The sequence below is a fragment of the Macrotis lagotis genome, chromosome X (genome assembly GCF_037893015.1).
Source record: "Macrotis lagotis isolate mMagLag1 chromosome X, bilby.v1.9.chrom.fasta, whole genome shotgun sequence".
NCBI lineage: Eukaryota > Metazoa > Chordata > Mammalia > Peramelemorphia > Peramelidae > Macrotis > Macrotis lagotis.
In genome coordinates, this window is record NC_133666.1 from 472,907,398 (window position 1) to 472,979,486 (window position 72,089).

General features: G+C 36.0%; 1 protein-coding gene and 2 pseudogenes across 1 annotated transcript in view; 1 reads left to right on the forward strand and 2 right to left on the reverse strand.

Annotated features, from left to right (window-relative positions):
- LOC141499266 (cleavage and polyadenylation specificity factor subunit 6 pseudogene) overlaps window positions 1-850 on the reverse strand; it is a 1,638-nt pseudogene extending 788 nt beyond the window's left edge.
- Window positions 851-11,517: 10,667 nt separating this feature from the next.
- On the forward strand, window positions 11,518-52,104 carry LOC141499267 (SH3 domain-binding protein 4 pseudogene; annotated as a pseudogene).
- Window positions 52,105-71,910: 19,806 nt separating this feature from the next.
- MC2R (melanocortin 2 receptor) overlaps window positions 71,911-72,089 on the reverse strand; it is a 5,118-nt gene continuing 4,939 nt past the window's right edge. The window contains exon 2 of the mRNA XM_074204210.1: window positions 71,911-72,089. This exon is cut by the window's right edge and continues 1,259 nt beyond it. The gene's annotated coding sequence lies outside the window, so the exon portion shown is untranslated.

Consider the following 72,089-nt stretch of genomic DNA (forward strand, 5'->3'; position numbering starts at 1 on the left):
GATTAGGAAGCCTACTTAACAGAGGGGGAAGAATTTGACCAGGAGATGGAAGGAGATGGCCTGGCAGAACCTGTAGGATGTAGGGGTGGACATGGAGGAGTTTATCCAGATGAGAAAGGTAAGGGTGGCCCTGATGGTTCAGCTAGTCCAGGAAATCTGACTCCATCTGGAGCAACCTTTGGAAAATGGTCCTGTCATCTGAACTGCCTCCTGGAGGGTCAACTTTGCCTTCCCCAGACATTTGTCCTGACTGTGTAGTTTTCCTGGATTGCATTTCAAATTGACTCAGGAACTGCTTGTTACAAGAAATCACAACAGGATTCTTACCATGTAGTTCTCTTTTAGGCAATAGATCCATTATTTTTTTGAGGATGCTTCAGATCCAATTCCAATAAGAGCAAACCCCATTGACTGGCACAGTTTTCAAAAAAATTTAATATCCAAAATAACACTTTCTCCCGAAGAATAGACTGCTTTAGTTAAATTTTCACCAGTTGTCCACCATGTTAGATTTCAAAAGTACAACACAATTCTCTTTCTATTATCTATCTATCTAAATATAGATAGATAGATAGATAGATAGATAGATAGATAGATAGAGATAGATAGAGAGAGAGAGAGAGAGATACAACAATACAGTTTTTGGTGCTGATTCTTTACCTACATCATTGCCAAAAGATCGTGGGAGAACATTCATGTAATTGTGATCCTCAGGAACATCTCTCTTATTTGCAGATGGAGAGGACATCATCATATAAATCTATCTGATCATGCCCACGATATTTAGCTTACTAGATAAACTCTTGCACATATCCATGTAAATGTTTATGCCATCTACACTGTCTGTCATTTTCTCTCAGCTGCTGCTGCCACAAAGGGGTCCTACAGCATCTTGGTCAGTAGTAGATGACACAATTAACTCTTATTAAAGATATTTACTATGATGGGGTAGTAAAAAGAATAGCTGCAAAACATTCACTCTGCCTCCTATAAACCTAGTCTGCACTCTCTCAAAGATTTATAATGTGCATGGGGAAGTACTTAAACTGAAATGAGGGAAATATGTATGGTAAATAAGTCACAAAAACAACTGACAACTCTGTAATAAAGAATCTGCAAGTTCTTTCTCTCTTTATGTGTCCTCAGGCATCTCCCCTCCCAGCATCTCTGTTGGGTAGATGGCTCAACTAGGTTCCCATGGTCTGCTCCTCTCCATAGCTGGTCCCTTCTCTGATACCAGTGGTTTTATATCTTGAAGCTGCTTCCTCTCTCGAGTGATCATCACTTTGTAGTTTGTCAGAAGTGCTTATCTTTGCTTCTTCAATTTTACCTTGAAATCTCTTGAGCTAATAAAGCTCCAAACTGCTAGATGGAATGACTCCCTCTGGGGAAATCAATATTGGATGACATGGCCAATGGGGAAGAGGAAGAGGGAAAAAGAGAAGGAAGAGAAGGAGGAGAGAGAGAAATCCCCTTTCCCCTGTTTTTAGAAGTCTCTTTCACAAAGCTTTCCCAAACCTTCACTTCTAGAAAATGAAACTCTTTCCTTAGGATTATAGTCATCATTTTAATTGCTGTGGAGTTAATTGGTACAGTTGACAGAAGGCTGAGTGTGGAGTCAGAAGTTCAAATCTAGTCTCAAAGTAGCTAAATAACCCTGGTCATGTCACTTAATCTTTATATTCCTCAGTTTCCTTAATTGCAAAATGGAGACAAAAATAACATTTGCTTCCCAGGGTTATTGTGAGGATCAAATGAGATAATATTTGTAAAGCACTTAGCATAGTGCCTGTGATATAGAAAACACTCAATAAATCCTTTTTCCTTTCCCTTTCCCTTCCCTTTTTTTCAGTGCTCAGTTCAGTACCAACTACTTCATTTGTAGTGACAAACTCAAATAGAAACAGGTCCACCTATCCATATAAGAATCCTTATAGGCACATACTACCTTAGAAAATCACATATTAAGATGTATTGTATTTTTATTTTGTTAAATATTTCCCATTTATATTTTAAACTGATTCATGTCATGCTAGAGAGTGTGTCATTGTTGTACTACTTTTTCTTTGCATACCCATTGCTTAGTATAGTGATTGGCAAAGTATCTGAATAATAAATGTTTGTTGTTGCCTGTATGTTGCTGAATTGGATTGAGTTAAACTTTATTTAATAGACATTGGGACTCCAGTTTATGGGTTTATGATTAGGAAGATGGCATGATTAAATACAATACATTAGGAAAACTTGTTCTGACTTTATCCTTTCAGGTTATGTAGGCAATAAAAGATAGAGCATTAGATATGTTCTTGGGTCCTCAGAATATCTCAAATCTCTCTAAAATAGGAATTATTTACAAAAGATAAAGCAATTCCCCATGGTCTGAAGCATCAAGAGCCATGTTATTTTATTTTTTTTCAATAACATGTAAACATAGTTTTCAACATTCATCTTTTGTAGGTTTTTGAATTCCACATTTTTCTACTTCTCTCCCTTCCCTCATCCTTCTCCATGACGAGTGTTCTGATATAGGTTATATATACATGAGCAATCATGTTTAACATATCTCCATATTAGTCAAGTTGTAAAAGAAGAATCAGAACTAAAGAGAAAAAACTATGAGAAAAAACATATAACACTTTTTTAAAAGTGATAATACTTTGCTTTGGTCTACAGATTTCATAGTTTTTTCTTCCAGATCTGGGTGACATTTTCCATCACAAGTCTTCTAGAATTGTCCTTGATCACTGAACTGCTGAGAGAAACTTACTCCATTATAGCTGATCATCATCCAATGATACTTTTTTTTTTAGTAAAAAAATATGCTTCTTTCTCTGGGGTTGGAAAGCATTCTTTATTATAAGTCCTTCAAAGTTGTCTTTGGTCACAGCACTCATAAGTCACTCATAGCTGATCATCCAATAATAATATTGCTATTACTTTGTATATATTACATTTCATATTATTCTGCTCATCATTTCTTATAGCAGAATAACATTCCATCACAATTACATACCACAACTTGTTCAGGCACTCCCCAACTGATGGTTATACCCTCAATTTCCAATTCCTTGGCATATAAAAGAGTTGCTATAAATATACTTGTACAGCCCTTTTCCATCCTGTTTTTCAACTCTTTGGGAATATAGAACTAGTAGTGGCATTGCTAGGCCAAAGGGTTTTATAGCCCTATTAGCATAGTTCTAAAATAGTTCTACCGAATGGTTGAATTATTTCACAACTTCTCTTATTTCCTTTACATCCCCTCCAATATTTTTCTTTTCTGTCCTATACATCTGAATTGTTCTAATTTGCATTTCTTCAGTCAGAAGTGAATTAGAATTTTTTTAATGTTTCTTTTTTGTCATGGCAATGGGGTTAAATGTCTTGCCCAAGGTAACACAGCTAGCTAATTATTATGTATCTGAGGCTGAATTTGAATTTAGGTTATCCTGACTACAGGGCCAGTTTTCTATCCACTGTGCCACCTAGCTGCCCTAGAACTTTTTTTTAAAAAAAGCATGATTGTAAATAGCATTGATAACTTCATTAAAAAACTATTTTCATTGATCATTTTACATACTACATTTTTTATAAATTTGTTTTAGTTCTCTATGTTCGAGAAATGAGGACTTTATCAGAGAAATCTGTTTCAAAAATTTTCCCTACAGTTTTTATTGCTAATTGTATTTCCCTCCATCTTACCCCGCCTCCCCACCTCTGTTATTCTCTTCTTTCTCTCCTTTCACCCTGTCCCTCCTCAAAACTATTTTGCTTTTAACTATACCCTCTCACAATCTGCCCTCCTTTCTATCACCCTTCCACCTCTCCATCCCCCTTTCATTCATCTTCTTCCCTTCCTATTTTCCTATAGGATAAGATAGATTTCTATACTTAAATGAATGGATATGTTATTCCCTCTCTGAGTCAATTTTGATGAGAGTAAGGCTCATTTACTTAGCCCTCAACAATCAATCCCCTTACACACTCCACTGAAAAAACTTTTTTTGCCTTACTTTTAGTTGAGATAACTTATCCCATTCTACCTTTTCTCCTAGTACATTCCTCTCATCCCTCAACTACATCTTTTAAATATATTATCTCTTCATATTTAATTCTAACCTGTGTCTTTTCTATATAAGCTCCTTCTAACTTCCCTCATAAATGAACAAGTTCATGTAAGTTATCACTGTCATCTTCCCATGCAGGAATATAAGCATTTTTACCTTATTAGGTGCCTTATGATTTGCTTTTCCTAATTACCATTTTATGCTTCATTTGAGTCTTGTATGTGAATATCAGATTTTTTGTTCAAGCTCTGATCTTTTCATCAGGGAAGTTTGAAAGTCCCCTATTTCACTGAATGACTATCTTTTTCCCTGAAAGAGTATGCTCAGCTTTGCTGAGGAGTTGCTTCTTGATTATAATCCAAGCTCCTTTACCTTTTAGGTTATCATATTCCAAGCCCTATTATCCTTTAATGTAGAAATCCTGTTTGATCTTGACTGTGGCTCCACAATAATTGAATTGTTTCCTTTTATCTGCTTTCAGTGTTTTGTCTTTGATGTGGGAGTTCTGAATTTTGACTACAAATATTCCTGAAAGTTTTCATTTTGGAATCTCTTTTATGAGGTGATCACTGAATTATTTTAATTTCTGTTTTACCTTCCGGTTCTAAAACATTAGGGAATATTAGGGAAGTTTTCCTTGATAATTTCTTGAAAGATGATATCTATCTTCTTTTGATCATGACTTTCAGGCATTCCATTAATTTTAAAATTCTCTCTTCTGTATCTATTTTCTAGGTCAGTTGTCTTTCCAATGAGATATTCCGCATTGACTTCTAGTTTTTAATTTTTTTGGTTTTGTTTTATTTTTTATTGACTTCTCACTAAGGCATCAGCTTCCCTTTGCTAAATTCATTGTTCTAAGGACATTTTTTTCATTGAGCTTTTATACCTCCTTTTCCATTTGGTCTGCCTTTTAAGGCCTTCTTTTCCTTACTGGCTTTGTGTATTTCTTTTTTCCATTTGGTCCAGTATGGTTTTTAAGATGCTATTTTTGTCAGTATTTTTTTTGTGCCTCTTTCACCAAACTTCTGACTTGTTTCTCATGATTTTCTCATAGCATTCTCATTTCTCTTCCCAATTTTTATTTGATTTTTCAGATTTCTTTTTGAACTTTTCCATGGTCTGAGACCAATTCATATTTTTGTCTTGGAGGTTTTAGATATAGGAATTTTGACTTTGATGTCTTCTTCTGAATGTGTGTTTTGATTGTACCTATCGCCATAGTAACTCTATTTTCTTCTCTTCTCTTTGCTTATTTCCCCAGCCTAAGACTTCCTTAAAACTCTTTGTTATAGTAGGGCTCTGCTTCCATGGTGGGGTGGGGGGCAGTGTATTGTCCTAAGTTTTCAGGTTTTTTGGCAACTGTTTTCAGAGATACTTCTAGATTTGCATGTTTTCAGTTACTCCAAGGTGTATAATCTAAGGGCAGGTTTTGCTCCTCTCCTGGACTGTGCTCTGTTCTGTGGGTGAACACAAACTCTCCTTTCTACCTGGCAACTGTGAGGGAAGGTGCTTGCTTCTCTGCTGCAGTAAATTCTCTTGTGCTACTGCTCTTAGTCTTCCTGGGACTGCAACCCAGAACTGTGACCCAGATCAGAGAAAGGGCAAAGCAACAGAGTCCTGTCTCAGTGATAGCAAAGAGACCCCTGTAATCTCCTTCCAACTCCCTTACCATCTGTGACCTGAGAGCTCTGAAAGCAGTTGCTGCTGCTGATTCAGTGGCATCCTGGACTGTGCTCCACTCTCACCTTGGTGAGATAGACTTTTTCTTGCTGAATTTCCAAGTTGTCCTTGGCAGTCTCTGGGTTGAGAGGTCTGGAAACCATCAATACTGCCATTGACCCTGGCTTCCTGGGGCTGATCTGTGCTTGCAGGACCTGCGTTACACCTGCTTCCTCTCTTACCCTGGTGCAACAGACCTTTCCTTGCTGATCTTCCAAGTTGTCTTGGGCTGGAAAATTGTTTTACTTCATCTTTTTGTGAGTTCTGTGACTCTAAAATTTGTTTAGATCATTACTTAAAGGTATTCAGAGGAGTTTGGGGGAGAGCTCAGGTGAGGTCCTGCCTTTATGCTGGTGCCTGGATTGAAGCACCAAGAACATTGATGGGATAACAATCTAATAAGAAGAGAAGGTTACTCTCTAACCCTTAATACACTCAGTGTTCTTTTGTTCAGCAATGATGACCAAGAGACTTGGAGCAGAGCTCAACTGCTCCTTCTTTAATCCCTATGCTGTGGAAAGCCAAAATATGGAAGCTTTCTCTGCCTAAAATGGAATCATGGCAGCACACTATGTGACAGAAGGGTCAACCAGAGAATTAAGGAACAGAGGGAATTGGGAAAGGGCACCAGCATATGTCAAATCTTAGGAAAAGGGCCAAATGTCAGCTGGTACCAACTTTATTTCCTCCAGAAATTAGTAGAGAAAAAGGCTAGTGAAAACTGAAATCCTATGGGGAAGGAAACTGACACAACTTTAAAATTCAACTCTTAGAGAAAGAGTCATCAAAGAGAAAGATGTTAGAAAGTAAACCATAGGGAAAAAGAAGGGGGAAAATTAAAATTATGAAAGATTTTGGGAGGAAGAAAACTCAATAAAAGACCTCTTGCACAGGCAGCTAAATCAAACAAGGAAGGTTAATATCAGTAGGGAATATGGGTTCAACTCATCTAGATGAATCTGTGAATATATCTATGAATACATATCCAAAGACAAAAGAATAGGAATTAAAACCTAATGAAGGAGAAGAGCTTGTAAATTACCCAGAAAACATGAAACCAGAGGAAGAGCTTCCCATATAATTCAAAAGTGAAATAGAATCATGAAAACAAATTAATCTGGTAGTAGTAAGGAAAATAGATTAGAAGGTAGGGGGAGATACTTGGATGTATGATCAGTTAGAAGGAAATTATGATTCTCTAGAAGGGCAAGATCATAAAGCTCTGAACTAGAGTGATAGTAGTGGAATAGAAGAAGGAACATATTTGAGAGATTCTCTTTAAGCTCAGCAATAGTCTCCAAATTAATAGAACAGTATTGTTCTTAAGATTGTGGAGAAAGTATAGGATATGCTTGTAAGAAAAGCATGTACTTAATTTCTAATATGGTTCTTTTTGTTTGACAGCTGTTTTATTATTTAACTTTCAGAGAATAATGAAAGTATTCTCTTTTTTTGGTAATTATGGAAATTTGTTTGGTATAAGAGTTAGTTGTTTATTGGCTTTATTTTCCTTTCTATCTGTTTCTGAGAGTTCATCTGTGCTTTGCAGTATTTTGAAGATAGCATGAAATCTTATTTGGGGGAGTGCAAGCTTTGGCCAATTTAGGGAACGAACCTACAGAGGGCTGGAGCAAGGTAATTAAGTAGGAATGAAATCACATAGGTGCTGGTAAAGGTGGCCTCAACTCTAATCTGTCTTCAAATAGCAGTTTTTCTTCTTTCCATTCTTAGGTCTTTCTTGTGTACCACGGGCAGAGAGAATTGAAGGCAATTTTATTTTTGAGGAAGAAATGTAGGCATAGAAATTGGAGGTCAGTTAGTATTTTGAATTCCTGGGAGATTTATTAGATGGATCTCCTTGTCATTTATTAAAGACCTTTCCAGGTTTTGGTCTCATGGTACATTGAATGTCCTACATAAGCTCTAGCTTCCTCTTTGCGATAATCTGACAGTACTGAAATCTAGTACTGAGGATGTTTGGAGTTATTGCTCAGAAAATGACTGAGATCTTTCTTTTCTAAAACATCTATTCTTAAAGACTATTGAAGAGGCAGAAGGGTCATTAGGGTAAAGTTTAAAATGTTTCTAGGGAAGGGAGGTGGCTCAGTGGATAGAGGTTTCAGGAAATTCAGGGATTCAGAAGAATGGGATTTTGAATCTGGCCTCAGTCACTTGCCACTTATTAACTGTGTGACCTTGGGCAAATCACTTAACCCTGATTGCCTCACATCAAGGGCCATCTCCAGTCATCTTGATTCATATCTGGCCACTGGTCCCAGATGGCTCTGGAGGTGAAGGTGATGCTGGTGACCTAGCACAGCATCCCCTCATTCAAATCCAGTTCATGTGCTTGCTATGGCATCATCTCCTTGATGTCATGGTCTTCTTTGGAAATAATGAACAAACATTATTAGTAGGTCTATAATCTCCTTGAAATGGAACCTGTTCAGAGAGTGAGATGGATTGGAAGTTAATAGAATGGCAGATCAACAGTATCTTCAGAATGAAAAACTCCAGAAGAGACCATCTAGTCTAATCTAATTTCAAGCAGAGTTTAGGTAAACAAATCCCTAGAAGAATCTATTGACTTATCATTAATTCTAATCAATAATTGTTTATTCAACTTCTAGATCTAAGAAACTATAATCCTATTATACATCTTCCATCATGAGTCTGAGTATCTCTGTCTTATATGCATGCAGCCCCTAGAAAAGCTTCCCCAAGATCAAGATATCATGGATCTCCATCCATACAAAAAGGTAGCTCATTAGACCTAACAGATGCCTTTCTTTCTTTTCCAGTCAGTCAGAGGAAAAAATTAGTAAAAAGCAAAGGCAGAATATTTCTGTAATAAACCTGGGGTACATTTTCCCCAAATTACACATACCTCTGGTGGGGAGAGCAACCTAATTCTTATTTTAACGATGAGGAAAAAATAAGTAAAATTTTTTTTTTGAAAATATGCATCTAGTAAGTGACAGAGCTGAAATATATACCTACATTTTCTGGTTGCATATCCAATGGTCTTTCCATTATGCCACAAAGGACAACTCAGATTCTCTCTGTTGCAGTTTCCAGCTTAGTTATTTTAAATTCTATTGTACAAATAATACTTTTTGATATACCTTCCCATCATTAGACAAAAGTAGCAGTGTGGTACAAATACAGTGTCTTAGAACTGAAAAGATCTGAATGGAAATTCTGGCTCTTATTATTTTCTAGTTGTATAATATTGGAAATCAATTTTCATTAGCAGCAATGGACTGATAATACTTTTGTTCTAGCCTTCTAAGGATATTGTGAAGTTCAAATGAAACAATGTAGTTAAAAGTAGTCGGTAAAACATTACGCACATTATCAGAAGCAGTAATAGGCAATTTCTGGCAGCAGCTCTTGACAAAGGATTTCATTGACAGAAAGAATGACTCCATATATACTATGTATTCATAAAAACATTTTTTTGTATTAATAAAAAAACAGAAGGGAAGTTGTCAATTTAGATAAAAAACTTATGGTGTAAGAGTGAAATAAAGTATTGTGGCAATAAAGAAAGATTAATACAAGGAAAATAAAGAAGCATGGCAAGATTTGTTTGAACTAATGTAGAATAGTAAAAGAGGACCAAGAGAACAATGCACATAACAATTACAATAGTAAATAAGATCATCCTAAAAGATAACATAAAATACAATAATTAATATTGGGTTTAGATGTCTGATTGCCATCTTCTTGGGACTGAGGTGAGTGTGAGGGCATGGATATGGAATATTCATAGATATGGGAGGTCTTTGTCAGTTGTGGTCATAGTAACTAATGCTGATGAATAAAAAATAAATTTGATCCTATTATTTTATCAGTGTAGAGAATTTCAAAGGGTAATTAGATGGCATAATTGATAGAGCTCCAAGCCTGGAGTCAGGAAGACAAGAGTTCAAATCTGATCTCAGACAATAGCTGTATGACCTTGGATAAGTCATTTACTATTTATTTGCTTTAATCCACTGAAGAAGTATCTTTACCAAGAAAACTCCATAGACAGTACTGATGTGTTATTGTCCATGGTATCATAAAGAGCTTGATGTGACTGAATGACTGAATAGCAAGGGAACTTATATCACAGAAACTCCTACTTAAACACATTGGCAACTCAACTGCACCTTCTAGCCTTGAAGAGTTGCCAAGTGGCCTGGGCTACTGAGATGGTAAAAACTTTGAGCACATCTCACACAAATATTTAGTAAATACAGGATATAAAATTTAATCTTCCTGACTCCAAGAGTGACTTATGCTGTTGAGTAAATTATTAGGAAGTGACTGAGAAGTGAAACAATAAAACATTTTCATAAATGAGTAGAAAGAGCATTGGGTTTAGAGTCAGAGGATGTGTGTTTGAATCCCAGTTTTTAGAAGGTGATATAAAAAAAGTGCTAGTTGTGAAATTAAGAAGACAGAAAGTTCAAACCCTGCTTCAGATACTTTCTGATTTTTGACTCCATTCAAGTCATACTTTCTACTTCAGTTTTCTCATCTGAAAAATGAGGATGATTATAGCACCTACCTCCAAGACTTGAATGGATAAAATGAGATATTATGTAAAGAACTTTGCAAGCCTAAAAACACAATATACATGTTTGCTATATTATTGTTGTTGATGGTAGTAATGGTGATGATGGTGGCGTTATTATTTTCATACCTATAAAATCATATAATCTCCCCTATTCTTCAGCTATAAAATATAGGGATTGGATTATGTGATCTCTAAGGATCTTTCCAGCTCTTGATCTATGATCTAATCAGAAGGGGATCTGAGGCAAAGTAAAGAGTGTAGGGTTCATCTTCTGAATTTTGAATCCTGGCTCTTCCACTTAACAGCCTATATGACCTCGGGTAAGTTATTTTCTTCTGTGGTCTCAATTTTCTCAATTTAAAATAGATTAGATAGTCTATAAGATTCCTTCCTTCTTATTCTAAATCTGTTATCCTATGAAACAGGAAGTTCCTAAGTTGGTAAAATATTCTGTTGTTCAAATATTCTCAGTACATTTCTGGTCTCCTTAATAAAATTTCTGGTGTTCTCAATCTTTTTCCTATTCTGAATCTGTGTAAGGAGATACTTTGGGATATTGTTTTCTTTCTTTCTTTTTGTGCTCATAGCTAATTCCGTTGATTCATTTTTTTTAATTTTTTAGACAGATTTTCCATTACTTTATATGTAACAATGCTGTTCTTTCTAGTCCTTTTTTGTTACTGAGTTGAAAAAAAAATTTAAGACTTGGAATCTAGGATTACACAACTACCACTGAAAACAACTTCCAAGGGAATTGGAGTGTAAAGTTGTGTGGTGATTTTGTAAAGTTACCTTTGTTGGCTATAATGTTTGTCAGCAGAGTAAAATTCCTTTCTGTCATTGCTTGGGTAACTGAAGTACAATATTGGGCTCCAAATGGCATAGAGCCCAGTGAGTTATCAGTATGCTGTACCTCTTTTTCTCTAGGCATCAATGTTGTTACTTATTCATCTGGGGTAGTAAGATGCAAACAGGATGCAGATGGAGGGAAAGCCTCAAGTGCCAATTTCTTTTCCCTGTTGTACATAGAATTCTCTCTTCTCTCTTTTCATAAAAGTGTCTTCTAAAATTTATCTCCAGGAGAGCTTTTCTTACTGCTGGGTGGTGGAGTAATATATTGAAAAGTAGAGTGTTGAGGTTCAGGATGTGAAAACAGGAGCAATGGGTTGGAATCTCCACTTTTCCCTGTGTGATATTAGGTAAGTCACTTTACTTCTCCAGGTCTCAGGTTCTGTAAAAGAAGGAAAATGAATTGGGGTTGACTTGGATCATTTCTGAGACTCTGTGAAGCTCTAATTTCTATAAACTTAAAATAAATGGATTTATTCTGTTGGACACTCAGAATAAGGGACTTGACATGAATGAAGTATTTACTTGATTAAAGTTTGGCTTTCCAAAGACCAACTAAAATAAAGAAAAATTCTACGTACTTTCTAATCTTCTTTTGCCAAGAAACACCTGTAGACCCAGGGCAGCATGTGTTTCTTCATAGGAAGCTGGGTGTTTTCAGACAGGCCCCCAGGGTAGACTCCTCCCATTTATGCTATTCAGATTTATATTATATCTATCAGTGTACCTTTAGAAGTTGTTTGAGGTCACCATGTTCTCCGTCAAACTTGTGTGCACCCCAGAAACACAACATGCTTATACTTTCATGTTAACAAATAAACTGATCAGGGAGTAACCAACTTGTTCCTTCTTTCATTAATGCTTGACTCTTACCTAAGAGCACCTGGGAAACACATCATTAGTCCTTGCAGTAGAATGAACTGCTTCCTTCAGAGATCTTTCAACTCCAAAGTCTTTCTCCCAAACTATGTTGGCCAGGAACAGACTGTTACTACATAGAGCTGTTACTTGAACTGAAAAACAGAAATAGTAAAATATGCATAATCAAATTTCAGAACCATTAAGTAAAATGAACTCATAGCAAATAAGCATAATGAAGCAAAATGAATCTATAAGTGGCCATGTCCAAAAATGAATGTCTGTAGCGTGTGTCCATTGCTTCTTTGTGGTTAAATATACCTCATCATAGGTTGTCTGGAGAGATTTAGTAGGATATTGCTTTGATCAAGTTTTTAAACTTTTAGAAGTTGTTTTTCTTTATAGTGTTAGTTCCTTGTATAAATTGTACTCCTAGCTCTAACCCATTAATTCTGTCCTATTTAGATAATTAGTACTAATTAGAAAATTAGTATTGTCTAATATTCTATGAAATACTCTTTCACATTTTGGGGTGCAATAATATTCTTTTACATTTATATAGCACACTTTGTTGAACTGTTTTCTCAATTGTCTAAGAGAAAACATAATGGACATTTTAGATTTTATTTTTTTCCTTTCTCTCCCCCCCTGCCTTTTAATCTTCTGTTAAATATTTTTTAAAAACTGTGACTATTCCCTCCAGTTATTATCCTCTGTTTTTGCTCCTTTACCCCATCCCTGCCTATTTCCCTGTTGAGTTTGATGTCCTTTTAAGTAAAACTATTTGTGCATGTGTTCAAGCCTACTTTATCTACATTTTAGATAAGAGATTCATCTGATGCCTATTTCTCTCTTCCTTCATATCTTTGTTATACAAATTATGAGAAATATCAAGTTCTTTCCAGGTTTTCTCTTTTCTACACAAATATAGATTCCTTGTTTCTCTAGTAGCACATTCTTGCTATTCTCTTTCTTTTCTTTACCCTTTTAAAACCCTTATCATACAATCAATTCACACCAGGAACTCAGTTTTTCTTAGGTAAGGACCTCAACATGCTTTAAAGATAAGAGTTTGGGCAGATATTTATTTTTCCTCCTCCATTAGATTGTTAGCCCTCTACCATTTTGAAATTCTTTCCAATTGCTTAAATCAATTTTCCTTCCTAAGTTTCTTTGGGCTTCTTTGTTTGTTTTTCAAAATTCATTTTTTTGGATAACTTATTGGACAGCTTAGATTCCATCTTTAATTTCTAGTTTCAGAATAGTCTTTTTTTTAAATGTAAATGTAATAGCTAAGTTTCAACATACATTTGCACAAACACACACATATATCTAATTTAAAATAGCATGTCAGGGTCCAGCCAGGGCCAGCCAGGTGGAGGAACAGAGAGGCCAACTGAGACCTGAAGCAGGTGCATGTGGAGCAAGTGCCCTGGCTTGGGCTGCCAACCTCCCAGTCAGGAGCCATTTGCGGTCCTCCTCCCACCCTGCTCGACCCACCGGACACTTTGGGGAGGGTGTCTAGGCAGTCTTCCTTGCTGCTGCTACTGCTACTGCCCCTGACCCAGGCCCCAGTCTGAGCACAGATGCTACGGGAAACAGTTTCTGGATCCAAGGCAGGAATGGACCCCTTCTTCTCAGTCATCAGAGGAAAGTGACCCCTTTCAGAATCCCATTGTAAAAGCACAGCCCAGGAGAGGCCAGAATTGTCCAGGACAGATGTCATAGCAACCACTGCCAGAACCTGGGGAAGAAACATGAAGCACTGATCCCTACCAAGGAAAGACTTTCAAGCAGGTCAACAGATCTGTGCAGCCAGCTCCAATGCTGCAAGACTGAGGGAACTCTGATCGACCTGAGCGAAGGCTTCTCAGAGACAAGCTTTAATGATGTTAAAGTTCCTTCCCCTAGTGCTTTGCTTGTGGACAATCCCACACCTTTTGGGAAGGTGAAAGAAATGATAGCAGTCAAAGACTACTGCCCCACCAATTTTATCATGCTGAAGTTCTCCAAAGGGGACCACTTGTATGTGTTGAGTACATCCAATAGAGAGTGATGTATGAACACAACATCACAGAGATGGGCTTTAGCCCTTCCTCTTATGTGAAGACTGTCAACTATTTCAATTCAATATTAAGTGACAGTGGCATGATTGACAATTTTCTGGACAGTCCCCATGGAATAGTAAAGGAATTGGAATTTCTTGGAGGAGGGTGGACAGATGAGAAGAGAGGTTTGAATAAAACCCACAATAATAATCCTTTCTGGCCTGGGCTGCAAAAAAACCCATTTCTGAATGGAAATGTGCCCATAATGCCTAGGCTAGAGGAGGTAGCTCCTAAAACAGCAATGGATTTGCTGTTCTTTGACACAGAGGCACTTCCATCTTTTACCACAACCAATTCTGCAGCAACCTTTAACACTGGCAATATTTTTGACTAGATGCCAAACACCAATAGATTCTCCATTGCCAAGCAACCTGTCAAGAGAGATAACCCCTTTAATAGAAGTAAGCACTGGTACAATTTATCTGAATTATCTGTCCTCCAAGCCAAATCAGAAGCCCTTTCATGATCCAACTTTTTCACAGGGTTAAAATCTCCAACCCTTGAACAATTTCAGAGCTGAGAGAACTTTAGAACTGTTTGGTTAAACCACAGGAAGCTGACCCATGCCTGTCATGATTTAGATGTGCTTGGTCAAAATCCTGGCTGAAGTCAGACTCAATCTGGGGAGACAAATATTGTATGCGAGCTGGATAAGTCAGGTGGAGTCGACCAGCTCCCAGAAATGAATATCACCATCCACAATCCTGAGGATCATGTGGTTTCTGGGGAAATGCAAGAGATTTCTATGAAAGTACTCTTAGACCCACCCGGGAGCTCAACAGTGACAATCTTGGAGGTGAAACTGAGCAACATGGAAGTGAAGTTGTTCATCATTTTGGAAATGAAAGGTTCAGAGGAGGTACAACAGAACTTATTCAGTAAAAGCAGTGGCCTTACAATGTTTTCACAGTGACATGAAGGAAGGGTGCCCTGGGGTCACTAATATACAACTATGGAGACATATCTAAGTTCACCTGGAAAACTTGGAACTTTGTATGTACATAGCTATTGTGGCCCATGGACAAAACATTTTCCACCCTTCTACTGTTTGGTACTTCATCTATATAACAATCACAGTAGGAGTGTAAGGCTTCAACACATCCATCCTTATTTCAAGACAGTGGTCACAATCTTTGGGCATGAGTGTGTGCCCAAGATCCTACTGGTAAGTGAGGTCATGTGGTAGGTCCATTGTACTTCACCAATGGCTTTACAACTTTGGGGAAAACATCAGTTCATTTTCTCTAGGCCCCAGGACCTCAAACTTTACAAATGTTCTCCAATATGACCAGTTATGAAGTCAGAGTCAGGGAACAAGCCAAAATCATCAGGGAGTTCCAGATAATACTAGGCAAAGTAAGGTGCTTGATCTTTCCCATCATGTCCCATGACCCCAATGACCTTTCAGGTCGAGATGAGGATTTTGGTGAAGGAAGACCAGGAGGCCAATATCACCCAGTTCTATATTCAGACCCCTCAACCCCCACCTTCCCCTTAAGAGTATGATCAAGCCTTACAGACCTTGGAGATTCCTCAAGAAGAATGAGATTAGAAAGAGTATCTTATTTTCTCTGGTTGCAACCACCAAGTACTCAACTTTTCAGGAGTGTCCAGTGGTCATTCTCAAATTTGGAAAATTGCTTAAGACAGTTGTGAGACAGAATAAACTTAATTATTTGCTGCACTACAAGAAAGGAGATGTCATAGACCTGCTTAGTGAGGAGAAGATCAAATTGAAAAGCCAGATGTGGACAAAGGAATGGTATATTGGTATATTACCATGGACTTGTGCACACAAAGAATGTATTGGTTGTTGGGAAAATTAGACCATGCTATTTTTCTGGTCCTATCCTCAGAATCAGTGAATTTCTGGAACAAATTCTGAGACCCTGCAAGTTTATGACATCTCTATGCCTCCATAAGGACCTTTCTAATGGGGAACATTAGTAGCTGGCAGTTATTCATAAATGCTTTGGGCTTTGTGAATCTACCATTCACATTCTTTTGTTGGGCAGAATTGGACAGTGAGCCTGAACCACTGATGAGATGGGGAAGTTGTGTACATTTTTCCTGATGTATAAAGACTTTTTTTTAAAAAAAAAGAAGCTAAAGACTCTTAAGTTAAGGGAGTGACTTACCTGTGTCAGAGAGTGGAAAAGTAGAAGAGTGTGATACAGGGCAGGAAGAGAGGAAGTAATACTGAATTTTCAAGTCTTTGTAATAGTTAGGAGACTCTTCCCATGTTTCAACTTGAAAGAGTAAGTAATTTCTTATGCTACAGTGAATAATGATATGAATTCACAGTCAATCAATCAATATTTATATGCCTACTATATGCCAGGTACTATAATAAGGTAATTCCAAGAAAGGAACTATCCATCTCAGTTAAAATAAGGAAAGAAAGCAGTGGTGCTTTAAAATCACTGAAAGGTGGTAACTCCCTGCTGAGGAGTACTGAGGTAGTTATTTGTCAACTTTTCATGAAAAATATATACTAGCTGTCTGTCCTCCTTTTAGCATCTATGTCAGATGTAACAAAGGATTTTAAGATTTATTATGTTTCTCTTTCTGCCTGGCTTTTTTATGGTCCTTGACAATCATATTGCTTACTCAACTGTAACAATGAAATCTCCCCTTTCACTTTTAAGTCATTGTTACTGCACAGATTTGGGTAGATTTTGCAATTTTAGAAGTTCACACTACTCTCCTTTTCATTATACTTATAATGCTATTGAATGACCCTGAATTATTCAGGTAAAATGTGGAGGGGCACAAAGATAACATATTAATAGTGCTATAAGGTTGTAATCTTCTTAAAATTGGACATTCTGTATAGAACAATACAGAGGTTCCACTTATTTATTTCAATACACCAAGGATCTTTGATTTTATTGGCATCAGTACTCCATTTGACTATGTAGACTGCAGCCCATCTATGACTAAGTAGATAATTAGACCAGGGTTAGAACTCATATGACCTATAATCTACACCCTCCCCCCCATATTTTATAGATTAGGAAAATGAAGCCCAAAGAAGTTTTAATATGGTTATATATATATATATATATATATATATATATATATATATATATATATATATGTATACACACACACACACACACACACACACACACATATATATGTAGCAGGAATAGAACAAGTATTTGAACCAAGCTCTATAATGATTTTCTGAAAAATGAATCCAGAAAAAAAATGCTTTTACAAAATGATCAAGTATTGGTAGATTTTGCTATCTTCCTTTATAGTTGTTATTAAGGCATGGTATCCCTTTTGAACACTTGTCTTATCCCAAAATTATTTTGGAAATTTGAACAACTTCTTCTTAGTTTATTCCCATAATTAATTTGTGCCCATTCTCATAAAGGCACCCATTAATTGTTCAAAAGTGTTGATAATGAATTTCTGCCACTTAGTTTAAATTGATTGAATTACCTGATCTATATTCTAGGTAATCATTAATTGGATGGTGAAAGGGCATTATTATAAGAGCATGCTAAGAGGGAATCTTTATCCTAGAACTAAGGGTTCTCACTGGTCACTGTTAAGTGGAAAAAGCATGTAGCTTCTTTCAAGGGTCTCTCTTTAGTTTAGAGTGGTTTGCTAGATAAGAGTCCCATATGAAGTCATATGAAGATGCCTAATAGGAAAAAAATTGTAGGTCATTAGCCATGTAGGAAGGGAAATAAAGAGACATATGAAAAAGCATATTTTAGTGACCATTTCTCATAAAGAAAAATTAATGGGGGGTGGAGCCAAGATGCCAGCATGAAGGCAGGAATTCCTGGAAACTCATTCAAATCATGACTGTAGCCAAAATTTAGAGGAACAGAACCCACAGGAAGACTGAGTGATACAATTTCCCAGTTCAAGATAACTTAGAAGTTCCACAGGAACGGTCTGTTTCACCAGGCCGGGACGAGGGGCGGGAAATGTTGGAAAAAGCCACAGTACAGCACAGCTGGGCCAGGCACCTGGGTCCATGGCAGAGGGGGCAGTTTCCAGACCTCTTGACTCAGGGATCATAGGGACAGCTGGAAGGGGTGGTCAGAGAACTCTGCTACACCAGAGTGAGTGCAGAGCAGGGCTCCAGCCTCAGAGCAGCCCTGTGTTGAGAACCTGCCCTGGGAGTTGGCAGAGCCATCCAGCATGTCCAGAGCTCTCAGCCCATAGAGAGTAAGGGTATTAGGGAAGACTGCTCTTCCTTTCAGGAAGTTTTTTCTTTTGGGATCTCTTTCAGGAGGTGATCAGTGAATGCTGTCAATTTCTGTTTTATCCAGACTCTCTGCTCTTCCTGGGGTAAGACTCAGCTATTTACTCACACTCTGTTCCAGGTTACAGTCTGGGTCCCCACAAAACCACAATAACAGAGCAGGGACCATCCTCACAGCACCAGAGCAGAGGGGAGAATCTGAACACATGCAAGAGAGTAGTCAGAGCCTCTCATAAGACCTTGGAGGAATTGAGGTCTCTGTGGGTTGTCCCAACCCACCCCCCCCATAACCTTGGAAGTGTGGTATATCAGTCACATAGTGAGGAAATGAGCAAACAGAAAAAGAGGAATTTGACCAAAGAAAATTACTTTGGCCCCATAGAAGATCAGAATACATACTCAGATGATGACAAAATTGAAACTTCTGTATCCAATTCCTCCAAGAGAAATAGAAAATGGGCTCAGGCTATGGATGAGCTCAAAAAAGATTTTTTAAAGCAATTAAGGGAGGTAAAAGAAAAATTGGAAGGAGAAATGAGAGCACTGCAGATAAATCATGAGAACCAAGTCAGCAACTTGGTGAAAGAAATACAGAAATATACTGAAGAAAATAAAATATTAAAAACCAGTTTAGGCCAAATGGAAAAAGTAACACAAAAAGCAAATGAGAAGAAGAATATCTTAAAAAGCAGAACTGGCCAACTGGAAAAAGAGAGATAAAAAAGCTCTCTGAAGAAAATAACTCCTTCAAATGAAGAATGGAACTAAAGGAAGCTGATGATTTTGTGAGAGCTCAGGAAGAAATAAAACTATACAAAAAAAAAACCCCAAATTAGAAAAATATGTGAAATATTTCATTGGAAAAACAACTGACCTCGAAAATAGATCCAGAAGAGAAAATTTTAAAATTATTGCCTACCTGAAAGTCATGACCAAGAAAAAATTTAGACTTCATTTTTCAAGGAAATAATATAGCAAAATTGCCCTGAGATTCTAGAAGCATAGGATAAAATAGAAATTGAAGGAATTCACTGATCACCTCCTGAAAGAGATTCCAAAAGAAAAAACTTCCAGAACTATTATAGCCAAATTCCCAAACTCCCAAGTCAAAGAAGAAATATTAAAAGCTGCCAGAAATAAGCAATTCAACTACTGTGACTCTATAGTTAGGATTATACAAGATTTAGAAATATCTACATTAAGGGCTTGTAGGGCTTGGAATATGATATTCTGGAAGGCAAAAGATCTTGGTTTATAATTGATAATCAACTACTCAGCAAAACTGAACATCTTCTTTCAGAAGAAAAGCTAAATTTCAATGAAACAGGGGACTTTCAAACTTTCCTATTGAAACAATCAGAGCTAAACAGAAAGTTTGATCTCCAAGTACAGGATTTGGGGGAATCATAGAGGGAGTGTATGATAAGGATTAATTAGGAACTTAATAATGTTGAACTGTTTATATTCCTGCATGAGAAGATACTGATAACTCAGTATGAACTTTCTTATTCATAAGAGCAGTTAAAAGGAGCACATATAGACAAGGCATAAGAAGGAGCTGAATATAATGGTGTAATATAGTAAAAAGATGGAATTAATGGGTGATAAGGGAAAGTACTTGGAGGAAGAGAATGGAGAGGAAGATGGGGCTAAGATATTTCATATGAGTCAAGAAAAAGCTTTTACAATGGAGTGGAATGGGGAAAGGCAAGGGGAAACGAATGAGCCTTCATTCTCATCAGAAATGGCTCAGAGAGGAAATAACATACACACTTAATAGGCTATAGAAATCTATCATAACCTAGAGAAAAAGAGGAAAGGGATGGGATAAGGGGAAATGGGGGGAGGTAAGGAGGGAATAGGTCATAGAAGAGAAGGAAGATTGTGGGAGAAGGTACTCAGATACAACACACTTTTTTAGACATACATGGTTTAATCTTTGAGATAAACATATCCCACTGACAGGATCAACCAGGTCAAAAGGAGATCAGAAGAAAGAAGAAAGCAGGAATAAGAAGAAGCATGTGATCCATTTAGCAATGATAACAAAACTAAACCCCTTAATAATGGTCAGATCTTTCCAGGACACTGATTTATTTTTACAGTCTTTCTTTAAAGGAAAGATGGATGCATGTGTTATATATACTTGTATGACTGGGATAATGGAGAAGATACAAAGTTATTGGAAATATCAACATGGCAGTACAGTATTGGTCATTAGCTAGGAGAATACAATACTAGGGAATATGAGACAGATAATGCTCTGATGATTCTCTAACTCTAGGGGAAGACTTAAAGACAATATTTCCCTTCAGAGGCTATTTCTACATAGATCACAGGACATGGAAAATTGAGCAATTAGTGATCTTGTATTAATGTAGCTAGTATAAAGGGGAACACTGCCACCCACAAGCATGTTTGATTTACATTGGCACTAAGGAGTTTTCTGGAATAGCTACTAGGCATAATATCTGGCTCTGCTACTGGAAGGCCCTCTAAGCCTTGAACTACCAGTTTGAGTAACTGAACAAGCTTGAACAGGGACTTAGTCTTTCATACTTGAAAGCTAATTCTTTTTACACATGTACAAACTGGTTCTGTTGAGGCCAAACTGCTTCCAACTTTCTTTTTAGTGTCTCAGCTCTGATTTCTGTTTAGGCAATGAGTAACTATGATAACTCATCAAGATTTCATGGCTATGGTTTTGATTGAGATTCGATTCTTTTTCCCATCTTTGAATAACCCCCAAAAGATTCAACAGTAGAGAGAGCTGGATTGGAATTTAGAAAGTCTTGAGTTGAAATTCTCAGACACTTAATAATGGTGTAACTGGCAGTCACTTATTTTTTCTCAGCCTCAGTTTCCTCATCTGCAAAAGTGGGAAAATAATGGCTATTACCTTATAGAGTTGTTGGGAAAACCATGTAAAATAACAAATGTATGTTCAGTCCAGTCAATTTTTAGTCATGTCTAATTCTTTTTGCAGTATTCTTGGCAAAGATACTCAAATGGTTTGCCATTTTCTTCTCCAGTTTCACTTTACAGATGAGGAAATTAAGGCAAGCAGGGTTAAGTGACTTACTTAGAATTACATAATTAGTATGTGTCTGAGGCTAGGTTTGAACTCCAGTCTTTCTGACTCCAGGCTTGGCACTCTATCCACTATGCCACCTTGCTCTTTGCAAAGCTTAAAAACAATATGAATACTAGTTAATTTTAGACAGTAACTTTAGAATACATTTTATGTAAACGGAAGTGAGTTATTTTAGTGCAGGACTAGAAGTCTAGAAAGCAGGGCTGTTCCAGCATTGAGTTCGAAATTTTTAAATAAATTTCTTTATTGATTTCTCATATTCCACTCTTTTCAGTAAAGTATGGTGACTGACTGCTCAAAAGTTCCCCAATTGTGCTGTACCTTATTAAGACAAGAAGCAGACAATTCATTCTATACTGTCAATTTTTTTATGGCCTAGGAAAAATGTAGAAATGTAGAAAATGTAGAAAAATTCAGAGGAACACAAAAACTTGTTCAAGTAGAAGTAAATAACATGTGAAAGGGAATTAGAATGGAGGGGAAGTTCCTCTGGGAACTTAGGTGGGAGACAAAGTATGGAGAGTAAGGAGTCAAGAATGTAATGAGAATAGCTTAGCATTGCAGAAAATGGTGGTCTGAGACAAGAATTCACTAATCCAAAGGGGTGTTATAGAAGAAGCATCTCCGAAGTGAAGAAGGGTGCAAGTTTGGAACTGAATTAGGAGAAGAATTAGTAGTGCAAAATGGCAGATTCTTAATATCATTAGTGTCTTACTGTGTTTCCCCTTTTTGCCTTTTTCTTCATTCTATTTCCTAAGCACTCTTTTATAGTTTTCTTAATTTTCCTGGAGCTTAATTTTTATTATACTTGCTTAATGATATGTTCCTCTTTGAACCTCTCTGTGAAGCACTATATATAGGGTAGTATTAAGTATAATACATGGGGAAGATGTCTAATCTAATCTACTCTACCCAAAAGTAGCATGCATTCATTTTCACAAGTAAACGAGAATAAAGATGTGATCTTTCATCTATATGTCCTTCAGAGGAAAGAGATTAAGATCTAGTTTCCCAAGTTATGTTACATTCTGATGGGAGTATATTAATAGAATTTGCCCAGAAATTGCAGTTGAGAATTTTTCTCTATCTCCTACTGTGGGAATGCTAGAGACATGATAAGGGAAATTTGGGGAAAAATGAATTGTACCCTTTTGGTTTAGATTTCATTTCCTAAAATACATTTTATTCAAAGAAACTTGGGATTTTAGAATAGTATTTGGGGCTAATCTGGAATCACTTTTTATTAGACTGTGAGCTCCTTGAGAGAAGGGATTTTTTTCTTTTTTTTTCAGAAATATTTAATTTATTTTGAGTTTTACAATTTTTCCCCCAATCTTGCTTCCCTCCCCCCACCCTCCACAGAAGGCATTCTGTTAATCTTTACATTGTTTCCATGGTATACATTGAGCTAAGCTGAATGTGATGAGAGAGAAATCATATCCTTAAGGAAGAAAAATAAAGTATAAGAGATAATAAAAATTACCTAATAAGATAACAGTTTTGTCCCTGATTGTTGCACTGATGGAATGAGCAAATTCCATCAAGGGTGATCATCACCCCCATTTTGCTGTTAGGGTGTACAATGTTTTTCTAGTTCTGCTCAATTCACTCAGCATCAGTTCATGCAAATCCTTCCAGGCTTCCCTGAATTCCCATCCCTCCTGGTTTTCCAATAGAACAATAGTGTTCTATGAAATCCATATACCACAGTTTGTTAAACCATTCCCCCATTGAAGGACATTCACTTAATTTCCAATTCTTTGCCACCACAAACAGGGTTGCTATGAATATTTTTGTAGAAGTGATGTTTTTTACCCCTTTTCATCATCTCTTCAGGGTATAGACCCAGTAGTGGTATTGCTAGATCAAAGGGTATGTATGTTTTTGTTGCCCTCTGGGCATAATTCCAAATTGGAGAGCAGGAATTTTTTAAAAATCTTTGCATTCTCAGTGCTTAGCACATAGTAGATACTAATAAATGTTGGTCAACTGACTGACCTTTGGGTTTTTGTTTTTATGTCATGGGATAAAAGTTTACTTTCTTAGCTATTTTTTGGCAAGGAATATACAATTATTTGACAAATTTGGGAGGCACATTAATTTATTCAAGCATTTAATGCCTAAAACAGTGTAGTTTATGTGATACTTTAGTCAAATGTCCTAAAAAAGGTTCAATTTTTGACTTTCTCATTTACTTTCTTTATGGCCTTGGAAAAACAAATTCACTTTTCAAGACCTCAGGTTCCTTAGTTGTAAAACAAAGTGACTGCATTAGATTTAGAAAAGTTCTTTTTCAGATTCAAATCTTAGTTCCAATGAGTTTCCTGAATCACAAAGAAGTTAATTGACTTGTCCAGGGTTACTGCTTGCAAAATGTTGAAGGTGAGATTTCTTTACTACAATCTTGGTATTCTAACCACCATATCTTGGTGCCATGATTTCAGGACTTGAATTATAGGGGTGGTGAAAAGGTGGTAAACAGAAGCCATTGAGAAATCATTGTGCATTGTAGGTGGTTGCCATGGTCATAATTGTTTAAGGCAGACATACCCTGTGGGAAAGTACAGATACTTCTGTCATGGAATCTGAAAATCTTCTGACACTGAAGTCAATTCCAATGTCCAAATTATGGTGCAGCACGCTATTAGCCATGTACAACTAAATATTGTAAATAGCTTTTACCAGTGTTTAAGGAAAACATGTAGTTTCTAACTTTGGCATGATTGCACTTTACTTTTTCTCACATTTATAAGTTACTAGGAAAAAGTATAGAAAAACTATTTCCTTTTTAAATTTTTTTGTAAAGGTAGGCACCCTCAAGGAGAAAATAACAAAATTAAGTTAACACAGGGCGCACAGTGCACCTCATGTTCCCTTTACTTCCTTAGAACAGAAAGAAAAACTACAGCCCTTTGGGTTTTCACTAATGGTAGACATAGAATACATCTTGACCTAAAGGGTCAATAGATATTAATGAAAGTTACCAAGAAATAGAAGATACACAATAGCTTTGATAACATAAAAAGACCTCAGAGGATGGTCTCAAAAGATTGGTGAAATAATCACATTAAATTGTAAACTGAGCAAACTTTAGCCTTTAAACAGGCTAATCATATCTGTTCTACAATACCAAGCTACTTCCTCTAAGCCTGTCTTTCCTAAATATCTCTCTGCCAGTAGTTCCTTAAATCACTACAATATTTTCTCCTTGGATTTAAGGTATCCTTATCTGGCCTGTAAGGAAGGAATTACATGAGAAACTTGATTCAGAAACAGGTATATGATCTAGTAAATAAATTCTAGAATTGCCCGAGGCACTATTGTTGTTCAGTCATTTTTCATTTGTTCTACTTTTGTGACCTCACTAGGGATTTTTTTGGTAGAGATACATGATGATTTTTTAAAAGGCTTGAAATATTTTCAAGTGTTGGAGAAGCCAATGATTAAGATGAGATGAAGACAAGAAAAAAAAATGATCAAGGGGCAAATTTCTGGAATATATTATAACTTTACTATGTTAAAGTTGATAAATTTTGAAGACTTTTATAAACTGAAGAAGAATGAAATGAGCAGAACCAAGAGAACAATTTATGCAATAACAACATTTCAATCACAACTTGGAAAGTCAAAAGGATCAATAAAATGATCATTTAGGATTCCAGAAAGTTCATGCTGAAATGTGATATCTGTCACAGAGTTGTGGCAGACCTAGAGAAAATAATGAGATATTTTTGCATATTTGTTTTGGGTTGATTTGTTTTCTTGACTAGTAGATTTTTTTAACAAGAAATTTGGTTTTCATTTTTTTTTAATGGGACAGAGGTAGGAGGGCATGAAAAAAATTCTGTTAATTTAAAAATAGAAATATGGGATGAAAGTGGGAATGATTAGTAAATGTTTGTAAGGTAAAAACAAAACAGGATAATTTTTTTAAATAGTGAATAGTGAAGCACAAGTATAGTGTCTTGTTCTGTCTGGGAGAAGGGCCATTTCTTCATTAGAGTCTGTAGTTAAGGAGAAAAAAAAGAAGTGCTGAAGAAAAATAACTTGCTATGAAGGCCTCTCTTTTTTTTCAGCAAAATAGGTGAAGTATTCTGCTAAGATCAAGGTGTTCTTCCAAGAGCAAGAGGAATGAGGTGATGTTGAGGTTTTAGGAGAAAGACAAAGTCTTGGAATCATCTCCTTAGAGTTTGTGAAAAGTAGTTAATTAAGGATGAAAGATTTCCATGAACTAGGGAGGACCAAATTGAGATTAGATAACATAAACTTATAATGAATCCAGTAGGCACAGTGCTGTAACTTTCTCTAGCAGTTTTAAGTGGTATTAAAGTAGGAATAGAGGAAGTTTAGGGTTTGATCAGGTATGATTGACTTTAGAAAAGAGGAATACCAAGGATGCTTTGCAAACCTTGAAGGCTAAAATGGAACTAATGATAACTTTTCCTTCTTAAAAAAAGGCAGAATGCAGACACTTCTTTTCCCAGGGCCTGCTTTCTTATCTATTTCAGAATGAGAAGTCTTGTCACTGGTCTCTGATGACTCTGGATGGAAAGAGTGGGACTGATGACTTTGCTCAGTTCTGCCTCATATTTTTCTCTTGCAAATAAAGACATCCATCCTACTGATAGCATTGGTCCTCTTTGAGAATGAAGGATAAATAACAGGACCAAATAAAATGAGAGGGTAACACTAAACAACTTATGATGTGTCTTTCATGAAGTTAATATATACTAATTGAGGAGCTAAAGAACAAAAATTCACTGGATCAGGGTAATATCCATTTAATCATAAATGACCAAATTTCTGTTTCCCAGTTCTTTGTCCTATATTCCTAGAGATCTCATGCAGACTAGGAAGATCTTAGTGATTCTTGTTGCCTTTGATTAGCCAGTACATCTTTGGAACTGCTGGTAGAAGGAAATGAAACAGATGTTCCTGTTTTTTCTCTTGCCTGCCAGTCATTTTCTCTAACTTCAAAAGCCTTCCTGTGCCCTAATTATTTAATATTTGGCAGAAAACACGGGAAATCAGGCCAGATCCTCAACTTGTGTCCAAATAGTGTCCCAGGAATAATTATGGATCAGGTGATCATAGATTCAGAATTATAAGGACCATCAGAGGGCCTTCTCATTTCACAGATGAAATAACAGAAGTCAAGAGTGGTTAAGTAACCTGCCCAGGTACTTAGATAATTCAGTTATTGTTGTTATTGTCTGTCCTTCATTCTCAAAGAAGATCATGACATAAGGAATGTGAAGCCAGACATGCAAATTAATTGAATTTAAGTGAAGGAGGGTTGTGCAAAGACATCAGCTTCACTTTCTCCTCCAGAGCCACCAGGATCCAATGGTCAGATGAGGTTGAGAATGACTTGTGATGGTCCTGAATGTAGTGAGAGACCTTGGCCTTTTAAAGTTAACAATTTGCCTGAGGCAGTGCCCATCAGTGGTTAGATTTGATTCAAAAAGTGAAGCAAAAATGCCCTCTTTTACTTAGTAAAAAAAAAATCTGTTAGGGGGAAGACCCTTAGGGTTTCTGCTCAAAACAGAGACAATTGATTTTTAACATTCACTCTGTATCAATCAGAGCCCAAATAATGACTTGGCCTAGATCCTAGTGTTGGCCAATCAACAAAAGTCAAAATGATTTGGGGCCTGTAAATACCTTGATGTTTTGCCAGGTTTCAACAAACAAAATTTACTTTCCTTTGGCCAGAGGACCAGCAGTTAAGGGTGGAAAGAAAGAAAGAAAGAAAGAAAGAAAGAAAGAAAGAAAGAAAGAAAGAAAGAAAGAAAGAAAGAAAGAAAGAAAGAAAGAAAAAGAAAAATAGGAAAGAAACAGAAAGAAACAAAGAAAGAAAGGAGTTGAGGTGTCCCATTGAGCTGTCCCAGTGGGGCAGCTCTTACTTCTCATATAGGTAGGTCATTGTTTGTCCTTAATTCTTTATTTTTTATTTTCCAAGGCAGTGGGGTTAAACGACTTGTCCGAGTTCATACAACTAGGTAATTATTAACTGTCTGAGGTCGGATTTGAACTTCAGTTCTCCTGACTCCAGGACTGGTGTTCTATCCACTGATCCACCTAGCTGCCCTCTGTCCTTTAGTCTTTTTTTTTTTTTAGGTTTTTGCAAGGCAAATGGGGTTAAGTGACTTGCCCAACACCACACAGCTAGGTAATTATTAAGTGTCTGAGACTGGATTTTGACTTCAGGGCCCGTGCTTTATCCACTGCACCACCTAGCTGTCCCTTAATTTTTCATTTTTAAAAACTAAAGCCCTAAAATTTTTAATTTTTAAATGTTTAAAATGTTTAATTTTTTAGTTTTTAAGAACTAAAAAAAATTTTTAAATTTTAGTTTAATATTTAAAACTTGGGGCGGCTAGGTGGCACAGTGGATAAAGCACCGGCCCTGGAGTCAGGAGTACCTGGGTTCAAATCCGGTCTCAGACACTTAATAATTACCTAGCTGTGTGGCCTTGGGCAAGCCACTTAACCCCGTTTACCTTACAAAAACCTAAAAACAAAACAAAACAAATATTTAAAACTCTTCACCATATGGCTACATCTACATTTTTTAATACATTGCTCTCCTTTACACATTCTAGACATATTAGTCTATTTGCTATTTCTAAACAGGATACTCCATTTCCCATCTCTGAGACACCACCTTCTTTTATATCTTGAATCCCTTTCCTGTCACCTTTTACTTCTTGTAATTCCTGGTTTCCTTTAAGACAACTCAAGCATTGTCTTCAGAATCAGACCTTTCTTGATATTCCTAGCTGCTGCTGCTGCTGTCTTTCCAAAGATGCTTTGTATTTCTTTACATGTGTTTTATATACACATAAATGAATCTGTGTGCATACATGAGTTTATCGCTTTGTGTATGCTTGGGTCTGTGTGTACTCAAAAATAGACACATAGAAAGATAGATAAATAGAATTTTTCCTTTTTTCTTATATCCAGGAAAGAAATATGTTAAAAATATTTCATGCATATATCCACCCACACAAATTCTCTCTTAAAATAGTAGCAGTCCATAAGTTCCTCTGGAGGGTGATGTTGAAGTTAGACTACTGTAACTGCATTTTTGAGAGGGAATGTTATCATGGAGTGTTACACTAGTAAGAATTTTTGAGTGACTAACCACATTTGGTAATTTAAAAAATTACTGATTGAGTAATTGCTTTCAATCTTGTACTCATAATTATTGCCTTACAGTTTTCCAATTCTTTTACAACTCTTGAAAATATTCTATTATCCTTCTTCTGACACAGTATCTACTCCTGAGTTAATGTGTTTTTATACATTGCCTCAACATACATATTAAACATGTCATCCTCTATTTTTCATGTACTCGTAATATAAAATTGCACTTAGAAAAACAATTTTAAACATATTATTAAGCTTTAAACAATACAGAATAAGTAATAGAATAAGTTATGTGCAGTTAATGTATTAAAAAAGTAAAATAAGCAAATTAATATAATTGATAATTAGAAATATTGTCTATTAATTACATTGCATTTATATTGACAGGAAATCACTTTTGGGCAGGAAAAATATTTTTCAAAAATGAAAAATCAGAATCCTCACATATAACAGAATTTTAAAGAACCATGACCCCTGTAAAGCACAATTTAGGTACAACAACTTTCCTTTCACTGACCATTTGATTCAAAAGTTAAAGGAGAATAAGCATATATTAAGTGCCTAGGATATAGCAGTCACTATACTAAATGTTTTACAAATATTGATCCTCACAACTTATAAAGGAAACAGAAGCAAACAGAGGTGAAGTGACTTTGACAGGATTACACAGCTATTAAGTGTTGGAGGTTAGATTTGAACTCAGGTCTTCCTGACTTCAACCTGATAAGAGGAAAAATAATGTATTAGATTATGCTTCAATAATATATCCAAGGGTAGTAATTTTGTATTTTTGGTTATATAATATATAATAAATAATTAATATAATATAATATAATTACATCTTAAATATTGCTCACATCCTGCCTTGAGCATCCTGCACACATAAACATATTCATTCTCACTTTGGCAAAAAGTGATATGTTCTGATATTTCCTCATAAATTATTGAAATAGAAGCATTTCTCAATTTATAAATCAACTCTGAGCCTCTATCTGAGTTTATTATGTATTTATTAAATAAACCACTGAAGCCTTTCCCCCCCAAAAATTATAAAACCTTTAATCTCCTAGGATGAAATAACAATCAGGTTACTGGTAATCTAATTTATTAATAGTATATCATTTTTTTCTTTCAAAAATAAGTTTGGTAAGACCTTTCTTTGATTCTTTAAAGTTTTTCTTTAGTTGTCACAGTTAAAATAGAAATATCAACTAATAAAAATATTAACTATCAGAAATACTTAAACTAGTGTCTTCACATATTCCTCATTCTAAAGGATGCAGTAATAGTATCCATAGTCCTAATGGGACTTAGTGAATGTGGTATGATATGTGCTTCAAATAAATCTATATATGTATACATATTTTTTCTTTTTCTATAATGTAAATTCCTGTAAATATTTTGAGATCAAACTTTTGCCTTTGCTTTTGTATTTCCATTAATTAGTACACAGTAAGTACTTAGGATTACTTGTTTTCTCCCTTGGTTGATTGAATCCTCAGCTTGTCCTGCTGGGTCATCACCAGTCATCTTGATTTTTGTCTTGCCACTGGACTCTGATAACTCTGGAGGAGAGAGTGAGGCAGCAGACTTTGCACATCTCTACTTCACTTAAATCCAATTCATGTGTAAGTCAATTCATCACCCTCATGATCTCATTGCTCCTCTTTGAGAATGAAGAACAACAATAACAGTTCTTCATCCCTCATAGCAAATGATTTCTCAAGCCTTATTCCATATCGTCACTTCCATTTTGACCTCTTCTTTTCTCTCTGAAAATTGCCACCACCTAGTTTAGGCTCTCATCACCTCTCTCCTATTCTATAGCAATATCCCCTGAATTAGTCTCTGCTTCAACTTACTCTTCAACCTCAATCATTCTTCTCATATCTTTTCCTACATCTATAGAACATTCTTAAAGCATAAGATGGACTATGGTAATCTATTCAAGAAGTCTATATGTTTTGCTATTTCCTGAAGGATAAATTATAAACTATTCTGTGAGGCACATTGAAATCCCTTTGCAGTATGACTTAGTTTCACATCACTTCTTACATTTACTCCCCAAATTGGCCTACTCAATGTTTCCAGTACTTGAAATTCCATCTCTGGATTTTGTGTCTTTGTACAGGCTCTTTCTCATGTTTGTAATGCTTTCCCTTCTTCATACCTGAATCTTGGAAGTCCTTGCTCTGCTTTAGGCTTAACTCATATACTATCTCATATTTTTGACCTTTCTTCATCTCTGCCAATTGTTAGCATTCTTTCCCATCCTTTGAAATTATTTTGTAATATATATATATATATACATACATGTACATGTATGTAAAATGTACTTATGCAGTAGACTTTGGCTAAATTTCTTAAACCAATCTCATGGATAAGACTCATGGATGGTCATACTAGGAAGACCTGGGTTGTAATGATTCAGAATGTGAATAATATTGAGGAAAAAAATTACCAAATCTACACATTATTTTTCTTTTACCAGGTTCAAAGAAAATCTATTAGTATGATCTGGAATTACTTTAAGTATAGCTTAAATCATAAAATCTTGCCAGCGAAATAGTAATGAATCCCAGTTAATAAAAATATGGAGAAACTTCTTTTTCTCAAACTTTTCTTTTTCTTTCTGCATATCAAATTCTTATCTATCAGGGTTTTTTACTGCTCATAAAATTAATTTTTTTGTTTTGTTTTTCCAAGGCAATGGAGTTAAGTGACTTGTCCAAGGTCACCCAACCAGATAACTATTTTGTATCTGAGATGAGATTTGAACTCAGGTCGTTCTGACTCCAGGGCCAGTGCTCTATACACCTAGCTGCCCCCCCCCCCCATATAATTTATTAACAGTGTGAAATAATGGAAATACATAGAAAAATATTTAAATGATATATCCATTTTGAAAAAAAGTAAAAATCAAACAACGTTGGTTTTATTGTACCTGAACTATCTGAGTTGTTTGAACTGGCTTTCTCACCAGGAAGGGTTATGTTCAGGACTAATATTTATGATCTTATTTTTTTGAAAAAATTTCCCCCTTTCTTTAGAAGTTTTAATCATTGAATTATCTAACTCCAGAATGTTTAAACTTGGGGCTATCCTTGATGATGATACCCTAAAATGGCATTATTCATAATGTAGCCTATGAACTGATGTGAGAAATGTAGGGTGTTGGTCTTCACAGGGTGTGGAAGGGAGCCTTTAGGGAATCCATTACAAAGGGGGGAATGGCCCATCCAATCACAAGGCTGGAAGAGTTTTCCTAATCCCATTCCAGGGATAGCAAACCCCAAACCTGTTCTCAACCAGTCAAGAGTGACCTAGAGATCTTGACCTAATGCTACTGAGTTTGTGCAATTAGCTAATTGAATATTAACCCACACACCCCCTGTAACAATTGGGGTTCATTAGCATATCATGCATTGTATGATGTGGGGGGTGGATCATATTAGGGGCATGTCATGGAATGGGTGGACTTCTTAGAGCGTAACTCAAACTCTGAGAGCCTATGAACATCCAAGAGGGAGGGGAAAGTGTTTCTGAATACCATAAATTACCTGACTTTGAAGACTAATTTGTGCTTCACGCCCAGGTGAAGTACCCATACTTTGTAAGGTGTATCTTGCAAGGTTCATGAATAAAATGTACAATTTTCTCTCACTCTAGCAGGTTTTGCTTTTTATTCATTTATAATAACCTATAACCTCAGATTAACCAGGTGAAAATACATCTTTAGTTATGCCATGTCCTTAAGTTTCAGGACACTTTTAATTGTTCCCTGCTGGGTAGAAGTGAGGAGTGAGTGTTGGTGATGAATTTCCATTTGCTATACTATCAAAGAAACCACAAAGTAAAAGTTGAATAAAGAGTCTTGAAAAAGGAAGTAAGTTGAATTGTCTTTCTCTTTTAAATTCAGTAAGAGGAATGACTCCTCTAAAGATAATTCATCCCTTTGAGTGTCAACTGATCATCTTGTCTTCCTTGTATCCTATTTAGACATATACCAGTGAGCATGCCCAGATCTCATGAATGAACTTTAGAAGTCTCAAAATAGCCTTTAATTTTACAAAATTGATTGGAAGAATTCTTTAAATTAATCATAGACTTTCCTGGTCAACCCTTTTATAGGTGATATGATTAAAATCTGTGAAATCATGAAGAGTTGGGAAAAAATAAACGTGCTTTCCCCTCAAATCTCAGGATATTAGAATAGTAAGACATATATAGATACACGAATGAAGTAAATTTTAGACTTGTCTAAATCATATCTAAGAATTTGAAAGAACTTCAGAAGTCAAGTGGTTGAAAATATTTTGATCTTATTATCTTAGAGCACAGTGCACAGGAATTCCTTGTATCATATATAATTGTCCCTCCTTCTCAGAGGACCAAAATGATATCACTTTATTAGTGTCAAGTTACACTGTGTCCAACTGTGGTTGATCAGAAAAATCCAAGCTCAGAATGCTCTACTACAGATATGGCACATATAGTACATATGAACATTTGGGATGAATTCTCTAAATTTGAGCATCTTGCTTTTATTTTTAAACTACTTCAATTCTTTTTGCTCATAGAACACAGAAATGAGGGCATGCTATGCTGGGCAGTGCTGTACCAGTGTCTCCCATGATACACAATTGATTCAAAAGTTCTTAAGAGAGACCTTGAGAATGTCCTTGTATTGTTTTTTCTGACCACCATGTGAATACTTTATCTGTTTGAGTACTCTATTAAAGTCTTTTAGGCAAAATATGTTTGATGTTTGAACAACATGACCAGCCCATCAAGGTTCATTCTCTGCAGTAGACTTTGAATGGATGGTAATTTAATTCCAGAAAGGACCTCAGTATCTGGTATCTTATCCTGCCAAGTGATCTTTAGAATATTCCTAAGACAAGGCAAATGAAAGTTATTCAGTTTCCTGGAGTGGTCCAGCTGTACTATCCAGGTTTCACAGGCATACAACAATGAGGTCAGCACCATGGCTTTATAGACCTTCACTTTGGGAGTCAGTCTAATACATTTTCTCTCCCATACTTTCTGTTAGAACCTCCCAAAGACTGAGCTAGGTCCGGCAATATATGCATCAACCTCATTATCAATGTGTGCATCCCTAGAAACTATTCTGCCAAGATAAGTTACTTTATCTGCAGTAGTCAAAACTTTCTCCATTTTCTGTTAATGGATAGTTCCATGTATGTTGTGCTGGATGATGGAGCACCCATGTTGTCTTGGTGTTGTTAGACCAAAATTAATACAAGCAACAGCTTGAGTATACAATCATCCATAAACAGAAAATCATGTGCCACCACTCTTGGTCTTGGCTTGGAACCTTTTCAAGTTGAAAAATTTTTCATTGTTGTGTTTTTCCTTATTGAAAGCATTTGACAACATATGAAAAATCATACTAAAACATGGGAAGAAGCACACAGTCTTGTTGTACTCCATTGGCGACTGGGAAAGCACAAGAGCATTTTGCTAATGGATAATGCTCAGAACCAGGCAAGCATGATGTCATGCTTGAAATTGACATGAAAATGACATAAAACTGATGAACTTCTCCAGGTAACCAAATTTTGCTGTAATTTTCCATAAACCCTCTTGACTGACAGTATTAAGGACCTTGGTCAGATCCATAATTGTTAAGTGCATATCTCTGTTCTACTCTTGGCATTTCTCCTGGAATTTTTGAACAGCAAATAGAATTTTGATCTTTTCTTGGTCCTTTATGTTCACATTGACTCTCAGATAGATGATCATCTTCCAGGTAAAGGATCAGCTTATTAATTAAGTCTTTGGCAAGAATCTTGCCAACAATGACGAGGAGAGAGAATACCCTGTGATTATCATGGGACAATCTATTTTTTTTAATCATTATAGAGATAGACAATGGAAATATCCTTGATCTCCTGAGGAATAATCACCTATTGCCATATAGCCTGGAAAACTTCGGTCAGCTTTTGGATGAACAATGGACCCCTCACCTTGTAGATCTCAGCTGGAATAGAATCAGCACTAAGTGCTTTGCCATGGGAGAGGAACCTAATGGCATTCAAAAGTTATTTTTCAATTGGAAATTTGTCTATAAAGGGACTGACTTCAACCTGAGGTAAATGATCAGTGGCTTTAGTTTATATTGATGATAACTAATTGAAAACATGATGGAAATGTTCAACCCAGTTCTCTAGAATCATGTCCTAATCACTAACCAATGTGACTCCATCAGCCCTGAGTAGCTGAGATGTATCTTATTTCTTTGATCTATAAATAGCCTTCAGAGCATCATAAAAACACTTTGAATATTAATATCAGAGTAAAACTGAATTTCATATGCCTTCTTACTGAGCTTCACTTGAACTTTATTTTTGATGGAATTAAATGCTGTCTTAGAAATAGATTAATTTTGCCATCATTTTCATCATATCAAACTTGATATTTGAGAATAGGCTCTGAAAAGTTTCTTACTCCTTTTCTGTTCCATTGCTGTCAAATGTGCAGGCTTAACTTTCCCTTCAAGTTAGCCACAAAATGTTCCTTCTCAGAGCAGTACTCTAATCTATAGACATTAAGTCTTCAGGTAGTCATTTTATCTTGAGGCTGAATGTCAATCAGTCTAGCTCTCTGTCCCTCACATTGCCTTCATCAGTCACACATCCTGTCTGTTTCTTCTCCTTTCAATCACATGGGTTATTAAAATGTCAATGTTAACTGCAAAGAAACATCCACAAAGTTTTATTGTGTTTGCATAAATGGTAAACAGTGATGAGGAGGTCTTGAGGTGTGCACACTTTCAATAATGAGGGACCACTGGTGTTGTTATTTCCAATTCCATTGTTCCCAAGGATTCCCTGACATATCTGGTAGTCTGAGCCTACTCTAGCATTAAAGTTAACCAGAATTATAAGCTTGTCCTCTTTTGATAATGGTCTCCAGGTCTTCATAAAAATTTTCTTTGACCTTATCAAGGTTTGTCATGATGTGACCATAGGCATTGGTATTTGTAGAGTGGCATTTTCTTACAAGTGGCAGTCACATTGTCATGAACCTGTCATTCACTCCTTTTGGTAGGCTAGATTAGTTTTGATTTCAACATCTACTCCAGCTTCATGGTACTCCCCTTCACATCAGACACTCCAGAAAAATCATGTATCCTCTGACCCTCATTTGCTAGCCTTGTTTCACTTAATGCTGCTATTTAGATGTGATATCTGCAGAGTTCTCTTGCGTTAAGAACTGTTCATTTTTCAGATCTATTTGATTTTATGTTGTTTATAAGAGTGCATATTTTTGTGTGTGCATGTGTTTCGACCTCAGGGTGAGGTCCCTACCTCCCTTGATAATCAGAACTAGGTTGAGTAAGCAGACAATTTTTAGGGCATCTTTCCTAACCCTTTCCTCATACCATGTGAAGAGTGCAGTCTTTTTTTTTCTGATTGATATTTTATTTTATTTTCCAAATACACATGATGAAAGTTTTCCAAACTTCATTCATATGCACACACACACACACACACACACACACACACACACACACACATATATATATATTTAAATTTTTATTGAATTTTAAAATTTGTCCTCTAATCTTGCTTCCCTCCCCCCCAGAAGGTAGTCTGATAGTCTTACATTGTTTCCATGCTATACATTGATCAAAATTGAATATGTTGAGAGAGAAATCATATCCTACAGGAAAATATAAAAATATAAGAGATAGCAAAACTATAGTAAGATAAATTTTTAAAAAATTAAAGGTAATAGGGGACTTCCAGCTAAGATGGCGGAGAGAAGACAGGCACAGTTCTAAAGTCTCCTGATCTCTTCCCCATCTATCACATGAAAAAAACCTCTTAAAAGAAATCCGAACCAGGAAACCCAGAAAGAAAAGCCAGGAGAGGAACATTTGCCTCAGGATTTGTCTCCTTCAGCAGCCTTGGCTGAGTACTGGCAGGTGAGTCTGGGCTCCGAGGAAGGAACAGCCCCAGATCAGCCAGATTAACAGCTGAATTGGAACCGGGAGTCTGAGGGCCTGAGAGCTGGACCTGCTGGATCAGCGGTGGGGCTGGATGAAAGGGGCTTGGGTCTGTGGGGAAGCAGAGATGCTGGTGTTGGTGCTGTCCTCCTGGAGCTTGGGGAAGGGGCTGCGGTGCAGGAAGAGGTCTGGTGCAGGAGAGCTGCGGACGCTATCCCTGGGCTCCTCAGGTCTGAGAATCTCTGAGTCCAGGCCTCCATTGCACTGAAGCCTCCTCCAAAACAAACAATTGCAAACTACTTTTGCCTCAGGCCCAGGTGTGTGAGCAAAGGAACCAGCCCAAATGAGGAATGACCTCAGGCCAGGGTAAAGCCGACCATTGATTGAAGGCAAAAGAATTCAATAGCTCCAATTCCTTCTCTCAAGCAAAGGGAGAAGGCCTCCCAACCAAGGTCACAGACACTCCAGAGAAAGCAACCAGCACCTCCTACTGGCCATTCAGAGAAACTGCACTCAGTAAAGCCTTTGGCGATCCCAAGCCCAGGTGAACCAGCCCCCACAACTCAAGGTCTTAGCATAATGAACAAGGGTCAGCGGAAAGGTGGATCCATAGAAAAATTCCTGGAAGGGAAAGACCCCAACTCAGACAGACCTGGAACTCTGAGGAGAATACAATCTGGCCTCCAGCACAGAAAGACTTCCTTGAAGAAATAAGGAAGTAGCTTGAAAATTTGGGAGAGACAATACCTTACAACAAGAAAACAAAACCTTAGAAAGTACAATTGGACAAACACAAAAGGAGAATAAATCTCTCAGATCCTCAAATGAGTAAATGCAAAAAGAAATTAATTCTCTCAAAACCTCAATTGGTCAAATTGACCAATTGGAAAAGAAGTTGCAAAAGGTTAATGAAGAAAACTCCTCCCCCCCAAAAAAGAATGGAGTCTACAGAAACTAATGACTCCATGATACAGCAAGAGTGAGTTAAACAAAATCAAAAAATAGAAAAAATAGAAGCAAATCTAAAATACCTCATCAACAAAACTACTGACCTCGAGAATAGATCGAGGAATGGCAACCTGAAAATTATAGGACTTCCTGAAAACATTGAAGAGAAAAAAAGCCTGGACTTAATATTACAGGATCTAGTGATGGAAAACTGCCCTGATATTATGGAATTGGAGGGCAAAGGAGTTATTGAAAGAGTACATAGATCCCCACCAGAAAAAGATCCTAAAATGAAAACACCAAGGAATGTTGTGACCAAACTCCAGAACTATCAGATAAAAGAGAAAATCCTGCAAGCAGCCAGAAAGAAACAATTTAAATATCAAGGAGCCACAGTAAGGATCACGCAGGACCTGGCTGCATCAACTTTAAGGGATCGAAGGGCCTGGAACGAGATATTTCGAAGAGCATGGGAGCTTGGAATGCAGCCAAAAATCTACTTTCCTGCAAAGCTGAGCCTTCTCTTCCAGGGAAAAAGATGGACATTTAACGAAATGGAAGAATTCCAAAAATTTCTGATGAAAAGACCAGAGCTAAGCAGAAAATTTGGACATCAAATAGGAGGTTTAAGAGACACATGAAAAGGTAAAAAAAGGGGGGGGCAGTAAAAGAAAAAAATGCAATCCAGTAAGTTGAAACTGGCTATATCCCAGCATGGGGGGGGGGGGGGAGAGACTCATAAATCCTGAGAAATGTAACTCTAACAGAGAGAATATACCTAGCCAGAAATGATGGACATCCATGACCTATCCATGAGACTGCTATCTAATGGGATGTAACTGGCTTTAACCCCACTTGGGAGAAAGACTCTAATAACTCTCAGGAATTTTGACTCTCTTCAATAGAATATACTGAACTAGAAGGGACAGACACTCAGAATTTTCTATGACATAGATAGAATGATCTAAAAAAATACACTACCTCCCTAAAAAGGGGGACAGGAAAGAGATGGGAGGAGGAAGGGGACTGAATGGGACAAATCTCATTACACTAAGAGGTACAAAAAACCTATGGTAATGGGGGGGGGGGAGAAGGGAGCAGAGTAGAAACACCTGAATCTTCTTCTCATCAAACTTGGCTTAAAGTCAACCTACATGTACTCAGTTAACTTATAAAACATCTAACCTTTCAAGTATTAAAAGGGGAAAAGGGGAGGGGGGATGGAGAAAGGGAAGGGGCATGGGGGAAATAAGGGGAAATAACAAAAGGAAGGGAAGGGAAAAGGGAAAAAGGGAAAGGGGAAAGAAAGGGGAGGGTGTGATATAGGAGGGCAAACACACTGAAGGGGGTGGTATTCAAAAACAAAATACTGGGGAATATGGATAAAAGGGGGGGAAGGGGGAAAATACAAACAGAGGGAAGATAGCACAGAGGGCAATAAAGAATTAGTAATCATAACCTTGAATGTGAATGGGATGAACTCTCCCTTAAAATGTAAGCAAATAGCAGAGTGGATTAAAAACAAGAATCCTACAATATGCTGCTTACAAGAAACTCATTTGAAGCAGAGAGATGTATATAGAGGAAAGGTAAAAGGTTGGAGCAAAATATATTTTGCTTCAGCTGAAGTAAAAAAAGCAGGGGTAGCAATCCTTATCTCAGATAAAGTAGCAGCAAAAATAGATAGTGTTAAAAGAGATAAGGAAGGAAACTTTATCCTCCTAAAAGGTACCATAGACAATAAAGTCATTTCAATATTGAATATATATGCACCCAGTGGGACAGCACCCAAATTTTTAGAGGAGAAGCTGAAAGAATTACAGGAAGACATAGACAGCAAAACTCTACTAGTGGGAGACCTCAACCTCCCACTATCAGATCTAGATAAATCAAATCATAAAACAAACAAGAAAGAAATTAGGGAGGTAAATAGATTGTTAGAAAAATTAGATATGGTAGACTTATGGAGGAAACTGAATGGGGATAGAAAGGAATATACCTTTTTCTCTGCAGTACATGGAACTTATACAAAAATTGACCATGTACTAGGACATAAAAACCTAGTGATCAACTGAAGAAAGGCAGAAATAGTGAATACAACTTTCTCAGATCACAATGCAATAAAAGTCATATGCAATACTGGGCCAAGGAGATATAGACCCAGAGCAAATTGGAAACTGAATAACCTCATTTTAAAAAATGAGTGGACCAAAAAACAAATTATAGAAAGAATTAACCATTTTATCCTAGATAATGATAATAATGAAACAACATACCAAAACCTATGGGATTCATTCAAAGCAACTCTCAGGGGATATATTATAGCTCTAAATGCTTATATCAGTAAATTGGAGAAAGAGGAAATCAATGAATTAAACATGCAACCAAAAAAATTAGAGAAAGAACAAATCAAAAATCCCCAATCAAATACCAAATTAGAAATTCTAAAAATTAAAGGAGAAATTAATAAAATCGAAAGCAAAAAAACTATTGAATTAATAAATGAAACCAAAAGTAGGTATTATGAAAAAACTAATAAAATTGATAAACCTCTGGTCAATTTGATTAACAAAAAAGAAAGAAGAAAACCAAATTGCTAGCATTATAAATGAAAAAAAGGTGAACTCACCACCAATGAGGAGGAAATTAAAGTAATAATTCGAAATTATTTTGCCCAATTCTATGCTAATAAATTTGATAAAGGTAATAGGGGGTGGAGCCAAGATGGTGGTGTGTGAAATCAGCATTCCCCAACAACTCTGACCCCCCCAAGCCCCCCCAAAATTAAAGGAAATAATCTTTTGTCTTTGTTTAAACTCCACAATTCTTTCTTTGGATACAGATGGTATTCTCCATCACAGGTACCCTAAAATTGTCCCTGATTGTTGCACTGATGAAATGAGCAAGTCCATTAAGATTGATCATCAAACCCCATGCTACTGTTCTGCTTCTGCTCATCTCACTCAGCATCATTTCGTACAAATCCTTCCAGGCTTCTCTGAATTCCCATCCCTCCTGGTTTCTAATAGAACAATAGTGCTCCATAATGTACATATAAACTACAATTTGTTCACAATTGATAGACATTCACTCAATTTCAAATTCTTTACCACCACAAACAGAGCTGCTATGAATATTTTTGCATAAGTAATGTTTTTACCCTTTTTCATGATCTCTTCTGGGTATAGACTCAGTAGGTATTGCTGGATCAAAGGGTAGGCACATTTTTATTACCTTTTGGGTTGAATTCCAAATTGCTCTACAGAAAGGTTGGTTGAGTTCACAACTGCACCAACAATGTATCAGTGTCCTGGATTTCCCACATCCCTTCCAATATTGATTATTGTCCTTTCTGGTCATATTATCCAGTCTGAGAGGTGTGAGGTGGTACCTCAGAGATGCTTTATTTTGCATTTCTCTAATAAGTAATGATTTATAGCAGTTTTTCATAGTATTATGGATCTCTTTGATTTCCTCATCTGTAAATTGCCTTTATATATCCTTTGACCATTTGTCAACTGGGGAATGGTTTTTTTTTTATAAATTTGACTCAGTTCTCTATTTATTTTACAAATGAATGCTTTCTCAGAAATACTAGTTGTAAAAATTGTTTCCCAATTTACTACAGTTCTTTTGATCTTGGTTACAGTGGTTTTATCTGTGCAAAAGCTTTTTAATTTAATGTAACCAAAATTATGCAGTTTGTTTTTAATGATGTTCTCCATCTCTTCCTTGATCATAAACTGCTTCCCTTTCCATAGATCTGACAGGTAAACTATTTCTTGATCTCCTAGTTTGCTTATAATATTTTTTTGTGTTTAAATCCTGTATCCATTTTCGTTTTTTCTTGGTATAGGGTATGAGGTGTTGGCTTAATTCAAGTTTCTGCTATACTAACTTCCAATTTTCCCAACAGTTTTTACTGAAGAGAGAATTTTTATCCCAATAGCTGGACTCTTTGGGTATATCAAACAGCAGATTATTACTATAATCAATTCCTGCTATTGTACCTAGTCTACTCCACTGATCTACCACTCTATTTCTTAGCCAATATCATGCAGTTTTGATGACTGATAGGAATATAATAATTATAATAATACAATATAATAATTATAATTTAATTTTAGATCTGGTAGGACTAATCCACCTTCTTTTGCATGTTTTTTTCATTAAATCTCTGGAGATTCTTGCCTTTTTATTTCACCATATGAATTTACTTACAATTTTTTCTAACCCATTAAAGCAATTTATTGGAATTTTGATTGGTAGGGAACTAAACAAGTAGTTTAATTTTGGTAGAATTGTCATTTTTATTATATTAGCTTGACCTGTGCATGAACAGTTGTTATTTGTGCAGTTATTTAAATCTGATTTTATTTGTGTGAAAAGTGATTTGTATTGTTTTCAAAAAGGTCCTAGTCTTCCTCAGCAAGTAGACTCCCAAATATTTTATATTGACTGAATTTACTTTGAATGAGATTTCTCTTTCTAGCTATTTCTGGTGTATTTTGCTAGTCATATATAGAAATGTTGAGGATTTATGGGGGTTTATTTTATATCATTTGACTTTGCTAAAGTTGCTAATTATTTCTAGTAGTTTTTACATGATTTTTTTGAATTCTCTAGGTATACCATCATGTCATCTGCAAAGAGTGAGAGTTTTGACTCTTCCTTCCCAATTCTAATTCCTTCAATTTCTTTTTCTTCTCTTATTGCTGAAGCTAACATTTCTAATGCCATATTAAATAATACTGGTGATAATGGGCATCCATGCTTCACCCCAGATCTTATTGGGAATGCCTCTAGCCTATCCCCATTGTATATAATGCTTGTTGATGGTTTAAGATAGATACTGCTTATTATTCTAAGGAACAATACATTTATTCTTATGCTCTCTAGTGTTTTTAGTAGGAATGGATGCTGTATTTTGTCAAAAGTTTTTTCAACATAATCATATGATTTCTGATAGGTTTGTCATTGATATAATTAATTATACTGACAGTTTTCCTAATATTGAACCAACTCTGCATTCCTGGGATAAATCCTACTTGATTATAATGTATTATCCTAGTAATAACTTGTAATCATTTTGCTAAGATTTTATTTAAAATTTTTGCATCTATATTCATCAGGGAGATAGGTCTATAATTTTCTTTCTCTGTTTTAACTCTTCCTGGTTTAGGTATCAGCACCATATTGGTGTCATAGAAAGATTTAGGCAGAGTTCTGTCTTCACCTATTTTTCCAAATAGTTTATTTAGAATTGGAACCTGTTCCTTAAATGTTTGATAGAATTCACTTGTGTATCCATTTGACCCTGGAGATTTTTTCTTAGGGAGTTAAATAATGGCTTGTTGAATTTCATTTTCTGAGATAGGATTATTTAATTCTTCATGTAACCCAGGCAACTTATATTTTTGTAAATATTCATCCATTTAACTTAGATCATCAAATTTATTGGCATAAAGTTGGGCAAAATAATTCCAAATTATTACTTTAATTTCTTCCTCATTGGTGGTGAGTTCACCTTTTTGATTTATGATATTAGCAATTTAGTTTTCTTCTTTTTTTTTTAAAATTAAATTGATCAGAGGTTTATCAATTTATTGTTTTTTCATAAAACAGCTCTTGATTTTATTTATTAGTTCAATAGTTTTCTTGCTTTCAATTTTGTTAATTTATCCTTTAATTTTTAGGATTTCTAATTTGGTATTTAATTGGTTTTTTTTTTCATTTGTACTTTCTCTAATTTTAGTAGCTGCATACTTAGTTCATTGATTTCCTTTTTCTCTAATTTGTTTATGTAAGCATTTAAAGATATAATATATATACCCTGATAACAGCCTTGAGTGTATCCCATAGGCTTTAGTATATTGTTTCATTATTGTCATTATCTAGGATGAAATAATTAATTCTCTCTATAATTTGTTGTTTGATCCACTCATTCTTTAAAATGAAGTTATTTAGTTTCCAATTAGTTTTGGGTCTATATCACCCTGGATCAATATTGCATGTGATTTTTATTGCATTATGATTTGAGAAAGATGTATTCACTATTTCTGCCTTCCTGCAATTGATTAGGTTTTTATGCCCTAGTACATGGTCAATTTTTGCATAAGTGCCATGTTCTACAGAAAAGAAAGTATATTCCTTTCTATCCCCATTGAATTTCCTCCAAAGGTCTATCATGTCTAGGGTTTTTAACATTCTATTTACCTCTTTAACTTTCTTCTTGTTTATTGTATCATTAGATTTATCTAAAACTGAGAACAGAAGGTTGAGATCTCCCACCAGTAGAATGCTGCTTTCTCTGTCTTCCTGTAACTCATTCAACTTCTCCAAGAATATGGATGCTATACCACATGGTACATACATATTTAGTATTGAAATTGCTTTCTGGTCTATGGTACCTTTTAGGAGGATATAGTTTCCTTCCTTATCTCTTTCAATGAAATCTATTTTGGCAACTGCTTTGTCTGAATGAAAGATTGCTACCCTTGCCTTGTTCACTTCTGCTGAAGCAAAATATATTTTGCTCCAACCTTTTACCTTTACTCTATATGTATCTCTCTGCTTCAAATGAGTTTCTTGTAAGCAGCATATTGTAGGATTCTGTTTTTTAATCCACTTTGCTGTTTACTTATGTCTTATGGGAGAGTTCATCCCATTCACATTCAAAGTTATAATTACTAACTCTTTATTGCCATCCATTCTATCTTCCCTCTCTTTGTATTTTTCCCTGTTTTCCCTTTATCCATATTTCCCAGTATTTTTTTTTCTGAACATCACCACCTTCCATATGTATATTTTTAAATTACTTAATTTCCTTCCATCCTCCCTTCCCATCCCCTCCCCTCAGCAGTGAACAGTTTGGTGAACATTTTACATACACATTTGTATTTAGCATGTTTACAGATTAGTCATTCACTGTATGAGGAATTCATTAAGTGAATGAAAGAAAACCATGAGATATGAAAGAAAAACATAAGAGAAAATTTTAAAAATTGAATGTAGTGTTCATTCTGATTCTGTAAATTTTGTTTTGTTCTGTTTTTCTTCCTGAGGATCTGAATAGAACTGTCCATAGAAGGTCTCCTATTGTCCTAGCTCTCTCAATTCCTGAGAGCAGTTGCAACCATCAAGGTTGATCAAATCACAATGTTGCTAATATGTACAATGTTCTCTTAGTTCTGCTCCCTCAGCTTCATTTCTTATAATTTGTCCCATACTTCTCCTCTAGAGTCTGACCATTCATGGTTTCTTATACAACAATAGTAATCCATAACATTCAAATACCATAACTTGTTCAGTCATTCCCTAGTTGTGGGCATTCCCTCAAATTCCTCTTTGCTACTCCAAAATAACTGCAATGAATCTTTTGAGACATATGGGACTTTTCCCATTTTTTAAATGATTTCTTCTGGATATAGGCTTAGTAGTGGTATTTCTGGGTCAAATGATGAGTTTTATTGTTCTTTCATATTGCTCTCCAGCAAATGTACTACCAATACTCCCACAACCTTTCCAACATTGATCATTTTCTCTTTGTTTCATTTTAGTCAATCTGATAGGTGTGAGGTAGAACCTCATAGCTGTTTTAATTTGCATCTTTCTAGTCAGTAATGATTTGGAATTTTTTTCTTATGTTACATATATCTTTTATTTCTTCATTTGAAAATTGCTTGTTCATATCCTTTGACCATATACCAAATGGGGAAAGACTCGTAACCTTGTAAATTTGATGTAATTTTTAAATATATTTTAGAAATGAGACCTTTAGCAGAACCTCTACCTATGAAAATTGTTTCCCAAATTTCTGTTTTCCTTCTTATCTTGGCAGCATTGATTTTTAGTAGTGCAAAAACTTTTTAATTAATTATAGTCAAAATCATCCGTTTTGCAATTTATAATGTACTCTATTTCTTACTTGGTCATAAATTTCTCTCCTTTTCATAGGTGTGACAGATTGAGTATTTTTCTTAAACTGTTAATCGGTCTATGGTATTACTTGTTATGCCTAAATTCTGTACTGATTTTGACCTTATTTTGGTATGTGGTGTGAGACGTGGGTCTATGCCTAGCTTTTGTCATGCTATTTTCCAGTTTTCCTAATAATTTTTGTCAAATATTGAGTTCTTATCCTAAAAACTAATGTCTTTGGGTTTGTCAAATAGTAGATTACTTTAGTCATTTTCTACTGGTTTTTTTGAAACTTTCCTAATCCACTGATCCATTACTCTATTTATTAAACAGTACCAGGCAATTTTGAAGACTGTTACTTTATAGTATGGGTTTAGCTCTGGTAGAGCTAGACCACCTTCCTTAAATTTTTTTCATCACTACCCTTGATAATCTTGACCTTTTTTTTATATGAATTTTTCTACTAATTTTTATATCTTGGTAAAATAGTTATTTGATAGATTGATTGGTATGGTAATGAATAAATAATTTAATTTGGGTAGAATTGTCATTTTTATTATATTAGCTCATCCTATCCATGAGCAATTGACATTTTTCTAATTGTTTAGATATAACTTTATTTGTGAGAAAAGTTCTTTGTATTTGTGTTCATACAGTTTTTGATTCCCAAGTATTTAATGATGTCTGTAGTTACTTTAAATGAAATTTCTCTAACTCTTGTTCTTTGGCTTTGTTATTCACATATAGAAATACTGATTATTTATGTGGGTTTATTTTATGTCCTGCTGCTTTGCTGAATTTGTTATTTTTTTCAAGTAGTATTAATATGATTTTCTTGGGTCTTCTATATCATCATATAATCTGTAAAGAGTGAAAGTTTTGCTTCCTCAATATCAATTTTGATTCCTTCAATTTCTTTATCATCTCTTATGGCTAAAGCTAATATTTCTAATACTATTGAACAGAAATGGTGATAATGGGCATCCTTGTTTCCCCCCTGATCTTATTGGAAGTGCTCCTTGTTTATACCCATTACACATGACATTTGTTGATGGTTTTAGACAGATGCTACTTACTATTTTAAGTAAAACTTCATTTATTCCTGTATTCTATAGTGTTTTTAATAGGCATGAATGTTGTATTTTGTCCAAGGCTTTTTCATCATCTATTGAGATAATCATTTCTTTTTTGTTGATTTTGTTATTGATATATTCAATTATGTTGAGAGTTTTCCTAATATTGAACCATCCCTGCATACCTGGTATAAATCCTACCTGATCATGGTGTATTATTCAAGTAATAATTTGCTGTAATCTTTTTGTTAAATTTTTATTTAAGATTTTTGCATCAATGTTCCTTAGGGAAATTGATGAAAAATTTTCTTTGTCTGTTTTGGTTCTTCCTGGTTTAGGATCAGCACCATAATGGTATCATAAAAGAAATTTGGTAGAACTCTTTCTCCTATTTTTAAAAATAGTTTATGTAGAATTGAAATTAATTTTTCCTTAAATATTAGGTAGAATTCACTTGTAAATCCGTCTGGACCTGCAGATTTTTTTATAATGGAATTTATTGATGATTTCTTCAATTTCTTTTTCTGAAATAGGGTTAAGTATTTTATTTCCTCTTCTGTTATTCTGGGCAGTTTGTATTTTTGTAAATATTCATCCATTTTACTCAGGTTATCAAATTTGTTGGCATGCAGTTCAGCAAAATAGCTCCAAATTATCTTTTTTGATTTTCTCCTCATTGATGATGATTTCACCCTTTGCATTTTTGATACTGTAATATGGTTTTCTTCTTTCTTTTTTTTTAATCAGAGTAATCAAAAGTTTATCTATTTTCTTGTTTTTTTAAACCAACTCTTAGTTTTATTTATTAGGTCAATGGTTTTCTTGCTCTCAATTTTATTAATCTCTCCCTTGATTTTCTGACTTTCTAATGGTATTTAATTGGTGATCTTTAATTTGTTCTTTTTTCTTGTTTTATTATTTGCATACCCTATTCACTGATCTCCTCTTTCTCTATTTTAATCATATAAGCATTTAGAGTTTATCCCATTCACATTTATAGTTAAGATAACTAATTCTGTTTTTCCCCCTGCTATCTTTCCCCATTTTCCATTCCTCGTATTCCTCCTCACCAATGTTTTACTCTCTTTCCCCTTTAACTTTTCTTTAAAATTTTAACTTTCAGTATATTTTCCACTTATACCTTCACCATCAGTTCCTTATTGCCTTGTCTGCCCCCCCCCCCCCCCCCCCCCCCCCGCAATAGAGTAGGATAGATTTTAAAGCCCAAGTTGGAATTTTTCTTATTTCCTCTCTGGGTCAAATCTATTTAATAGAATTTAATCAGTGTTCACATACTTCTTTTCCACTACTATAAAAGATTTTTGTGCCTCTTCACCTGGTATTATTTATCCACTAATGCTTATGCTTCTTTTTATGTTTTTTATTTTTTTATTCTCTCTAATGTGCTTACATTCCCTTTATCAAATTACACTCCTTTTATTTGACATTTTAGAAGTACTATCATTCAAAGCATTATCAATCAAAGTACCATCAAAGGTTGATGGAATGATTGCTTGTTAGCTTGTTAAGCTTAAAGTCCTATCAAAGTACAGTCAAAGGTTGATTGATTGAGAACCCACATTGTGTCATAGTCGCTACCCTCACCCCTTCTGTCTCATTGGAAATATACTTCTCAAGGGTTATGAATCTCATCAAATTATAATCAGTTTATACCTTATTCCCTTTTCAAATCCCCCATGGTTGAAGAATCCTCATGAGCTAAAGCATCTTGCATCTCATGAACTATTTGTAACCCCCCCCAAACATAGTGTCTCCCATACCCCCCCCCCCTTTAGTTCCCCAAGCATGGTACTTAAATCCTTGTTAACTAAAGTATGGATTAAGATAAAATCATTTTTTAATCTCTTTATGTCCATTCCTGCTAAACAGGTTTCCCACCCTAGGCACTACAAACCTCTAAGTATCTAGTAAAGGAAAGACACTTCTGATTAGATTAACTATAGAGTCTCTAAGTACTCTAAGAACTGGGACACTCTGAAAGTGTGTCAATTGATTGCAAGGTATGGGAGACTCACTGATGAGTTTGAGACCTCTTGGTTACTCTTAACCCTCAACATTTTCTGAAATGGTTTACAAGGGTGTGGCCACTGGGTATGCTCCAGCTTCTTGGAGGAACAGGTGACAGCTAGGTGGATCAGGTAGATAGGAAAGGTGGAATGCAGTCCTTAAAGGGTCTGGCAACACTCACACCAGAAGTACTAGTTTACTCTGAGCACTCCTTGCAACACCAATAATAAATGGATACCTAAAATTTCTTGAAGACATTCAGTAACTGAGAATTCTTTACCTTCTGAAAAAAATTCATTCCATTTTGGCTGGACTTGAATTGTGAGGAAACTCTTCCTCATCTCATAGATCAAACCTAAATTTCTCTTTAACTTCTAACAAACGCTCAATTCTGCCCTTTGGGAATGTGAAAAACAGTTCAATTTTATGTATATAAATTTTTTTCCTCTTCAGAGAGCCATTGTTTATTTACCATTATATTTACCCCTGGATGCAGGATTAAGGATTAGGAAAATAGGAAACAACTTTAGCACTACCATTCCAGCAAGCTATTATGTTAGAATATAAAACTAAGAAATGAAATAATTCCAACTTGTAAGAGGTTTATATTCTAAAAGGGAAGACTATAATACACATATAAGTTATGTCACATCTCTTATCCTATTCTCAGGGTTAGACATCTATACATATCCTCTAAGGGTTCTTAGGTATTCTGAGGGGACTGGGATAGGGTGGTGAAGGCCAATCCTGAGAAAAATCATTAATTCAAAGAAAGATTGCTTTAAAAAATTTTATTGTCTCTTATAAAGGGAGGAAAACAATTACTAGCAAGGAGAGTCTTAATGTTCAGTAGCCATGCTTGAAGTGGACAGCTAATAGCAAGAGACAAAGAGGGGAAGGGAATCATACTCCCTCCGTTCAAAGACCTAGAGACCTTTAGGGCTTTGCTTTATGTATTGTTGGCTGTTTCCAATGGGAGACTGCTGTTATCTATAAAATCATATAAATTATTTAATAAAGAATGAGGAAAAAGAACAGGGGCATGCTGAAATCAGGTTGATAAGAGCCAATTTTACAATTTTCAGTATAAGCATTTATGCTTCAGAAATTATAAATCTTTTAATTCAGGATTTGCTTTATTGTTTTGTTGATTATCAAGACAAGAAAAAGATGGAGAAAATGTGAATAATACAGATTGAATTTAAATATTGAGCATAGATTTTTCCTCCTTGGAGAGCCAGTTATTATTTATTTACCATCATATTTATCCCTAGAAATAGGAATGAGGAATAGGGAAGTAGGAAATGGGGGATTAAGGCTGTATTTGTCAAATTGGGTTTTTTTACTAGTAGACAGATATCATTTTTTTCCTGCCATCAACTCAAGTGCCCACTTACTTTGATCCCCTTATTTTGAGGGGCTAGCAACTAATACCCCAGTTTCATTTAACCACTGAATATTGATAACTTTTACAAAGAAATATTTACTGTATACCTCTCAGAATACCTAAGAACTCTTAGAGGATATGTATAGATGTAATAGGTCTAACTCTGAGAATAGGATAAGAGTCCATATGTGACATAACTTATATGTGTATGTGTAGTCTTCCCTTTTAGAATATAAACCTCTTACAAATGACCACAATTTACTAGATTATAAGTGCATTTTTTTTGCCAGAGAAGGAACTTGTAAATTGGAACAGAGACAATGTCCAAATCTGTTCTAAGGAAAGTTGGAAAGGGTGAGGCATTTATACTTCAATCAAGAAAGACAGGGAATTCCTAGAAAGGAATCAGGGAGGGAGATGCTCATTCCTAAGAAGAAGGGGAGATCCAAGAAACAGGGGGAGTGTCAAAGCTGTGACTCATTTCTAAACAAATTCAAAGGCATTCTTGGTGATAAGCAGTTTTGGCAGTTCAAGATTTGAGCACAAACAATAAGATTAGGGGAATTCATAAACCACAAAACAGGATGTGTCTAAAAGCTCTATAACCAACAGTTTAGGGGAATCTCTGAAGATAAGGATGTTTCTTGAAGATCACCTGAAGCTATCAAATGACTCAGAATCTGCTTGAAATCTGAGATGAGCTTAATTGGCTTCAGAGTAGCTGATTTTCTATACAGCCAGCCAGGTTTACTTTCCCATCAGAATTCTTCCTGGGATTAAATTAAAAATTTTAATTGACTCCAAGTTTATATATGTAGGCAGCATCCCTGGGAGCTTTTTCCAAACTGAAATCCTGAAGATCACTTTGGGATGATTAGAGGTTGACTAGATTCCACACATGCCAGGACCCATTGTACATATAATGAATAAAGATAATAGACATAAAATGTTGGTTAGACAAAAGATTGTTTGGGAACCAGAAGCTTGGCATAGTTTCTAGTCATCTTGCTATTCTCCTTGTTCATCTCTGGATACATTGTCTTATTAATAGCCTTATCAAAACATGTTTCTAAGAACTGAACATGCTATGAGCAAATATGATCTGACCAGTATATAGTACAGTGAATTCATTAACTCTATAGCTTAGTTGACTCTGCTTCGACTCTTGCCTCTTATGATTACATAAGCCTTTTGGGCTGTTATTTCTCACTGTTACCTTTTATGGAGCCTAAAGACCAGTAAAGCCCTAGGTCTTTTTCCCTTGAATTTTTGCCTGGTCACCCTTGCCTCCCATCCATTTCATGTTTGATAATCTTTTGAATGCAAATGTATTCTCTTTAGTACAAAGAAAATCATTTTATATTTATCCTCATTACACTTCTCCTTTATAGATATGGTTCATTTTAACCACTTTTGGAATTACACTTCTGTCATCCAATGTGTTAATTATCCAATCCAAAACAACCTTTTGTTACTTAATAGATATACCATCTATCCTTTTTATAAAGTCTATAATAATAATAATAATAGTAACCACCACCACCACTATCACCACCACCAGAACCATAATCACCACCACTATCACTACCATTAGCACCATCAGCACTATCAACACCACTACCACAACCACAACCACCACCATCAGCATCACCAGAACCATCACCACCATCACTGCCATCAGAACCAACATCACCATCACCACCACCACCACCATCACCACCACCATCAACATCAACATCAATACCACTACCACCACCACTACTATCACTACCACCACCACCACTATCACCACCATCAGCATCGCATCACCACTACCACCACCACCACCATCAATATCACCCCCACCCCTACCACCATCACCAGGACCAGCATCACCACCACTACTACAACCAGCATCATCATCACCACCACCAGTATAACCATCACCACTATCAGCATCACCATCACCACCAAAACTCACACCAACATCAACTCCACCATGACCACCACCACTATCACCACCATCACTATCACCAGCATCACCCCCCGCACCAGCACCATCACCACCACCACCATCACCCCATTAGCCTCACCACCAAAATCACCAACATCACCATTACCACCAACACACAAAAATCAACAGTAAGCATTTATATAGCACCTGAAATGTGCCAGGCACTGTACTAATTTTTACCTTATTTAACCCTTAGAACATCATAGGGAGGTAAGTTATCATTGCCCCCATTTTAGAATTGAGGAAACTGAAAAAAGAGGGCTTGCCAATTCAATTTAAACCTTTCTAATTTCAGGAGCAGTACTCTATCAGTTGTGCTACCTGCCTGTTCTATCTACCATTATTCCCATATAAGTATAGTCATCTTTTTCTAGAGCAAATTCAATTTATGGATCTTAAATTACAGAAAGTTAGAATTGGAATGGACTTTTGAGATCACTATCTTAATTTTTTTATTTTTTATTTTTTAGGGTTTCTTTTTTGCAAGGCAAATGGGCTTAAGTGGCTTGCTCAAGGCCACACAGCTAGGTAATTATTAAGTGTTTGCGACCGGATTTGAACCCAGGTACTCCTGACTCCAGGGCCGGTGCTTTATCCACTGCACCACCTAGCTGCCCCGAGATCACTGTCTTAGTATCCCAAAATCTGAGGTGCAAGACACTCAGAATTCTTCTAGTTCAACCTGTACCTGCCTAGAAATTCAGAGTGCACCATCCCTGACAGATAGTCATTTTGCCTCTGCAGGATAACTTTCAGTGACAGGGAAGCCAGTATCTCTTGAAATATCCCATTTCATTATTTGCATAGTTATAATTGTTAAGAATTTTTTCCTTTACACAGAGCTGAATTATTTTTCAATTTATTGCTTAGTCTATCCCATCAAGTATACAGTGTAATAAGTAGAAAAAAATAGTTGAATTTATAGTTTAGATTCTATTCACTCTTCCAGATCCAGTCCTTTCCAGAGCCCCATTCATATTGTAGTCCATGTTTCCTCACTTCACTCTTTTAGCCATAGCATGAGATTGGGGTAAAGAAATTTAGAAGTCTATCATAGTCTTCCCTCACCATAAAATGGGAATTGGACACAGATATTTGTCCCAGTTGAAATAAAGAGTATATAGAGACTTTTAGCAGTATGGGCATATAGAAACATGGGATCCAGGTTCTGTTCACCTGGATGTGAGGCAATCAAATGCCTAATTAGTGAATATTTATAAGTACTGCTTTTCACAATGTGCCTTCCCCCTCCCCAATTGAGACCCTTGCCTCAAAGTTTTTCAGAAAAAATTGAAGTCATGCTCTGTATTCCCTTATTTCCGCTCTTCCTCATTTCATATCACTTATATGTCTCCTGCCACCCTCTTCTCCTTTACTCCTTCTACTCTGTAAACCCTCTACCTGCTCAAGTAATCCCTTTTCATCTTGTCTCCTTCAAAAGATTACCCTTCTGTTGTTCCTACTCTATCACTTATTTTTTCTTTCTTTCTTTCTTTCTTTCTTTCTTTCTTTCTTTCTTTCTTTCTTTCTTTCTTTCTTTCTTTCTTTCTTTCTTTCTTTCTTTCTTTTGCAAGGCAATGGAGTTAAGTGGTCTGCACAAGGGCACACAGCTAGGTAATTATTAAGTGTCTGAGGCCAGATTTGAACTCACTTGCTCCTGACTCCAGGGCTGGTTCTCTATTCACTGCGCCACCTAGCTGCCCCTTCTGTCACTTATTTTCGGCCTACTAACTTCTTCACTATTGCTTACAAACACTCCCACATCATATCCATTCTTTAAAAACTCTCTGTTCTTCCATTCCTCCTAACTATTGTCCTATTATCTCTTACACCCTTTGTAAATCAACTCTTTGTTGAAAAGGCTGTCTACAATTAACAACTCCATGTTTTTACCATCCATCTTCCAATCATCATTTCACTGAAACCACTCTCTACAAAGTTACTAAAGATCTTTTAAATTCCATATTCAATGACCTTGTCTCACTCCTTATTCTGCTCTGACTTTTTGCAAACTTTAACAGCTTTCTCTCTAGGTTTTTGGGACACCTCTTTCTCCTGGTTTTCCTCATACCATTCTAACCATTCTTTCTCAGTCCCCTTTCCTTGATCTTTATCCAGATCACATGCTCTAACTATGAATAGCCCAAAGATTTCTGTTCTGGGCCTTCTCTGACTCTTCTACTTCACTTGGTGATCTTATTTGATCATATGTATTTAATCATTATCTTTAAACTAATAATTCTCAAATCTATATATGCTGCCTTAACTCTTTGTTGATCTTCAATCTTATTTTTCCAATTTCAGACATTTCTAAATGGATATACAATAGACATTTTTTTTTTAGATTTTTTTTTTTTTGCAAGGCAATGGGGTCAAGTGGCTTGCCCAAGGCCACACAGCTAGGTAATTATTAAGTGTCTGAGGCCGGATTTGAACTCCAGTACTCCTGACTCCAGGGCCAGTACTCTATCCATGGCGCCACCTAGCTACCCCTACAAAAGACATCTTAAAGTCAATATATCCAAAGTGAATTCATTAATTTCCCCCAAATCCTCCTCACTTCTTACCTTCCCTATTATTTTAGATAACAGGGCAGCTTGGTGGTGTAGTGGATAGAGCGCTGACTTGCAGTCAGGAGGACTGGGGTTCAAAACCTGTCTCAGAAATTACTAGCTATGTGACTTTGGACAAATCACTTAACCTTGATTGTCTCACATCTAAGGCCATCTCTGATCATCCTGATTCACAGCTGGTTACTGGACCCAGAGAACTCTGCAGGAGAAAGTGAAACTGGTGACTTAGCATAGCACCCCCTCATTCAAATCCAATTCATGTATTTGTCATGTGCTTGTCATGATATCACCTCCCTGATGGCATGGTCTTCTTGAGAATGAAGGACAAACATCATCAGATGACAACACCATCCTCCCAGTCCTTCAGGCTCACAACCTCACAAATTCAATCTGTTGCCAAGGTCTATTGATTTCATTTTTGCAATATTTCTCCTATATGTTCTCTTTTCTCCTCTGGCACTGTCACTACTCTGATGCAGACCCTCATTATCTCAGGCCTGATCTGTTGCAGTAGCCTGCCAGTAGATTTGCCTGCATTAAGTCTCTCTCCCTACTCAATCTAACCTCCATTCAGCCACCAGAGTGTTTTTTCCAAAGCACAGCTCCAACCATGTCACCTCCCTTTGGAAGATATTTCAGTGACTTCCTATTGCCTTCAGGGTCCAATACAAAATTCTATGTTTGGTATTAAAAGCTCTTTATAACATAGCTTCCTCACCTTCCCATTCTTCTTATGCCTTACTGCTTACCAGGTACTAAGTGATCCAGTGAAACTAATCTCTTTGCTTTTCCATGAATAAGACATTCCATCCCTTGACTCTGTGCATTTTCCCTGGCATCATGCCTAGAATTTTCTGCCTCCTCAGCTCTGCTTACTGGTTTCCCTGGTTTCCTTTAAGTCCCTACTAAAACCTCAGTTTCTACATACAATTTTCCCCAACTGCTCCTAATTCTAGTGCCTTTTATTTATTATTTATCATTTATTCTGTATATTGCTTATTGTCTACCCCCATTAGATTGTAAGCTCCTTGAGGGTAGGGACTATATTTTGTTTCCTTGAATTCCTCACTCTCATCGCATACCTGGCCTGAAAAATATCTATGGACCAACTGAATTCCAGTTCCAGATAATGGTGCAGGAACACAAGTATCTCATACTCCTTTGAATCTCACTCAGTGACCATGTTTCACCTTCAAACCATTTTCACCTTCAAATCATTTTCAAATCATTTTTAAAGTCTAACAACTGATTCAACCCCTCTCTGTTGGTCATACTTTTATGAATAGTAGTCTCTAGCCACAACCCAAGAGGTTTTTGCTTTAACTGCACCTGTAAAACAAGAACAAAAACAAATAGAATTCTTCCTCCTTCCTGCCTTGAGAAATAATATTGGAACTCACCTAAAGGTTATCTCTAGCTATTAAACTAGAGATCATAGATTTTCTTTTGGGAAAAAAAAATCAACTTCTTTTCCTTTTTTTTCTGAATTTTTGCTTTCTTGTACATAAGTCAGCAATCTCCCCTCTTCATGTCCCCCATTCTATGGATGTCAGCCTTTAATCTCAGGCATCCCTAGGTGCCTCTCATCAACCTCATCCAGCTCATTCCTTTCATTGTCTCTAGTCTTGTCTCAAGTATTTGTAAAAATACTAATTTTTTTTTGTTTTTTTGAATTTCTCAAACATGTATCTCTCTTTTCTAGTTATGCCTTGCAACACTGCATGACCTGAAGCCATGTTTTCACATAACAATGAACAATGTTAGTTCCTTAAACTTTGCTCTTAAGGCTTTTGGGTAGTAAAGAATGGTATAATGGCATATATAAGACAAATGTGACTTTTTGTTCACAGATGATTGTGCACTTATTATGCTGCCTTTGAGGTTGAGATAACAGAGAGTGGATCAATTCTCTGCTGTTCCTGCTAATTTTGACTCAAGAATTAAGATACAGAAAATAGGGGTTCTTCACCAGTCTGCACCACAAATGGGAAATTTGAATGCTAGGGATGTGCACATAGATCAAGAAGCTGAACTTCTTCAGTGTTTGGGAAGCTCCAAAGGAAAGTGTGGGAGAAAAGAGGTTTTAGACTGCCTACCAAACTGAAGGTCTACAGAGTCATTGTACTAACATCATTGTTGTTTGACTCTGAAATCTGGACTGTATACTGGTGCTATAGCAGAAAACTGAATCACTTCTGTTTAAATTGTCTTACATTCTGATCATCACCTGGTAAGATAAGGTACTGGTTGCTAAAGTCCTTTCTCAAGCTGAATTGACAAGCATTCAAACTTTGCTGCAGAAAGCACAATTTTGATGGGTTGACCACATTTTTAGAATGTCAAAAATATGTTTACCTAAAAGACTATTTTATGGATAATTCATACAAGGTAAGCACTTTCTTGGCAGACAGAAGAAGCAATACAAAGACACTCTCAAAGTCTGAAGAACTTTGGAATTGATTGTGAGGCATGGGGCGTGCCTGCATAGGATGGTCCAACATGACTTGACCATATCAAAGAATGTGGTGTGCTCTATGAGTGAAGCAGGATCGAATTAGTTCAAACAAAACAGGAGATATGCAAATTTAGATAATTTCTATTCCAAATGTTTATATGGACTATTTGTGCCTGACTTTTTGTAGAGTCTTTTGAGCTTATATTGTTCTGATTAGTCACAGTTAAGCACACATACCTTGACTCCAACCAGTGATACCATTTTGATCCTCTTTGAGAATGAAGGACAGCAACAAGACAAATGCATTACAGTCTTACTTGGCCTACTTCATGATAGTAAAGAAAACTCTCCCAAGTTTAGATAAAGAATTTCTTTTCTTTCCTCCCATACTTTATCTATTCTAAGGATTATAATAAAATTCTGTCATAGGTTCTGCTGCATTTTCTTTTGAATTCTCTTAAGAATGAAAAAATAAAACCTGATACAGGAAATATGTTCTTAATTAATCATAACCAAGAGTTAAAACAGCTACCAGATTTTGAATGTTTGTGAGTATAGGGAACAAGAGAAGTTCCAAAGGTTCACAAAATTAGATTTAAATTTGATATTAGCCTAAGGGAAATAAATTAAGAAATTTTGACCAAAAATCACACAATTCATTATAAAGTCAAATAGAAATAATTTCTGAATTAAGAATTGGAAGGGATTTACAGCTCCTTCAGTCTAGCATTATTTTAAGATAGGGAAGTGAGACCCACAAAGTTTAAGTAACTTGTCCAAGGTCACAAAAGTTAGGTGAGGTAAGGCTGGAATTCAAATCCAGGGCTTGGACTTTACATTGAGTGATCTTATCCATTCAACACAATTCTGTATTATTTGCATTACCATTTTCCATTTATGAATGAGAAAAATTTGATTGTTTATGGCTTTATCTATATATTTACATATATCTGAATATTTGATTTTCATTTCTGAGGTTTTCCCATCTTTTTAAACTGACACATAGTAAGTATATATTCTGACTGATATGGATTGCACACGTACAACCTATAGCAAATTACACACTGCCATGGGAAGGGAAGGGAAAGTGGTAGAAAAATATGGAACTCAAAAGCTTACAAAAAGATGAATGTTGAAAACTATCTTTGCATGTAATTGGAAAAAAAACAAAGTAATATAACATAAAAAAGTTAGCATATGTTCACATTCCAAGAGGTCCCCATGCAGTTTTCATAATCACCAATATCTTTTTTGAATGAGATGAATGCAACTTCAACTTCAAATTACCCTGAGTCACTGTAATTGATTAAATCAGAGGATATCCTTTGTGAGTCATTAAAAGACTATTTAATTAAAAGAATAATGAAATTTAAAAAGTTTACCTATTTTTGAGATTGGGCCTTCCAGCTGTGCTTACATTTTCAGCTGGGTGTATGGGATATTTAGGGAAGACTAGCATTTCTGCTGTGAGGGCTTGCTGAGCCCTTTTGGGGTTGCTCATTCATCTTTTGTGTCCATCTTACCCGTGGCTTCAAGAAGCTGTAGCATGCCCATTGACCACAACCTGCCTGATAAATCATCCTGGTAAATGGGCTAAACCAGGTTAAGGGTAACCAACAGGTTCAAATCCATCAGTGAGTTAGGGGGATGTCTGCTCCAAATGTGTGAAGAGTTCCCCTGGAAGAATGAATGATGAAAACAATTTGTTCCAGTGGTCATGAAGTGATTAAGACAGATGCTGTGGAATGCTTAGAACTTGATCAGACATTGAGAATATCTGTATAGTCATCTTGATTTTTGTCCTGCAATTGGATTTCAATGACCCTGGAAGAGAGTGAGGTTGTTGATCTTGTGCGACTTTGTCTCACCTAAATCCAATTCAAATACAAATGAAAACATCACCCCATAATGTCATTGATCCTCTTCAAAAACAAAGCACTGCAAAAATAGCAATAACAGCATTTTCAGAGGAAGCCAGACATGGAGAAGACTTTACCTGGGTCAGTGACTAGACCATAGTGGGATCTGTGACCAATTATTGATTAGAGGTAAAGGCTGTGCAGGAGCTTGGCTATGAAATGAAACTTCTCTCATCACTAGGGGGAAACTTCATGTTTTTAATTAGTGGGGATAGGAATGAAATCTACCACTAATATGTTTGGAATTTATGATAGAGAGTAAGACTGAGAGGTCCCTCTTGAATTCCATACTCTAAAATTGATTTTATTTTACTTTTAAAAATTAATGCAGGGGCAGCTAGGTGGCATAGTGGATAAAGCACTGGCCCTGGAGTCAGGAGTACCTAGGTTCAAATCTGGTCTGAGACACTTAATAATTACCTAGTTGTGTGGCCTTGGGCAAGTCACTTAACCCCGTTTGCTTTGCAAAAAAAATTAATGCAGCATGGTTTTTCTTTCTGAAGAAAAAAAGGTACCCCCCATGTCAGTAGACTAAGGGGGAAAAGAGCATTTACATATTTAAAACAGGAACATCTGGGGAATTTGAGCATGCTGGGGATCAGATCGGGAGCAGTGACAGTCATAGAAAGATAACCTCAATCCTAAAATCTCTTAGGAGCTGGCCCATTGAAATGAGTAAAGAAACCTACAATATTACTGCTCTGGGGGTTCATCAATGAGGATTCTCCCCATTTCTACTGGGTTCATTGCTTTATAAATTCTTATCCTGGAAAAGTTGATTAATTATGGCACTTACCCCATCTAACTGCTTCATAAATAGTATGTGCTGGGATTGTGGATGGTTCCCCACTACTAGTGGAAATTCTGATGGTGGGCTACAATCATCTTTAGAAGACACTGTATACATTTTAAAGAAGATGAAACTAAATTTGTGATCTTTCTTCTTTCAGATTTTTTTACTTTTGTTTTCTTTTGCATAACCAGAACATGCTCTCAAAGCAGAGATCGATAATCCTACACTGACATGTCAGTGGTTGACATGCCAAATCCTCATGCTAGACCATCTGCCTCCACCATCTGTGTGGTTGCTGGTTTTTGCTGTTTAGGCACCTAGCCAGCCATGTGTTTGATATAAAGAATGAATGCAGCAATTCCTTCTATGGGAAGTTGAGAATGGAGACAGTCATTCTGGTAATGTCACTATAATCTTATAATTTTTAACATCTTTATTATCTACATTTATACCCTCCAACATGTAAGACATTATAAAAATATGATTATAGGGGTGAACTTTTAAAATTCACCTCAACCTTTTATAGAGAAGTAAATGCTAACTCTCAGTTTTGCTCAAGAGTTCCATTTGGAGAGAGTATTTGCACACTTACATATGGCAGACTGTAGAACTTTGAAGTGAATGGTGACTAATCTGTTTCAGTGATTTATAAATGAAAAATGAAGAAGTAAATAGTCTTTGAATTAATAACTGGGAAAATATGGGCAATGATCCTAAGAGTTCTATGATTGTGGGTCAAATTAATTTAGGATTTGATTACTATTCATAAGGTGGGATTATACTTTCAAAGAACCTAGTTGCTGAATGATGCATATTATTAGAGGCAACAGGGCAAATTTCAGAACTCCATCAAAGAGAAAATATGATTTTTTTTATTTACTTGCTGGATAGAAATAATTGGCCAATAAAAGATTAGAGAGCTCTCTACTGTCACATGTTGCTGAGAAAGAGTAGAGAGAGCATATATACTCTGCTCACTAGTACATTATGACTGACTGCTAAGAATAATCAGTATTAAGAGAACATACTTTGTTCTTTATTATGACTTGTTGCTAGAAATAAGAAGCATCTGTCTATGTGTGTCTTCTTTATTGTTACTTGCTGCTAGTCTCTATTATTATTATTTGCTGCTGAATATAATGAAAAAAATATTCTGTTCTTCATAATTATCTGTTGCTGAGAGGGAGTATAGTGAGAAAATACTCCATTCTCTGTTATAATCTGTCACTGAGTATATTGAGAAAATTATTATGATTTACTACCAAGAACAATAGAGAAAAGAGAAGCTAAGATGAAGATACTTTGCTGAATGTCACCTATTGCTGTTGAGATGAGGAAAATGAGAAGGGATAGGAGAGATTTTGACAACTTCAGATCACTATCCTTTTATAGGAACTTATCATTAGGAGCTAGGTGTCAACTAAAGGCTTCAGTTATGCCTGAAGTTGACGGATACTACAATTTCTATTGAGGTGGATATACTATACATGAGGAGAGTACAACTGATATTTATGTCATGAAGTTATGTATATTCTTTGCATTTTTAATAAATGTTTTGGTTTAGAATATTTGGTTACTAGTGACTGATGTGATAAGAGTAAGTACATAAGTGGGGACTTATGAATGTTGGTGAAAATTGTTAAGCATAGAGTTAGAGGACACCTGATTACCAAAGTGAGACAGAGAGAGAAAAGGAGAGTGAGAGAGAGAGAGTGAGAGACAGAGGAAGAGATGGAGGCAGAGGCAGAAGTGGAGATATGGAGACAGAGAGAGAGAGAGGTAAAGAGATAGAAAGACAGAAAAAGACAGAAAGACAGAGAGAAACACAAAGCACTTTGGGAGAGTTGGTGGTTACAGCAAGATATGGAATCCATATATACATATGTATACATATTAATAAACCATAGAGTAGCATGGCTTGTACAATGTATTTATAACAACTAACATTCTTATAGTATAAAAGATGTACAAACACTTATTTATGAAATATTTAAATACTATTACCCCCATTTTACAAATAAAGAAATTGAAGAGAAATGATAGTAAATATATTGTAGTAAGAAAAAGTAAATTGAAGAGAAATGGTAGTAAATATAGGTGGTAAATGTCAGAACCTGCATTAGGATCTCTTAATTTAAATCCAGTGCTCTTACAGTTATACTAACAGAACAGAACTAACAAACAGAAATTTAAAGACATTCTTATAACATTGAAGTGACTGTGTAACTCACATTCCAAACTTAAAAAAATTAATTCTCTTACATATACTTTCTATATAATTATGAGTAATTCTATTTCTCAGAATCTCATATTAAAAATTATAGTTCCAATATTTTTAAGCTTTTGAGTAATGATTAATACAATGATTAAAGGTTATTTTCCCACAAATAAGATGCTATTCAAATGCTATATATTATGCAAAATTCTTATTAACAACCTAGGATCTTTGATGTAAATTCTGTTTCAAGGAGGGAGAATGTTTCAGGGAGAACAACTTGAGGGTGGTATTCATTCCTCAAGTCCCCCAGCTACAATTTCTGCAGCTCTGCAAAGAAAATAGTAATGATAATCTCTCTCTCTGTCACTTGCTATAGGGATATACCTTCTGGGTGTTGTGGACACCAAACCACCCTGGAAAAAGCACAAGGAAATGTTTATATAAGGATAGAACAAAAATGAACTTCTCCAGGCACAGAGGCGGCTTTGGAAGTACTTTCCCATTTGTCTATCTTTCTTACCACCCTCTCCTAGATATATTTCTCTTATCTTTCAGGTCTAAATCCTATGATTCCAGTTTTACTTTTTCATTTTGTAAATTGCTCAATCCCTGACTCTTGCAACAGAATGTGGGGGACTGGGAGGAGGGAGGGAGGAGTTTTTGTCACTAGAGTCTCTTTGCTTCTAACTACTGGGTAGAATCACATTTTCAAAGTTTCAAGGAACTTTAGAAGTCATCTAATCCAACTCATGTCTGAAAAAAAGAATCCCCTTGACAAAATCCCAGGCAAATGGACACCCAAACATTGCTTGAAGACCTCCATTGAGGGAAAATATGCTATATGCCAAGGAAGCTGATTTGACTTTTAGATAGCTCTAATTATTAAAAGATTTTTTCCTGACAATCCCAGATTTCCTCTTTGAATCTTCCACCCACTGCATCTGGTTCTGTTCTTTTAGGCCAAGAAGAACAAGTTCAGATTCTTTTCCACATGACATCCCTGGGTAGTTTTGTCTTCCCTTTATTATGAACTGGACATTTTAAAAATAGAAATAAGATCTAGCCTATATACAGTGCTGCAATGTTTGCAAAGTGCTTTAATATGTTATATAATTTGATTTTCACAGAAAACTTATGGGACAGATGCAATTATTAAAATCATTTTAGTGTTGAAGAACTTGAGACTGAGAGAGATTAAATGACTTGCTCCGGTGTCTTAGTGTTTGAGGTCAGATTTTAATTCAGGTCCTCCTAACTCCAAGTACAATGTGCTTTCCATTATGACACCTACCACTCTGCTAAATTATAAGATTTTGTTTCATATTACAACATGGGTGAGCTATATAACCATAGACAAATTATTCAGATTTGTTGAATCAGTTTCCTTATCTTTAAAATTATAATACTGCTTACATAGCCTACTTACAAGAATGTTATGAAGAAAGCACTTAGTAAACCCTAAAATGCTTTATGGAGCATTTGGAGCATCCTCTATTACATATGACCATCCTTAACCTAAAAACCCCACAACTATCCCATTTTCAAGTTAATCTTTTCTTCTTAACAGGCTTAATAGGTTTATATTTACTGAGTCAGAAGACAGAGTTCAAAGTCAAGACATTTAATGAAACAGCATAGTAAATATCCCCTGCCTGCCCCCCCACCCCCACCCCGGGATATATTTACCTATAACTACCTATACCACTACACTAGTGTAAAGAGTGAATGTGCATAAAGAAAAGATATGGGGGCGGCTTGGTGGCACAGTGGATAGAGCATTGGCCTTGGAGTCAGGAGTACCTGGGTTCAAATCTGACCTCAGACACTTAATAATTACCTAGCTGTGTGGCCTTGGGCAAGCCACTTAACCCCATTGCCTTAAAAAATCTAAAAAAAAAAGATATGGAAGACATAGAAAATGTGTGACTAGGGCACATATATGTCTATGTGTTGACACTTGTGTGGATATGCCTGATATATAGGAATCATATGCGGCTTGGAAGACACATAGAAGAAGACACATGTAAGGAATACCTATGGTGAGATGTGAATGGAAAGGCAATCCTGTAGGGTTGCTGATATGTTCTGGTGATATCATTGCATCAATCTGCCTGCTGCTCCATCATTGCTCTACCCTGTTGGCATCATTCCTAAATGCCCTTCTTCTTGGACTTAGTTGTAAGCTTCAGGTGAGAAGCTTATCTTTTTTCCCATAAAAGAAGATGGCTCTTCCATATGTTTAAAGCTTATAACCCATAGGCTATACTTCAGTTGTTTCATTGAGAAAGGCAAGTTCTTGAGCTTATCCAATGATCAGCCTAGGGGAAAAACAGTTTTCCTTTTATAAGGAGAGATATATCAGCTCGTTTGGAATAGAGGCAAGGCAGCTAATTATGACCTCTAGGGATAAGAATGGTTTAGGTTATGGGACTGGCTCTAGAAGGAGCAGGATGGGGAAGAATGTCACATATCTATTTTGTAAGCTCTATCATTATGTCCATACAGAGCTAAAGATAAAGGGATAGCTTGGGATTTCCTGGACATGCCTAGTCCTCCAAGTATAGAGATACTTCTAGGGTCTTTGGAGTAGGTCCACATTACCTAGCATGGAGGTTTCTTCCATTTGCTCCTGACTACATGGACAGATAATCTTTCCTTTGATTATCTGCTTGTATCTTTTTTTTAGGGTTTTTTTTTTTTTTTTTTTTTGCAAAGCAAATGGGGTTAAGTGGCTTGCCCAAGGCCACACAGCTAGGTAAAGCTAGGTAATTATTAAGTGTCTGAAGTCAGATTTGAACTCAGGTACTCCTGACTCCAGGGCCGGTACTCTATCCACTGTGCCACCTAGCTGCCCAATCTGCTTGTATCTTTAAAACTGGCAAGACTGAGCCAATCTCTCTGACTCTGTCTCTCTGTCTGTCTGATTCTCTGTCTCAGCCTTTGTCTGTTTCTGTCTCTGTTTCTGTCTCACCTCTCTGTCTCTCTGCCTCTCTATCCCTCTCCCTACTTCCATATCTCTCTCTTTCTCCTGTCACACTTTTTTTCTTTTTTGCTTTGTCCAAAGGGCAGGAGTGGGAAATCTTTTTTTCTGCAAAGGATGAAAACTTAAAAATTTGGTCAAACAATTAAGTAATTCACTCCTAAAAAGATTCTAGTTGTATTGAATTTCAAGTCCCACCTGATGTTGGCTTTTCAGAGCTAGAGGAAATGATTTTGTGCACCTTATATGCTCCACCAGCCAGAAGTTCCCTGACCCTGCCTTAGAGAAAAGAATCTTTTCATCCATGCCACAGGTGCTATCAACTGAACTAGTAAGAGGGGGAAGGACTTTAAAGAAATGGACCTGGAGTATTTTTGTTTCTGTTCTATGTTATTTGTCTTTCTAAGTTTCTAGATGAATATTTCAGTATGAAAGCTAATCTGACTGTTAGTGACTAATGGAATTGTAGTACAGAAGAATACCCCCTACAGTTGAAGAAGCACCACTGGTAGGATCTGGTTTTATTGGTAGGGTTAGGGTTAGCTATCCTTGAGTCCCTTCAGGGGTACTGCAAAGCTCTGGGAGGAAGGGTAAATTCTAATCCACCTGACTTTCCAGGAAGTGAGGCTCTTGGTATTCAGTGTTACACAGGCAAAAAGTTAAATGAAATCTTAACTGGATCTAACTTTTCTTTCATTCTCATTAGGTCACCTCCTAAAGATTTAGTTTTGATTTGAAAAGGTTGTTTAAGGGTCTTCATGGTACTTGTTATGCTTTTTACCTATGTGGAATTTGAGGATGAAAGGAGATTTTTATACTGCTTATCAATTCTACTAGATATTATTATCAAAATAGATGGTAACTGGGGTATGGTGGGAAAAAAGTATTAAATAAGGAGTCAAGGTTTGTGGGTTTGAGACCTCAATAACTGTGAACAAGTCAATGAACTTCTCTATGTCTAGTTTCACCATTTGTAAAATGAAGATAACTGTAGCACTTAACTCATAAGGTTTTGTGAACATCAAATAAAATGCATCATGGAACTTTTTAGAAGTGCTAGTAAAATGCAAGCTATTTTCATTTAATGGAATACAGGTTAAGGTGGATTCAATGCCTTAGTAAAATGTAATTTTTCCTTTATAATGTTTTGACTAGCTGTGAGACCCATCAAATAACTTGTGAACTCTGTGGTAGAATTAGAGAGAGGTTCTAAAATCTCCTAAATTTGACTTTAAGGAACTGACTCTAATCAGGAGACTTTTCCCCCCAATAGCTCATCTCAGAATTCATCCCCTCTCATAATGTGTTCTTGCTAAATTTGTAGTCCATCGAATATAATTATAAGGAATTTACTTTCTTATATTCATGAGTGGATGGTTGGCTACAAGTCAAAGGCTAACCATGTAAAATAACTTTTCTCCAGTATGGATATTGTTTTCTCTGTTCCCCTATCCCATCACTCAGAAAAATGGCCACTATAGCTAAAGTAATGATTGATATGTGAAGACACCCCCTTCCCAGGGAAATAGTTTCTTCCCTAGTAAAGGCTTAGCAGTACCCTGAAGATTGATCTTGTCTCTCTCCCCTTGCTGGGGAGTGAGCTGTGTATGGAGGCCTGGAAAGAGGTTTAAAGAGAAGCAGGTTTATCAGGGCTCTCATACTGGCCACAATGCCAAATAAAAGACTCGAGTGGAAAACTTAAGCTTTTCCATATAAATCACAATTTTTATTTTTTGGTTTCCTTAATCCCTAGAAACCATTTTTCATCTTAGCTTTATCTTCATTAACTAGAAGGGAACAAAGGTTTCTTGATATACAAACAAGAGAATTAGAGAGATCATTTGGAATTTGGTGAGGAACTGGTGGTGGAAAGGGAGTGAGGGTTAGAATAGAAGTAGGAGAAGACAGGCGACTAGGTGGAGCAGTGGAAAGAGGACAGAGTAAATACATAAATTCAATGCATAAAAAGACATCAAGTATTTGTAGGATAAACAAAGGGATAGCTAGGTGGTGCAGGAGCTGGAGACAGGAAGACCTGAGTTCAAATTTAGCTTCAGGCACTTAGCAAGACCTAAGCAAGATGTTTAACTGTTTGCATCAGTTTCTTTCTTGTAAAATGCTCTGGAGAAGGAAATGACAAATCAATCTGGTATCTTTGTTAGGACAACCCCTAATGGAATCATGGAGAGTCAGAAAGGAGAAAACAACAACAAAAATAGTAGATTCTTGGGGGTCTCTGGATCATTAATAAAATCAGTGTTTGAAAGTTAGAGAACCAGGTTAACTAACTTTTTTTTTTTACCAAACTTAAAGCCTTTTAGACCCTATGTGTCCTCAGGTACATCACCAATGATTCTGTTGTCTTTCATTACTTACTGGACAGTATTTCAGAGGTACTCTAGTATTCTCCAAGATTGGCAGCAGAAAAGATAAAACTTTCAAACTTTCCTTATGTGACCTCAGAAGGTTACATCCCTAGTCAATATCTTCTCTTCTATTTGCTCAGAGAAAATCTTCTTTGAAAAACTGATTGTATGCTGCTACATCCAGTGGGTTGCCAATGTTCTGATCTGGGAAAGTTGAAAGTGCTTTGGAGTTCAGAAATGACCTATTAATATGAGGAGTCTATTATGGTTCCAACGTGGGATGGAATAGATAGAAACTAAATCTAGTGAGCTTTCAAGGTGACTGGTGGCTGGGGTGATGGTGGGCATCAATCAAATGACTCAGATGAAAGCTTCTGTTTTGGCTGTGATGATATATAGGTACATGCTGCTCTAAGGAAGTCTGTGGACACTGTGGCATCAGAACCCATGCTGATCAAATCATGAATCTTTATAATCTTGAATTCATTCTATATGGTGAGTTTGGGGCTTAGAAGGAAAGGAATGGAGAAGACATTTGTCTGACTGGTAGAACTAACAACCCTGGGACTTAGTCCCCCAGAGAAGTTTGCGTCAGGCTGATTTTGAAAATTGTTTGCTATGTATATATACATTTTATTCAGACAGTTATTTCTTGGAGTCTAATTCAGGGCAATTATAACATACATAGACCTTTAAAGAGAGTACACAACTTAACATTACACATTTTGAAAGAAGATTCTTTCTGTAGCTAGACAAAAAACTGATAGAAGTGAATGTATATGTGTGTATGAGTGTGTGTGTGTGTGTGTGTGTGTGTGTGTGTGTGTGTGTGTGTGTGTCTAATGATAGCCACTGGGAAGGAAGAAAAAAATAGGAAAAAAAGAAAATTGCATGACAATTTTATTATATATTTAAAAAGAATAGCAAGTTGTGCATAATGGATTTGTAATTTCATGTGCAATCATCTTTTTAAAAATTATACTATGTTTTGGAAATGATTATTTATTTCATAAAATAAAAACAAAATATAATTTTCACTAAATTATATCTTTCATTACAGTGTCATTGAAAACAAATTTCTAGTAGAAGATAAATCTCAAATGATGATGAGTCTGATTCTCCTTTGGGATGGATAGAGATCAACTTGCATAATCATGCTGCCATGACCAGCATGTAAATTTATCTGTGTGAGAGAGAATATAATAGGATCCTAGGGGAACCCAGAAACCATCTAGTCCAACTGTGTCATTTGATATTTGGACACCTGAGAGTTGGAATAAATGACTTACCTATGATCACACAAGTATTAATTAATAGAGGTACTATTTGAATCCAGGTCTTGCCAACTTTCAGCTCCAGCACTCTATTCTCTCTGCCATGATGCTTCCTCTTTTTTCTTCTACCCTTCCCTTTCTTTTTCTCCTATAGACATTTTTTGATTCAACTATAAGTTGTTCTGAGTGAGCTAAGTCCAGAAGAAACTGGTGTATGTGTTCCTTTAAAGGTGCCACAAAATATTTTGGCTCTTCAACTTTCCTTCTTTCCATTGTATTGTGTCTGTGATTGTGGCTGGAAGATTTCACTACCTATATAAACTTGTTACTGACTAGAATAAGGAAAAGGGGAGGTGGGATAGAAGTATATTCTTGTGGTCTCTGTACCTGAGAGGATGTAAATAGTGATTTCTAGCTTCAGAGGGGACATTGATCAATCACTATGACACCTCCCTTATCTTATGGTAATTTATCCTGCATCCTCGACCATTTAGGATATAGCTATGATAATTGAGACAAGAAAACATTGAACAAAAATATTCTGACCAGTCCAAATTGAGGTCACTTAGTTACTAATACTTAGTTCTACTTACCCAAGAGCTCTTTGGACTCCTCCTTAAGCTATTTGGATACAATTCTAATAAACGTAGGGATTTGGTTACCAAAATATGGGGAATTAGAATGAATAAATTGGAAGGGAACAGTAGCTACCAAATAATAGCAGCAAGAAGTGATTGCCTGATAATGAAAGAGGAAATTTAAGAAAAAAAACTACAAAGAGAAAATATAAGATCCCTCAAAAGAGGTATAAAAGCCAACTAATATAAAAATATGGGATAAATGCTTGACTTTGTGCTGTTTAACATTGTCAGCAATGATTTGGATAAAGGTATTAGTGACATGCTTCTCATATTTATTAATGCTAGAAAGTAGGAAAGAAAAGCTAATATTCTGGATAACAGAATCAAAGAACTTTGCAAGATAGAATACTGGGCTTAATTTAATATGCTAAAATTCAAAAGGAATAAATTTCAAAGTTTTATATAATTTACAATATGAAAAGGGAAGAATTTTGGAAATGCTATGAGATTGAGTAAAACTAATTGGATGCTCGATTTACACTATAATTATTATTTAATTATGATGATAGTAGCCAACATTTATGTAGGGCTTACTAGGAGTGTGCTAAATGGTTTGCCATTATTAATTTATCTGATGCTGAAATCAGTCCTGGGAGGTAAGTGCTATTGTTATTCATATTTTATAAATGTGAAAACTGTGGCAAACAGAAGTGAAATAACTGTTATGATTGTAGGTTGCATTAAGAAAGGAATAGTGTCTAGTACTGGAGAAATGATATCACTGCTCTGTTTTACAGTTGTCAAATCTCATTTGGAGTATTGTGTTCAGTTTTGGGAACCACACTTTAGTAAGTAATTAATTAGCTAGAAAACTTCCAGAGGAAGATAACCAATATTTTGAAGAACCTCAAATTCATGCCTTATGGGAATGGGTTAGAAAAGCTTTAAGTTTTTAATCTAAAAAAGAGAAGATTTTGTTGAGATGGAAGTGGGGTTTCAGGTCTTCAACTATTTGAAGTACTATAATGAGAAAGAGGGAAGAGATTTGTTCTGCTTGGCCATAAAGAGCATAGCTAGTAGCCATGAATGGAAATTGTAGAAAGGCAGATTTTTGGGTCCATGAAAAGGAAAGTGTCCCAAGATTGTGCTATTCCAAAGTTCAACATATAATTAAAATGGCATGTTTTCATTGCTAGAAATTTTCAAGTGGAGGTTGGACGGCTACTTAGTGACATGACTAGAATTAGATTGTCTCTGAAGTTTTAAGATTTGATCTTAAGGATAGAATGAGATCATATTTGTAAATCATTTAGTATAGTGCCTAGAACATAGTAGACAATTAAAAGTGCTTGTTCCTTTTGCCTTCCCTTAAATCTCTTTTGTATCTGAGTTTCTATGATTCTGTGAAGATTCATATTTAAAAAAGTAAGCTTTATATTCTAGTTAAATGAAATATAATTTATGTGGAATTCTTCATGCTCTTTTGATGCTAAGTAAGTAAAACATAGTTTAATCCATTCCTTTTTAAGATTTATTTTTCCCACTCTTTGAGAGAAAAAAGTCATAGAACCTTCTCTTACTCTGTCTCCCCATACTTCTCAAATAGCCAGTTTGAAATCTGAGTTGTTCGGAAATATATCATTGCTTTTACCTTACCTTCCTCTACTGTGTTACCTCACCTCTGTTCAACAAATCATCTACAACAAAACTTCTTCATTCATCAGAACACCTGAAACAGAAATCCTCTTAGCCCTAGCTATAACTACAGTAATCATTTTTCAGCTTCTTTTTATCAATCTTTTCATCTTCTGAATAGTTTCTGGATCACCCCATTAGTAGCACTAGTAGCAATTTTCCTTTTTTTTCTAGGAAACACTAGCATGTGGGATGCAACATGACTAAGGAGATAAAACATTAGATTTGGATTCTGAAAGAACTAGGTTTCAGTATAATCTGACACCCTTCATTACACCTGTGTGACCTTAGACAAGATATTTCATTTTTCTAGACCTCAGTTTCTTCATCTGAGGGTCTCTATGATCCCTTCCTTTTCTGGATTTTATGATGCCACGATGTTCATGAACTATTAATGCTTTGGGTTGTTTTTCTCTAAATTTGTGTGCTTAGGCTTTACTTGAATATAGATATCTTATTCCTTCTGTTGAGTTTATTTTTCTATTTTTTGTCAAGGACAAAGACTTTCATTTTGGACTTGGTCCTCCAACTATTAAAAATTAAAGAATTGGCTAAATAAATTGCTTTACTTAGACAAATATGAGGATTTTTCTACTAAATTCTCTAATGGCTCTATGCCTTCTTTTACAGCTCATTTCTCTTAGTAACTGGAAAATTTATTGTTTATCTATCTAACTTTATTCCCTTATAAGAAATCTATTGTTTTCATCATTGTTCACTGTCTTAATTTCCTTAAGTCTAATAATACACTATAAAATCTTTATTAAAAAAAACCCAAGACTGGGGCAGCTAGGTGGCACAGTGGGTAGAGCACCAGCCCTGGAGTCAGGAGTACCTGAGTTCAAATCCCACTTCAGACACTTAATAATTACCTAGCTGTGTGCTTTGGGCAAGCCACTTAACCCCATTTGCCTTGCAAAAACCTAACCCCCCCAAAAAAAACCCCAAGACTTCTCACTCCATAGTTCCTGTGGGTCTCTTCTTTGCTTTGACTCTTTTGACTTTTTTTTAAAAGATCATTATGATCACCAGAGAGTCTTATTCAAACAAGCATTATTCTATTGATTCTTTTGTAGAGAGAGATCCAGAGACCCTAAAATGAGTTCTTCTGGTTTGAAAACTCAGTTTGCAAAACAGGAGTTATTTCAACGTAGGGATTTTTAAGGCCAGTAAGGTTAGGAAACAAACAAAGAATACATGCAAGTAAGTGCTTCTTCATTTTTAGAAACTCAAAACAAGAACTCTTGGCTGTGAAATGGTGGG